This window comes from Cupressus sempervirens, chromosome 8, assembly GCF_028749045.1.
Source record: "Cupressus sempervirens isolate cs-2001-9-10 chromosome 8, ASM2874904v1, whole genome shotgun sequence".
NCBI classification, from domain to species: domain Eukaryota; kingdom Viridiplantae; phylum Streptophyta; class Pinopsida; order Cupressales; family Cupressaceae; genus Cupressus; species Cupressus sempervirens.
Window position 1 is genome coordinate 485185719 of NC_143125.1, and position 72089 is coordinate 485257807.

Sequence of the window (72089 nt, forward strand, 5' to 3'; positions counted from 1 at the left end):
ATGATGATATCTAGTTATATGATGTATTGGACATGTTGTTGATTACATTATGAGATGAATTCTATGCTATGGTTATTTACTTCATTTATGTTCTTTACGCTTCTGTGAATGTGAGTGATGTAAATGGATTAAATAAGTATTTTAATACATGTTTCTTCGGCTATGATATTATATGCAATTTCACTTGATTGTGTGTTTTAGTGTGCAGGAATTATATCCCTGGTAGTGGCATATGGAGTTAGTGATTCAACTATTCATATTTACCAATGTCATCCCTATATGGTCGACATATCCTTAATTTAATTATTTAAATAAAACCTTTCGGTGTTTAGTAAATTCGAACTCATCTGCATTTTGTAACTAGACCAGTAAGCGTGTCTGTGCTTTTAGAAGTTCGCTTTTGCCACGAAAGTGTTTAGTGATTTTCTGTGATTTTGGGTTTTAAATCTTTTTAGATTTAATTTCTGGTAGCTTTGCCTTAGGTGAATTTCCATTATGGATAATAACTTGTTTTCATTTGGGTCAATTCAGAGTTTAGCTACTCCAGCTAGCTATTTTCCAAAATTGACTATTCACTCAAAAAGTGAATAAGTATTGAAAAAGTGAATTCATTATTCACTTCTGACATTTTGTAAATTGAATTTGGAGAGCAAATTGGAAATCCTCTTCTGAAGGATTATTGTTTTGTTTGTTGTGAGAGCTGTGAGCATGGGATCTTCACAAGGTTGGTCTCGTTGGATTCAGCTCGAGGAGTTTTTGCTTTGCCATCAGTTTTAGTAGTTTCAAAAAAGTATTTATTTTACTCTACGGGTTTTAGTTTCAGCCCCTTTTGTTGTCAGGTAGGGCCTTCCCGTTTTAATGTTTTTTCTCTATTTCTGCTTTCATTTCTTGTAGCAATATGTTAGAAGGTTGTGAACTAGTGTTCCCCTCCATTTCTGTGTGCTAATTCTGCCTAGTTGGTCGGGTATGAACATTTTTCCCATTTTTGAAATGGGGGTTTGAGATTTTGAGCCGTTATGCTAGCTGTTTTGCCATACGATGTTCGATTTCATTTATTTTTGGATTTTTGGGGTTTTTGAACCCAAAGGTCAAATGGGTTTTAATTTTGAAATTTTTCCAAAATTTGGGGTTTTTACCTCATTTTGTGTGCCGCCCTATTTTCTTGACACATTGTGGTTCGTGGACCTAGATGATCCACTTGGATACTAGTCAAAACACTTTTGCATCTTTTTTTGCATTGGGATACATATAGCATCCGTCATCCTGAATTATGCTTTCAGTCGATTGACTTTTATTTGCATTTTCATCCTGTCCTTCTATATGATCTCTATGATGGTGGTGCGCCACACACATGTACATCTGTCGGGTGACCGACAGGGCCTGATCTTTCGTGGTACTTTCAGAAGTTGTGATCATTGGGGTCGAGTCAGGAGTTTGCATGCCTATGGGCACTCATTGTTGGATGAGCATGGGTAGGGTAGGGTAACATATGGAGGGGCTTCTATCTTACAACCTGGTGACTATTTCCCAGTTCGCAGAGGAAGTTTTATATATGTGATAATTAAATTAAAACATTGGGTGGTAATAAATACAAGATAATAAAATGTGTGGGTTGTGCACCTTCTGTTGTGAAGAGTAGCTGCTCTAGGTTGTGCACCTTCTTTTGAAAAGAGTAGCTACCTATACTAGCTTGGGCTTGTTGATGCCAAGTGACTCTCCATGATGTCAGTCCCTACGTAGTAGTCCATTGAGATATCTAACCAAGACCTGTAGTTTATGCATTGTCTTTATCTTGGATTCAGTCATCATACTACTTGGCGTGTGTGTTAGCCATGGTTTTTTTTTTGTGTGTGTGTGGTTGGATCATTATCTCCATCAGCACGACTAGTGTGGACCTACGGGTGCCATGTGGTTGGGAGGCGTAGCTACATTCACCACTGCTAGGGATCGATGTATAGAGATGGTCTATTATTCTAGTGTGATCATTGTTGGATGTGTCACTTGGTACTTCGATTTGCAGAGTATGCTTTCTAGTGATTTATGCTTTCATTGGGATGTTGTTTCCCTGTTTACATGATGTTGGTTTTACGCATTCCTTATTATGATTTTTAGCATATAGTAGATGATGTTATCTGATTACAGGGTTATCTTATGCTTCCACTAGCATGTTAGATTTCATTTACTTATATTGTAGCATGTTTAGTAGTGATGTCCCTATCATGACAGCACCAATGATCTGATCGGTGGCTTGGGATGTTACGCGTGGGGGATGGCTAGGGCCCATAATGGTCTTATGATGTCATTGATGGTTGGGAGGAACTGCGTACTTATTTGGTTATTCTATTCATTGCGATGTTATTTTAGTTGTTGTGATGTTTCCTTTCTGTACTATTTCCTTTACTGTTTTTTAGATGGTTAGCTTCCTTTTTTCTCTATTTTAGTTACTCAGTTCTGGTTCGAGTGTTCTAGCCTTGAAGTGTGGATCCAGTACTCCATGGTGTGGAGGTTCTTTGGTCTATTTTTCCCTTTTTTTTTTAGTTCTGGCAATATCTTTGTTTTCTATGGGCAACATTTGTTTAGCAATGTGTAACAGTTAAAAAAGTATCAAATGCTCATAAAAACTATATCGTACAATACTGTAAAGTATCATATGCCTTCTTGAGAAATGTCGTGCAACACTGGAAGAGTATCGCACACCCTTTTGACAAGTGTTGCGCAACACTTTCCAGTATCGCACGCCTCTTAGACAAACATCATATGACACTGTTAAAGTGTTGCATGCCTTAATGAAAAGTATCGCCTAGTCCCTGAAAGTGTCACACTCCTTCTTGAGAAATGTCGCGCGACACAATTCTATGCTGCATTAAAGTATCACATAGTTTTTGTAAAAACCTGCACGGGCCGGCAGTGGGCACTTTTCAAGTTGATTTGAACTTTTTGAGAGTTGATCTGGATACCCTTTTGGACGTTCTTTGACCCTATGTTGTTGCATTTTGATTTCAGATGGTTTCTCTTGAAATCCAATTTTTGAGTTTCTGTTTTAGTTTTTTGGAGTTTAAAATATATCATTTAAGTATAAGTTGATTTACTTAAGATATATTTTAATATATGTGATGATTCATTTGAGATGGGTTTCAGACCTCTACAGGCTAAGATATAGATTCTAGGAAATTTTAGGGCTTCAGAATTCAGACTTAGCCAATTTTCAGGAGTCTATTTTGATCTTTTAGCTTGGTCCATCTCTTATGTTTTCTTGTTTGTGTTTTGGTTAGTGGTGACGTTTGGAGATCCTTTGGGTGTCAGGATTGTCGTTAAGTCTTTCATTGCGATCTATATGATCTATGTATGTTGTTGTCATGTGCACTTACACTTGTTAAAAAAAAAATTATTCTGGCTTGTTTTCATCCTTGTTTCCAAGGATCTCCAGGCGGGGCATTACAAAATCCCTAAAAAGGTAGGAGATTTCATGCCTTTCAAATTTTTTAGTACACATTTTTAGTATATAGGTTTTGGAGTGGACAAGGTGATAGAGTTGGATGGAACTATTAATGCTCTTGGTAATGTATATATCATGGCCTTAGATATAGAGGATTTACACCATAATGTAGGGTACAATTTTGTTACCCATATAATCAATACTATGTACAATGAGATCAGTACTGCACAAAAGGGAAAAATGCAAAATCTCAAATTTCACTATTAATCATTGTTAATGCATATAATCTTGTACAAGAACATAAGGCACATCAATCCTGATTTTATTGAAGGAATAGAGGAGATGGGAAAACGATTTCTAGTACAACGATGGACTAGGGTATGGAAAAGATTCTATCCCTATGAATATTCTTTACCTTTCTACAATGATTTTGTGCATCAAATTTTAAACATGCTAGCTGATATAACTAAGAGGGTCCCTAGGGGTCTTAGAAAGTTAATTAAACCCTCTAGATGTTATGATGATGATGGGAAGTTTGGACATGATTGGGGAAGTGTTTTTCTTTTTGAAAAATTTTCCATCATAAGGGTTTATGGATGCCTTCAACTCCTACTAGGACGTATGACCCTAATGATCTTGTTAGGAATGCCCTAAAACAAATGAGACAATACAATTTTCCTAGTAGCAAGCTTTTTGGAGAAGAATATGTGATCATATATTTTTTGGAGACTAAGGAATGTAGAGATAGGACCTTGAAGAGGAAATGAAAAGGACATATCCTTCTTTCAAGGTTTTGTATCAAGAAGAGAGATATTTGGATAGATTCAAAAAATGTATCCAAAATTATGAAAGCATATGTATTAGGTTCCTTCTAAAGTTAGAAGCAAAATAGGGCCTAAATCTCCTAAATAGGACATAATGATTGAAATTGATGAAGAAGAGGAGCAACCATAAAGTTCTTCTTAGGCTCAAGGTGGTAGAAAAAGGTAGGTTGATTGATTTACAAGACAAAGCAAGGGAGAAGGATCTCCAGATTATGCCAAGAGGGAGAAAATATTTTAATGATATCAAGCACAATTTTTTGTCAAAGTAGGCCAATATAAATGAAAGAATCCCAAATTAACTCATTCTTGAAGCTAGAATGGTAGATGATAGAATTATACAAGCTCAAGAGTTTATGAAGGATGATGATTTCATTAGTTCTAAGGAGTTCAAATATTTTCTTTTTAAGATTAAGAAAAATGAACTATCTCTACAATTGCAACCAAGGGATTTAGAGGAGAAGGTTGCAAAGCTAGTACAAAAGTTACAAGAATATGATCAAAACAATAAAACCCTCACTGTAGATGAAGCTAGAGAGATAGTAAAGAGAAGTGGAATAATACTCTTCCATGGATGAGAAATAAGTTCATCTTTTATGTTGGATTGGATTAGAAGACAAAGTAAATTGTCTCATTTGAGGAGACGAATATCATTGGGGAATTGCAAGGGACTAGTTTTAATATTGATACTAAGAGAATGTCAATCTAGAGTATGGCCCTTGAGTCTAATAAGCCAACACTTATGGAGGTCAAAATGTCCCACCAAGAAAATATGATATTTTGAAATGTCACTAGCACATCTAGTGACCAAATACACAACGTGATGAAGAGAATGCCACTTATGAGGAAAACAAAGATGGACATGTTGGAAGACCAACTATTCTAGAATTATAGCATGTACATCAAGACAAGGAAGAAATATGAAGAAGAAATGAAGAAAATATATGCGCTTGGACAAATAATGGCTCCTCTAGAGAATGAGATTAAAACTTTGAAGAATGTAACAAGGCTAGTCATTGAGGTAAAAGATGAAGAGAACTAGATAGATATTGATGCATCAAATGTGGGTATGGATCAACAAATAGAAGAAGAATTGGAAGCAGACAAAGAAATAGAAGTAAGGATAATGGAAAGTATGCTATCACATAAAATAAATTTCCTAAAACAAGCTTCAAAAAATCTCCACAATAGTTACATTGCTCTACAAGGAGAAGAGTATCAATTCTTAGAAGCATTAGCTCTACTTTCTCATTATTTACCAAGTGGGGCTCATACATTTCATTCTTTAATAGGCTTGTCCCAATTTTGACATAGAAGAAAAAATTACCTAAGGAAATTATGATTTCCACAAGGAAGTTGATGAACGTGGTCCAGGAATTGAATGGTTTATTTTTGGGGAAAATGTACACTAGTAAATTTGGACCCAATTTTTGACCAATTTTGGTCAAAATTTTAACCCAGGTTCATCACTATTTTTCTCATTGAAATTTTGATGAATACATTCATCAAAATGTTTTTTTGACCAAAACAAAAACATTTTGATGAATGTATTTGTCAAAATTTCAACCAACCTCCAATTTGGTCAAAATTTTGATGAGAAAAATAGCGATGATCTTGGGTCAAAATTTTGACCAAAATTGGTCAAAAATGGGTTCACATTTTTTACTGGTAGTTGATAAACAATAAGATGAAGACAATTGCTAATGGGACACTTGACTTCATCCAAAAAATTGTTGATGATGATAATAACCTAAGGGAGTAGTAGGAATGGTTTGATTCCTTTGATAATTTCTTGAGACATGAGAGATTCATTGCTTATAGCAATGGTGAAATTGATATTCTTACAATTTTTTATATTTTGACATTATATACAAACTAGAAGCAGGTATTAGCAAAATAGTTGTAGATGTTTGAGCTGTAATAGATGCCAAGTTGAATAAATGTTTAAATGAGTTGAATATTTTTAGAGAAGCCACTTGGCTAGATGAAGAGTCTAACATTACCATTTGGGAATTTTTGGTAGGTATTAAAGCAATACCATTTTGAGATAGTGGCTAAGTGAGCTCGAAGAAATTAAAGTAACATGACAAGGAAGGACAAATATCTAAATGAGATACCTTATATTTGCAGTTCACCTTATTACAATATATAGTTCACCAATATAATTGAGAGGGGGGGAGGGGGCAGGATGAATCAATTATCCAACTTTTATTACAATTATCAACTTTAATCAAGCTTAACCTTGCGAACAATATAATCAAAAACTACAACAAGATACTCATGCACAATAACACTAGATATGTTAACTAGGGAAACCCTTGATCAAAGGGAAAACCCCGATGGGGATGGTACCAACAAGATGATGTACTAATATAAATATTCCATGTTAGAGGGTGGACCCTATTATGAGTCTATAACAACATTTAGTACATATCAATCCCTATTAGGAGACTGTGAATCCTTGTTAGGAGATTCCAACCCTGTTAAGAGTTGTACAAGGTAGATGGACCCTCTGTCCAAATAGATTTATGGGAAAGACCACTGAACCCACTATCCTAATGATCTGTATATTGTTCCTCATATAATAATATAATTGAATTATACTTCCTCTTTCTGTATCCTATCAATCAGACCCCTTCTCCTTCTTATCTTGGTATGAATCACAAAATCAACATCAAAAAATCCCTTGGATCACTTACTTGCATTCACCAAACAATCTACTCCTTTTCACACATCCTTGATAACTTCACATTAAATCACTAATCACACACACTCATAAAAAAGGAAATAGCCTTTCTTTTATATCGTATCTCCAAAATGATTTCCTGAGTCGGCCTTGAGGCTTTCCCAATTAATTATAATAAGATAATTTATTAATTTCCAATTACAATAGCACTATCCAGTCATAGTATATATAAAAATTCACACATGTGACTTCATGATCTATGTACTCATTTATGTCATGATCATACTATCCTTGATTACTGGGTGACCATACATCACTAGATTATATCTCTGCTAGATGATATAATAGGATCATTAGAAACTACTTTACATGCACTATGTCTTTGCACTGCTCTTTGTAAATCACTTATAGCTTATGTATATCTTTGACATATACTCTATACATTTAACCTCATTATAAGGACACAAGGTACAACATGTCCTCAAATGCGCTTCACTCATACATCAAAACTCTGATCGTACAAGTACAATCTTTATTAGCTATTCTGTCAGTCTTCATAGACTTACTGCTATGTCAATGACAAATATATTCATGAATGCAACATGTCAATACTCTCCAATAATTAAGATACTCCCCAAAAGGAATACCATTAGCAATCATGCTAACAATTTCCCCCTTTGGCATTGATGGTAACATAGATGAAACAAATCTAAGTTCAAAGAATACAAAACCATACTCTACTATTGTTGCTACTATTGTTCTCATATTTTCAAAGATCGTCTATTGGAAATAAAATGGGAATAGTAAACTCTAAGAGGAGGGGGGTATGAATAAGCACCTAAAACTTTAAAATCATTCACCAAACATCCATCTCACAATCTATGCATGGAAACTAAAATACCAAATTAACCATATAAATCCATAGTATGAAAGTAAATAAACATTTAGCACATGTATGAAACAAGATATTTGGTTACCCATAAACCCTCTAAGTAGAATGTAAAGTGGGTTGGGGATGATACTTAAAAATATCCACTACTAGAATAATAAAGTGTACCCAATGAAGGTTACAATGTTTGATGATCTACCCTGTGAAAGGTCTACCTTGTTAAAGGCTTACAATATTGTTAGATCTTACCATGTTAAAGGATTTCAACACCCTATTAGAAGTGTCCCTATTAAAAGGACTTTAACTTATAATGAAGTTATTACCCTGTTAAAGTATTTACAAAACTTGTTAAGACTACACTATCAAGAGATTTAACTGATTTACCTATTAGAATGTCTCAACAAAGATCTTGTGGTTAGCACTCTACTACTAGATAATAGATCACATCTTTCCTAATGTGTACTTGATCTTTTCTGATCAGATGTATCTCTTCTATCTTCAAATTGCTTTCCTCTATTCTCCTGTAACTGATTCTACAATATATCTCAATTCACAACTCCTTAGTCACTATGAATGCTCGGTTTGTACATGCAAACTTCTTTCTTTTCTCCTTCTACATACATAAAAAGTTTAATTTTGTCCTCCTTTAGAAGACCTAGGTGTATTTGGGTTAGGTATGAATTAATGATTGTGATTCACCCATATTGCCACTTAATCCTTCCCTTTTTCTGATTGGCTACATGTACTGCATAGGTATTCTTAATAAAGATTTGTCCTTATCATCTAAGATCATAAAATAATCCTTAAGTTGGCTCCAAATGGTTTACATAGTAGTTTGTGCCATTACAAACAACTATGTCAAAACTGTATTTCTTAGCACTTGAAGTCCTTGATACTCTATATCAACTACATATATAATAATGTAACTCAACCTCTAAATGACTCAACATCCATTGATCACTCAACATCTAAATGAATCGACACTTACGATCTAGTCGACACTTAGGTGACTCAACACTTACTAGTTACTTGGCGCATACTATCTAACAACTTATGCTCGACATGTATTACTTATTCAAAATGAACTAAGTAATGACTAAAGTATATTGTCACTCATATGTTAAAACCAATCTAAGATTAACAATATCCCCATTTGACATGAGTGGAAAAATACTTGGTCATGCGTGAATAACCTTAGCCTTTCAATCAAAACTCAGATAATATCCATTTACATGCAAAATTTCAAAAGTTCAAAAGTTTTCAAAACTTATGACTCACCAGTCATACCTCAAAATTCAATATCTCCCCCTGAGTTGATAATTCCATTCTAAACTAAAACTGAATACTCCTTCTAAGTAGATTCTACATATGCTGACTGTATCTCTAGTTGATCTCTACTTTCATGCATTCTCTCCCTTTCTTCATTCTCTCCCTTCATTTATTTCCCCCTTTTTGACACTTATGTCATGGGTTGTACATGATTAGTGTGCTTGTCCAAAAGAGTTTTATGGAGCTCAAGTATTATCTTCATAGCTATATCCCAATTATCACAAGCTGCCTCCAATGATTTGATTTAGATGGCTAACTTGGAAAAAGATGAACTAAGCCTTCAAGTGTAGAAAGATGTGGATCTTTCTATATTAATGTCTCTACAAAGGCTAGCTTCCTATGAAGTATATCCATGCAAATTTTCAACATGGATTGGATGTTGATCAGTGTGGCTATATTTCCATCTTTGCTCAACTCTATCATATAACTTCTTTGGTAGAGAGGTGGAAACCTCATTTGGATTCATCTTAAATGTTTCCATCATGGCATATACTGACTCTTCTACCTTATCCATTTATAGCTTTCCAAACTTATCAAATTCAATATATGAAAATCTACTTAAATCTACATTAGTCTTTATATTTCACATAGATTATCCAAATTAGAAGAAGGATCGTGACTTACCACTTTGAATTGGCTATTATCATCAAATTTTTTCCTCTCCTCATTTGATTCAACTAGAGAAATGTAATTTCTCCTTTGTCTCTTCTCATTCTCATCATCTTGTATATCTTTCCTAGCCTTCTTTTCTTTTGACTTTACCACTTCTTGAGCTTTCCTAGAAGTAGTTCTTGTGTCAGTTCTAGTAGCTAGAACTACAAGCTAAGCTTTTACAACCTTCTTTGGTTTTTCAATTACAAAATCTTTAGCTTTCCTCTTCTTCTTCTTTATGTCTATAGGTGCTTCACTAGCTTCTTCTCCCTTGGCACCTTCTTTAAGCTTGTCTTCCTCTTCACATTGATCTTATCCTTGACCTTAGTAGTGGAAGAACTAGATACCATAGTTAATACATAGGGTTTGCACAAATTCAAACAACGTAGCTTGACACATGATAAATACCTTCACAAATTTGATGAATTGTATCAAATAGTGATTAAATTCACTCTACAAATGTTTGGAATGATCTCTTCAATTCTCCTTTAGCTCTTCATGCTCTCTCCAAATTTGAATGATGTCAAATGAGTAAAAAATCAATCATATAGACCTTAAAACTTTGTAATTAATGCTCAATGATTACACAACTATAAGCTCAACTTGAATAGAAATTTTAACTCACTCAGCCTCAATGTAGTTTTCTTTAAGCTCAACAACCACCATGAGCTTGGTCAACACTATGACTTCTAATAGCTTATCATTAACTAGATTTCATATGAAAACTTAAGTGAAACATTTCATGTTCGACAGTAGCATAAAAACTGACAAAACTTAAATATTTTGTCTAGATTCTAAACAAAACTTTGCATCTTTCTTTATGCAAATATAATCTTTTTAGAACTAACCCTTAGAATTGATGTATAATTGAATTTTGAAATATTAGTCCCACACATACCTCTTGATTCCTCAATTAGAGGTGGTGTGATCACCTAACCCATTAGGTGAAGTGATCCCATCTGAGCTTGATTTTCTATAATATTTCTTTCTCTTCCATGTCTTGTTCATCTCATCTTTAACATTCTCAACATTGACATTTCCTTTGCCTTTCTTGAATTCACTTCTAGGTGCCTTTAACCTTGTTGGACAATTCTTGCTTATGTGACTAGTCTTCAAATAGCTAAAACATGTAGTTTGATTCAACCATATTTTGTAGTCACTTCTAAAATGTGTTCTAATACAATTTTCAACAACATGTCCATAATCTTTACAATAGTGACAACTATACCTAGTATTATAATCCCAATAAGAGTTTTCATTATGCTATACCTTTATCTGCTTGTTTGATGACCATTTGGGTTTGGATCTACTCATTCTCTATGACCATACTTTTGACAGTTATAGCAATAAACTTCAAATGTTTGTGTGCTTATGGTTTTTGTTCTTCATTCATGTGCCTGATGTCCTTTTTTTTTGCATTTGTGGCAGTGACCCATGAACATCTACTTAGGATTCTGAGTTAAAGTTTTTCTCCTACAAACATTGGCAATGCAACCTATTTTACCATAATTATGAAAACTAGGTTTTGAGTTCTTACCATTGGAATTCCTTTTTTCACCACTTTTAAATGATTCTCCTTCTTTAGTACTAGTATAACCTAATCTAGTGGCATCACTATTGGATCTAGGAGATCTCATCAATTTCTCAAAATACTTGATGGCTTCACTAGGGTTGTTGAAACATTTAGAAAATTCCTTTTCTCTTTTTAGATCATTTCTTAGTTGTTCATTTTTCAACTTTAGTTTTGTGATCTAAATATCTTTTCCATTCAATTCATGATTTGCAATCATTATTTCATTCAATTTTTCTAGTTTCATGTGAGCAATCCTATTCACCTCCGATGCATTTTCTTCAAGTCTATTGGTTAGTATCCTTTTGTCATCTTCAATGATGACTTTGTCTTCTTCAACTTTCTTCTTCTACTGAGTCACCTCACATAGCAATACTAATTGGACTTCTTGTTCTATGTTGAGAATTCTAACCTCTTTAGTTAGGGCTTCATTCTTTTCCATTAGATCTGCAACTGTTGCATCAAATTCACCTATGTTTCCATATGCAAACAATTCACTAGTGTTAATCTCTTGGTAATGTTTTCCATTCTCTTCAATAGCTATCTCTTTCCTTCTCTTCAATGATCATTTTAACTCATCTCTTGATTCATTCAGATGATGTAGGGAAAGATGTATTTCAATCTTATTGTTTTCAATATTCTTTCCCAAATTGTTGAATTTCATCTTAAGATCCTTCCTCAAAGTTGCAAAGCTTTTCTTTCCATAAAACTAGGCTCTAATATGTTGGAAATACAATGGGAAAAGTAAAATTTGAGAGGTGGGGGGGGGGGGGGGGGGAGGGTGGTGGTGTAAATCAACACTTAAAACTTCAACCTTAAAATCATTCTCCACACATCCATCTCACAATCCATGTATGTAAACTGAAATACCAAATTAAGCATATATATCCATAATATGAAAGTAAATTAACATTCAACACATATATGACATGAAGTATTTTCTTACCTAGAAACCCTCCAAGTCGAAGGTAAAACTAGTGTGGGGATGACACCCATAAATTTCCACCATTATAGTAATAAATTATATCCAATGAAGATTACAATATTTGATCATGAAACATGATCTACCCTATGAAAGGTATACCCTATCAAACAAACTATTTGCTAGAATTACAATTGCTTATAAGATCCAAGTACTGTCACTTAGTTGATTGATGAAGAGGATTTAATCAACAAGATGTAACAGAAGTACCTAAGGGAAAGGTTGAGTTATGATGTTGTATGAAGTACAAGGATTAGTTCAGACAATGGTAAAATGATGTCTTGATAGTATACTTGAAGATATAGATGTTGGCTATACTTAGAAACACTAGAAGAATAAGTTGTAACAAGCCTGTTTGCAAAGCTTAACTAAATTCATTAGTAAGTGCCAAGCAAGCTAGTTCATGCTGAGAAAATTTTCAGTTAGCCCCAAGAAAATGCAAAATCTAGTCTGTTGAGTGATACATAAGGATCTTAGAAAGTTTAGGTGGTGAGAAATGTAATAGGTGTCAAGCATCAAAAAACTTAGTAGATGCCAAGTGAATCCATAGTAGGTGTTGAGTATTAGTAAAATGTAGTTGGTGCCAACTAACATAATATGTATCGAACACCAGAATTTCAATAGTGCCAAGCTGCTACATTATTTGAAAAGTCAAAGATTCTCCAAATCTAAGCTGACAAGGTTGTTACCTTAAATTTTGTGAACCAGATGGAGGATAAGGATGATGATCTAGAGGCACAAAATTTTTGATAAACCATTTTTGGGTGAATTAAGGAGGATTCTTCATGATGTTTCTAAAAGGAACAAGAAATGTGTTAGATTCAATGAATCCTACCTAATTCATTTGAATTGAAATTAAAGGAGGGAAGAATCGAGTAGGAAAAGCAATTCCAAACTTCTATTTAAGAAGTCACAGGCCAAGAAGCTAGAGTTGTTGGTGTGCCAAATTGTGAAGTGGTTGAAGGGTGTCAAGAAGAAGGAATCAAGGAGAAGAAAGAATAGAGCACAGAGACTATGCTTCAATAAGTAGTCATATAGGAGATTGCATTGGTATATCGAGCATGGAGACTCAAGGAGACAAAGCTTGAAAGGAGGACAAGTTATCAGAGTTGTAGAGACTAAAAACAATGTAATGTTATGAGCTGAACAGAGATCTAAAGTCTACAAGTTAAGTTGTGAATTATATCAAGTCAAAGCCCTTGTTGTTACTCTCTAACAATTGTATCAGTTAGGGTAAAATCCTATGGACATAGGTTGGTTTAACAATCATTTGTAAATCCTTTAACAGGGTAGCATTCCAAGTGAATGTTTTAAAGTCCTCTAACTAGGCCCACTTCTAACAGGGTGGTTAAATCCTTTAACTAGGTCACATTTAATAGTGTGTTGTAGCCTTTAATAGGGCATGCCTTTCACAAGGCATCACTTCAGAAGAGTGAGAATTGAGTAGCATGTTACTAGTGTTTTTTCCCAAATTGGGTTTCAATATAAATTACTGTGTTATGTGTTGATTCTTCATGTGTTATTCTTGCATGTTGATTTTTAGTAACTTGCTAAGTAGGAAAGTTTAAGCTTGGATGAATGAATAGTTTGATGGGCTTACTTTACTTGATGAAAAAGTTTTATTAGGACATTTAAACCTTGAATAACTGATTCACTCCCCCTCCAAGTTATTATAAAGCATTCCCAACAATTGGTATCAAAACCATCTACTGATCTAGTTTAATGAAGTTGCACCTTGGATCAATATGTGATCATGCACAAACCTCAATTGACATAGAACAGGTTGACCCAACTATACCCACTACAAAAGATATGAAGAAAAAGGAGCACAACCAAGCAATGCTAGAGATTGGCTCTGCCCTCAACTATGTTGAATTTGATAATATCAAGGGGTTTAATTCTACATTCAACATGTGGAAAGCCTTGACTAATATTTATGGAGGAGATAAGAATGTTCAAAGAGAAAAGAGAGAAAGTCTCAGAGGAAAGTTTGATGATATGAAAATGGAGGAAGGTGAGAACGCTACTCAATATGCCTCTAGAATGAAAGTAGTAAGTGCAATAATAAGTTTGGGTGGTCATCTAGAAGACACTATTAATAGAAAATTCTTAAGAACCTTGCTCCCCATCTATGCTATTAGATTTTCAGCCATCTAGGAATTAAGATGTGTACTAGGAAATACACTAACCTTTGAAGGGATAGTAGGAAGAGTCACTACATTCGAGTTGTCCAACTTTGATAACTACAGACCTGAGAATCTTGAATCTGCTTTCAAGGCCAAGCTAACATTAAAATAAACTGAGGAGGTGAAACCAAAGAAGAAAAAGAAGAAAAAGTATGCATCTAGTGACAGCAACACAAACAAAGAAGATGTGGAACAATTGGAAGCATTACTAGCCAGAAGATTTCACAGAGACAAAGGTAAATTCAAAGGTAAGCTACCTATCATATGTTTTAATTGCAATGAAGTAGGACATATTACTACAAGATGCACTCAAAAGAAGAACTACAAAGAAGAAAACAAGTACAAAAACAAAAGAGAAGATGATAGCAGAGATTACAACGACAAAGGCAAAAAGTGCTACATTGCTAAAGGAGAAGATTCTGATGATAATGATGATGAGGTAGTTTATATAGCCATGAAGGATGAATTAGATGAAGATGAAGCAACAACACTAGTAACTTGTGTGAAAAAAATGACAAATGGATCATAGATAGTGGATGCTTGCATCATATGACAGGAGACAAAAGTAAGTTTATTACCTTTACTCAATATGATGGAAATAGTCTTAGATTTGAAAATGATGCTCCATGCTAAGTCAAAGGAAAATTTTCTATTAAAGTTAGAAAAAAAAATTCATGTGATAATGCATATTATGTTGAAGGATTGAACTACAATCTAATGAGTGTGTCACAACTAGGCAATACAGGTTACAAAGTTGAATTTGAGAATAAAACTGCTAAATCTATGACACTAATGGAAATCTGATAGGAAAAGGTGAACAAACTAGGATTAATTTGTTTTATGTAGATATGGAAGATGCAACTTGTCTTATTGTAAAACTTGATGATGTGTGGTTGTGGTATAAAAGTTTGTGTCATGTTAACTTTGATAATCTGATTAGTATCAGCAAAATGAAAAAAGTTAGGGGGTTGCGATAACTAAAGAAGCCTAAAAATACAATGTGCAAACAATGTCAACTAAGAAAGATGACTAAGTCAAGTTTCAAAAGCAAAACCTACACTTCCAAAGAAGTATTAGAGCTAGTTCATACAAACTTATGTGGCCCAATAGAAGTGCAAAACTACCAAGGAGATAGATACATAATGTTGTTTGTAGATGACTACTCCAAGATGATGACTGCCATGTTCTTAAAACAAAAATTTGATGCATTTCAAATTTTTAAGTGGTATTTGGCCAAGGTTGAGAAAGAAACAGGAAAGAGTTTGAAGTGCCTAAGATAAGACAGAGGAGGAGAGTTCACATCAAAAGAGTTTGAGACATTTTGCAATGATAAAAGAATTAAAAGACAAACACCAACACCAAGAACTCCACCTTAGAATGGCATTGCAGAGAGGAGGAATAGATTAGTGATAGACTGTGCCAGAACATTAATGGTGGAAAAGAATGTTGCACTGAAGTACTAGAGAGAAGTTGTTAGCACTACAGTCTACACTCTAAATCGAGTTCAAGTCAAGAAAGGTACAAATGTAACACCTTTTAAATTATGGTATGATTACTCACCCAATGTAAACCATTTTATAGTATTTTTTTGTAAATGCTATATTTTTAAGGATACTAGAAATGGAAAATTTGATTCAAAGAGTGATGAAGGCATATTCCTTTGATACTCCACTAGAAGAAAAGCATATAAGTATTTGAATACTAACACTAACAAGATTGTGGAGAGTGCAAATGTAAATTTTGATGAGCATGCAAAAGCTTAGGTTGATGAAATCAAGAAACTAGAAAAGCTACCAAGAAGAAGCTACCAATTAGGCTAGAATTCAACAGAAAAATTTAGTATCAGTCGGGTCACATCTAGTGAATGTCAAGCTAAATTCAGAAGCCAAGTTGCAAAATGAAAATAGTGCACATTCTGATGCTGAAGTCAATACAAATGAAAGAGATTGTGAAATACTAGAAAGAGATGTGCATAGCGACTCTAAAGCTGAAAGATCAAACATGGAAAGAAGGATAGAACCAAGACTATCCAAGTATGTGAGAAGACATCAACCTACAAAACAAATCATTGGTGACAAGGAAGCTAGACCAATGATAAGGAAAAAACTAAGAAATGAATCATTTTTTATGAGAAAGATTGAACCTAAAACAATGAAAGATGCACTACAAGATGATAACTGGCATAAAGTTGTGGAAGAAGAAATAGATCAAATAAGGAAGAATAAAACCTATACTTTAGCTCCAAGACCAACTAATAAGAATGTGATTGGTACCAAATGGGTGTTTAGGAACAAGCTTGATGAGAATGGTGAGATCACAAGAAATAAGGCTAGATTAGTCTGCAAAGGCTATGCACAAGAAGAAGGACTAGACTACGGGGAAACATTTGCCCCTGTTGCAAGAATGGAAGGAGTAAGAACATTACTTGCATATGATGCTTACAAAGGTTTCAAAGTCTATCAGATGGATGTAAAGTCTAATTTTTTGAATTTCATATTGGAAGAGGAAGTCTACATAGAAAAACTAGAGGAATTTGTTGATGACAACAACAAGGATATAGTTTGCAAACTGCACAAAGCACTCTATGGTTTGAAGCAAGCACCTAGAGCATGGTATGAGAGACTACACAAATATCTTGTGAAGATAGGATTTGAGAGAAAAAATGAAAACAACAACCTATATATCAAGGCAAGAAAAGGTAAAAGAATTTTGATATCTGAGATCTTTGTTGATGACATAATATTTAGAGGAAACGATACCCTATGCAAAGATTTTGCTATTCAGATGAAACATGAGTTTGAGATGTCAATGTTTGGAGAAATCAAATTCTTTGTTGGATTGTAAGTACATCAACTAAAGCATGGTATATTTGTGACCCACTCAAAATATATCAAGGAGATACTCAAAACATTTGGCTTAGAAGATTCAAAACTAGTCAATACACCAATGTTAATATGACATAAGTTGTAGTATGTTGTGCTTAGTAGACCAGACATTGTATTATCTATTTGAATAGTTTTCTACAAATCTAAGAGAAAATCATCTTATGGAAGTAACAAGAATAATGAGGTACTTAAAAGGAACTAATGAGTTTGGTTTATATTACTAGAGGAGTGAAAAGTTTGAATTGAAAGCTTACATTGATTCAGATTGGGGAGGTAATATTGATGACAAGAAGAGCACAAGTGGAGGAGCATTTTTCTTAGGAAAAACATTGGTTAATTGGATTGGAAAAAATAAAAGTTGTACCTCATAGTCTACAACAGAAGTTGAGTGTGTTGTTGCAGCTATTAATTGCACCAATATTGTATGGATCAAACATCTACTACAAGGTATAAAGAAAGAGGTAATTGAACCAGTGATACACTATTGTGATAACATAAGTTCCATCAACATATCAAAGAATCCTATTATGCATGCCAAAAATAAAGTATATTGCAATTAAGTATCACTATGTAAGAGAATTAGTGGAAGACAAACAAGTGAGAATGGAAAATGTCAGCTCAAAGGAATAGATTGCTGACATCTTCAAAAAAGTATTACCTAAAGATGCATTTGAGTATCTTAGAGATAAGTAAGGGATGATAACCCTATCCAAGGTTGTTTTAGTAACAAAAAAGATTTCCCTGCATCAAATGAGTTCATTGTTGAAATGTTGTGAATTGATGCAAAGAATACTTACTTTAGGATTTCTGCCTAAAGTAATCAAAGTGCAGAATTTCCAAAATAGTCACAAAGAAAGGTGACAAAGGGAGAAATTGGAGTACCTGAAAATGCTACACTTTCATGTTAAGATGTTGAAACAATATGCATTTGGCATTGTTGTCAAAGAGGGAGAAAGAGCATAAACTGATTAACAACATTCAATTGGATAAAGGGAGAAGTAGCAAGAAACTGATTAAATCTATAGGATAAAATGGACAAAGGGATAAAGAATGAGTTAGGAGTAGTACAAGATCAAAGTAAACCATAGAAAAGAGGGAGAAAAAGGATGTTCAAGAAGATATAATAGAAAGGAAAGAGAAATGAAACATTAGCTAAGAGGGTTAAGAAAAATTACAGTAATCAGGATCACAGATCAGAGAGGGAGATGTGGAAACTGGCGATAACACAATTTTTTTTTGGAATTTGATTTACTGTTTTAACCTAGTTAGCATTTTGATAACTTGGTTGATCAGTTTTGTTTTCCATCAATGCCAAAGAGGGAGATTGTTGGAAATTAATTAAAAAGATCATTATTGAAGAAGGATATTAATTGCAAAGAGGGATATTGTTGATAAAGAATTTTTTCAATCATTTTTTTCACACTAATGTCAAAGCTACTATTTGTTGGAATGACAATTGCTTATAAGATCCAAGTACTATCACTTAGTTGATTAATGAAGAGGATTTATTCAACAAGATGTAACAAACGTACCTAAGAGAAAGGTTGAGTTATGATGTTGTAATGAAGTACAAGGATCAATTAAGACAATGGTAAAATGATGTATTGATAGTATACTTGAAGATATAGATGTTGGCTACACTTATAAAAATTGGAAGAATAAGTTGTAACAATGCTACCTACAAAGCTTAACTAAGTTCATTAGTGAGTGTTGAGCAAGCTAGTTCATGCCAGGTAGATTTTTAGTTAGCACCAAGAAAATACAAAATCTAGTGTGTGCCGAGTGATACAGAAGGAGCCAAGAAAGTTTAGGTGCCAAGCAAAGTAATAGCTGTCAAGCATTAGAAAACTTAGTGGATGCTGAGTGAATCCATAGTAGGTGATGAGAATCAATAAAATGTAGTTGGTGCCAAGTAACACAGTATGTGCCGAGAACCAAAATTTCAATAGTGGTGAGCTACTACATTATTTGAAAAGTCAAAGATTCACCAAATCTGAATTGACAAGGTTGTTACCTTAAATTTTGTGAACCAAATGGAGGATAAGGATGATGAGCTAGAGGCACAAATTTTTTGATAAACCATTTTTGGGTGAATTCAGAAGGATTCTTCATGATGTTTCTAGAAGGAACACGATATGGGTTAGATTCAATGAATCCTACCTAATCGATTCAAACTAAAATGAAAGGAGGGAATAATCGAATGAGAAAAGTAATTCCAAACTTCTATTTAAGAATTCATAGGCCAAGAAGCTATAATTTTTGGTGTGCCCAATTTTGAAGTGGTTGAAGGGTGTCAAGGAGAAGAAAGAATAGAGCACAAAGACTCTACTTCGATAAGTGGTCATATAGGAGATTGCACTAGTATATCAAGCATGGAGACTCAAGTAGACAATGATTGAAAGGAGGACAAGCTATCAGAGCTACAAAGACTGAAAACTAGGAAATATTATGAGTTGAACAAAGATTTAAAATCTACAAGTTAAGTTGTGAGTTGTATCAGATCAAAGCCCTTGTTGTTATTCTCTAACAATTGTATCAGTTAGGGTAAAATCCTATACTCAAGTGGGTTTAACAACCATTTATAAATCCTTTAATAGGGTAGCATTCCAAGTGAATGTTTTAAAGTCCTCTAACTAGGCCCACTTCTAACAAGGTGGTTAAATCCTTTAACCAAGTCACATTTAGCAATGTGTTGTAGCCTTTAACAGGGCATGCCTTTCATAGGACATTACTTCAAAAGAGTGAGAATTGAGTAGCATGTTATTGGTGGTTTTTCCAAAATTGGGTTTCCATGTAAATCATTGTGTTATTTGTTGATTCTTCATGTGTTATTCTTGCATGTTGATTTTCAGTAACTTGCTAAGTAGGAAAGTTTAAGCTTGGATGAATGAACAGTTTAATGGGCTTACTTTACTTGATGAAAAAAGTTTTATTAGGAAATTTGGACCTTGAATAACTTATCCACCCCTCCTCTCAAGTATTCTAAAGCATTTCCAACATTGTCCTCCTTAAGAAAACCTAGGTGACTTAGGGTTATGTATGAATCAACAATTTTGATTCGCCCATATTTCATTTAATCCTTAAGTTGGTTCCAAAATAGTTTACATAGTAGTTTGTGCCATTACAAATAACTATGTCAAAACTATATTACTTGGCACTTGAAGTCCCTTATGCTCAACATCAACTGCAACTTCAAAGTTGTAACTCAGCCTCTGAAAGACTTGACATCCATTAATCACTCGAGATTTAAATGAATCAACACTTACTATCTGCTCAACACTTGAGTGACTCGACGCTTACTAGTTACTCGACACATACTATCTGACAACTTATGCTTGACATGCATTACTTGTTCATCATGAACTAATTAAATGACTTAAGTATATTGTCACTCATATGTCAAAACTAATCTGAGATTAACATCCTCTTCATCAATCAAATCTAAAAAATCCTCTCTAATACTACTTGTTTTATATCTTCATGCTATATATATCCCCCATAGAGATATTCATGAGTCTTTTAAAATATCCCTAATAAAGTAGAGATTTTTGTGGAATCTTCTCCCATATACACACTTAGGAAACTCTTCTCCTCCATACATTCTTAGGAGATTTTTTTCATGCATTCTTCTCCCCCATTGACATCAATGACAAATACCTCATTATGCCAATTTCTACTCATAGGCTTTAACCAACTCAAGTGTCCAAAGACACTATTCAATACCAAGAGTCCTTAATGACTCTACTCATTATAGATACTCCCCCACATAGGAAGCATCAACATTTAGTCTAGTCAAGCAATAGTGCTCTGTACCATTGAACTGATGCAATCTTTGCATCATCTACTCTAAAGTAGGCAGGGGTATAACCTGAAGCATACCTCTCAAGTACTCAAATGCATCTTTAGGAAAGGGCTTCATAAAGATATCTACAAATATGATCTTTAGTACTAACATACTCTAATCTAATCTCCTTTTCTACTACCTTCTCTCTCAAAATATGATACTTAATAGATATATGCTTAGTCTTAGAATGCAATACATGATTCTTAGACATACTCACCATACTTGTGTTATCACATTATATGATAATAGGTTCTAAAAATTCTATCCTAATGTCTTTCAACATCTACTTCATCCATATCACTTGATTACCATTATTTTCTACTGCTACATACTTTTCCTTAGCTATACTTTATGAGATATAGTCTTGTTTCTTGCTTAGTCAAGAAACCGATCTTTCTCTAGGAAAGAATGATTCACCACTAGTTCTTTTCTATCATCCATACAACCTTCCCAATTCACATCAGTATATGCACATAGAGTGAAATCACTCAATCTATCATACCATATTCCATAGTCAAATATCCCCTTCAAATATCTGAATATCCTTTTTACTTCTACATAGTGATACTCCTTAGGATCAGCTTGAAATCTAGCTATAATCCCAACTACATTTGTTATATCTAGTCTAGTGTGAGTCAGATATTGAAAAACTCCCATCATGGATTTGTACTTATTCTTTTCGACTATATATGTCTCATCTTTGGTAGATAATTTGTGACTAGTTATCATTGGTGTACCAATAAGCTTACAACTTTCCACACCAAATCTTTTCAAAAAGTCTTTAAAATGCTTAGCTTGTAAAATAAAAATGCCATCACTATTTTGCACAATTTGAAAACCTAGAAAAACTTTATTTCTCCTATCATACTCATTTCAAACTCATTCTTCATTTTTCAAAAAACTTATCACTTGCTTCATCATCCCCTCCAAATATTATTTCATCAACAAAAATTTCTATTATTAAAAAACCATTCTCTATTTCTTTCAAATATAAGTTACTATATGTCTTACCTTTAGAAAATCTAAGCTTTGCTAAATAACTATCCAACCTTGCATACAAGGTTCTAGATGCATGTTTCAAACCATATAGAGGTTTCTTCAGTTTGCATACCATGTCTTTTTCTTCTATTAGAGGGAAACCTTTAGGCTACTCAATGTATACCTCTTCTTCAAGTTTTCCATTTAGGAAGGCTGATTTTACATCCATCTAATACACTTTCAAGTTCTTGTTTGCTACATATGCCAAGAACATTCTTGCTACTGCCATTCTAGGTATAGAGGAATATGTTTATTCATAGTCTACTCCTTGCTATGAATATCCTTTGCACAAAAGTCTAGCCTTGCTTCTTACAAATTTTTCTTTCTTATTCATCTTTTTTTTGAATACCCATTTGGTTCCAATAACATTCTTATCTTTAGGACTTGGAACTATTTCCCATATTTCATTCTTTACAATCTAATCTAATTCTTCCTTCATTTCTTGAATTCGATGGTCATCTTTACAGGCTTCATCTGCACACTTAGGTTAAACTTGAGAGATCAAACATATCTCTTCATTAACTCTTTTTCTTGTCATCACTCCTTTGTCTTTGCTTCCAATTATCTACTCTAGAGGGTTAGTCTTTGTCATATCCCTCTTAGAGGTTGGAGTTTCTGACTCAACTCTAATCTCTTCTCTTGGTTTAGATCTTTCTTCTCTTTTTTCAATAATTTTCACACCATTTTGTAGATTGTCATTAGTCTAAAAAAAAATTCTACATTTTGTCTAAAAATTCCAGTATTATCTTCTTCTTCATCAGAATTGTAAACCATCATCTTTTCCTTAGCTCCAAAATTTTCATCAACTTTTACATTTGTGCATTCAACTATAGTATTAGTTCTATGGTTAAAACATCTGGAAGATTTACTTTTCCATGAATAATCAAGAAACATACCTTCATCACTTCTTGTATCAAACTTACCAATATCATCATCTCTCTTTATATAAAATTTTCTTCCAAATATTTTGAATCCTTAATTAATCATGAGAAAACCATAATTCATAGGGAGTCTTATCCATACCTTTTCTGATCTGTACTATGTTCATAGTGTACACTATTGTATTGAATGTTTCTCACCAAAATGTCTTTAATACATCATTTTTAAATATAATTTCTCTTGTTTCCTTTTCTATTGATTTTTTTATTCTTTCAATGATCCCATTCTACTCAAGTTTCTTTAGTGAAGCCAACCGTCTCTTGATTCCATTCTCTTCACAAAACATGTTAAACTCTCTAGAGGTAAACTCTCCTCCTTTATTAGATCTCAAACATTTTATCTTAACACCAGATTCCTTCTCAACTCTACTCTTAAATATCTTAAACTTCTCAAATGCTTCAAATTTCTCTTTAAGGAATTCTACCCACATCATTCTTGTAAAATCATAGAAAAAAATCATGAAATGCCTTTCTCCATAGAATCCTCTTGTCCTTGAGGGACCACTCAAATTAGTGTGAACAATCTCCAACTTCTCTATAGTAGTGAACTTCTTCCTAGGAAAAGATACCTTCTTTTTCTTAGCCAAGATACATTCTTTGCAAACAATATTAGTAGGCTTTAATATCTTAGGTAGATCTCTAAGTGCAAATGTGATACTAACCTTCACAATGTTAACAAAATTTTTATGAAAAAAAATACTATGCCATAGCCAACTGTTATCCACTTTAGCGACCAAACATGTTATTTCAATAGGATTCAACTGAAATACATTATCTCTAGACCTTGTTCCCATTCCTATAAACTTACCATCTTTGTCTTTTATAATGCAAGTCTTCTCTGTAAATTACAATAGGTAAACTTTATCTACCAACCATCCAACACTCAAAAAGTTATGCTTTAACCCATCAACATAGTAAAGATCATCAGTGTTAGTCTTTCCATCAAGAGTAATAGATCCTATCCATGTGATGTGATAGGCTGCATTGTTACCAACTCTGACAATACCTCCATCATGATTCTTGAATTTGAAAAACTTATTCATATCACTAGTCATGTGATCTGAACATCCACAACTTGGGAAACTAGAGGTTTTTCCTCTCCAATTTTTATGTCAAGACCATCTTCCTTAATGGCTATGAATCCTAGCTCATCATCACTTTCACTCTAGACTTTTTAATCAAATGCCTCATCTTCATTTGCATACAGATTTTTTTGGGTCTTCTAGGCTTAATATTTCCCTTATACTTTTCTTTCTTTTAGGACATTTAGATGAATAATGACCAAATTCATTACAAGTCAAACATTTAAAAATATTCTTACCATCTGGTTCTCTTCTTACAAGAAGGGATATTCTTTCTTTAATCTTCTTATGTTCATCATATTTGGTTCCACTGTTGTTAGTGAAATCTCCATGTGCACTCACACTTGTAGTTAGATTAGGTCAAACAATTAAAGCATTGAAAGATGTTTCAAATATCATCAATTATCTAGACTATCTCATACTTGCTTCTGTTGATTCCAATCTTCTAAGCAAGGTTTCTCTAGAAAAAAAATTAGTACAGGGTATCAAAAGTTCAATCATCTAGGATGCATGCTTTAATTGTGGTGTCAAGGTTTTCAAGATCTTCCACACTACCTCATCTTCTTCTTTGGATCCACCATATGATTTAACAACTGCAACAATCTCAGATATTCTACCAACATAGCTTCTTACAGATTCATCTTTCATCATTTTAGCATCTTGAAATGCGCATATCCAATTCTATAATCTTATTCTCTTTGTATGCATACCACCCTCAAAAGTAGATTCTAATGCTTTCAAAATCTCATAATATGTTAATAGAGACTTTACTCAACATTATTCATTCTTTGGAAGGGCTAATACTAAGGCTTCTCTGGCTCACATATTGCACATGAATAGATCTCTTTCTACTTCACTCCATTCTTCAAGCTTTTCTTCTTTTACAATTTCCTCATTTCTTTTCATCAAAATCCAATAACCTTGACCAATACACGAAAATTAGTCTTCATATTATCCTTGCAACTATCATTGTTAAACCCATCAAATTTAGGACTATCCTTTCTGAAAAGATTTTCCATGGATCTCCCAAAGATGTTAAGCTTTTTCTTCAAGGATATGATGTTTTGATACCAATTGTTAGAATATATAGTCTAACAATATAACTGAGAGGTTGTGGGGGTGAATCAATTATCTTATTATTATCACAATTATTAACCTTAACCAAAATTAACCTTGTGAAAAACATGATCAGAAACAACAACAAGATACTCATGCACAATAACACTAGATATGTCAATTACGAAAACCCTTGATCAGAGGAAAAACCTTGGTGGGGATGGTACCCACAAGATGATATACTAATATAAATATTCCTTGTTAGTGGGTGGACCTTGTTAAGAGTATATAACAACATTCAATACATATTAGTCCCTGTTAGGAGATTCCAACCCTGTTAGGAGTTGTAGAAAGCAAATGGACCCACTATCCAAACAACTTCAAGGGCAAGACCAATGAACCCACTATCCAAATGATCTCAATATTATTCCTTACAAAATAATAGAATTGAATTTTACTTATTTCCTTTGTCTTTTTCCTTTTAACTAGACCTTGTCTCCTTCTAATAATGATATAGATCATGAACTCAACATCCAAAAATCCCTTGGATCATATACTCGAATTCACCAAACAGGCTACTCCTTTTCACACTTCATTGATTACTTTGCATTCAATCATTTATCATACACACTCACAAACAAGGAAAACATATTTCCTTTTTACCTTATCTTCAAAATATTTCCTTGAGTGAGCCTTGAGGCTTTCCCAATTAATTATTATAAGATAATTAATTAATTCACAATTACAATAGCACTGTCAGCTCACAACATATACAAAACTTCACACATGCAACTTTTGGATGTTCACACTCTTTGACATCACCATTAGACTATCCTCAATCACTAGCTGACATTGCATCACCAGATTATATCTCAGCTAGATGATATAATAGGATCATTAGAAATTGCTTTCCATGCACTATATCTTTGTACTGCTCTTTGCAAATCACTTATAGCTTCTATTCATCTTTGAATTAGACTCTGTGCATTTAACCTTATTATCAAGACACAAGGTACAACATGTCCTCAAAAGTAGTTCACTTGTACATCAAAACTTTGTTTGTACAAGTATGATCTCTATCTGCAATTTTGTGAGTCTTTATAGACTTACTGCTATGTTTACATAACTAAAAAGCATAGTCATGAATGCAACATGTCAATACTCTCCAATGTTTAGGATAATTCCCCAAAGGAATACCATCATTAATCATGCTAACATACTTGTTGTGGGTATTCTCTTATTTCAAATAGCAAATTTGATCCCGAACATCTAGAATGACATTTATTCAATTTTGGCTATCTCCATCATTTTCTTATGTAACTATCTTGTCTTGTGTGGAACAATATTGTTACATCTAGTTTTTGAACATGTGTCCTCCCATTTGAAGTTTTTTGCAATCCTTGTTCTGTATAAGGATTTCCAAGATGTGGAGTGTAGGTCCAAAAATCATTTTGTTGAACAAAAAGTCTTGTTCATTTTTGTTTTGGTCCATATTTATTGTATGTGTTTTTTCTTTCAAAAGATAGAATGAAAAAAGTTAATAGTTGCTGGTCAAAATTAGTTTTCTCTAATAGGAGTTGACATATAATTGTATATTTTTGAAAGAAAGTAATATAAATATGCAAAAAGTTGGTTGTGCATTTTTAGATCTTGTCTCTACTTTTTTAGCCAATTAATTCTATGAGATTGGATGGCAAAGTTTACTAAATCTCAGTTGTACTTCATTTTGAATTATATTTTAGTTTACATTTCACTTATGATCTAAATGCATTGTGTAAATTCTTGATATAAATTGGAATAATGAGATCTAGAATTCAATATTGATATTCTTCTCACAAAGTGTTAAGATAAGATTTGAGAGTAAATGTCAAATTCCTGTGAGATAACAACCCAATAGATAAGGTACTGGTCATCTATTAAAATTGATCTAGTTTAGAATATCTTTATGGTGCAATCATTTTATAAATCAACCTTTTATGTTTTATTGTTGAAGGTTTAAGTGAGTCTGTACATTATTAATGGAGTTTTAGGGTTTTATATATTAGCTATTTATCATCTCTCTTACAGTCCTAGAATTAGAAGAATTAAGGAAAAATTTATCTATTATATTGGAATTCATAGTAAGTTTTTTAATTTGGAGAGAGGAGATGGATTCCTAGGTAAACCCACCTAAATTTTGTAGAGTTCAAAGTGGAGAAGACATTACAAAGTCATGTCAGTTGGTCCTTTTAAATTATTTTTCTTAGAGAATACCTATCCTATTTTTTAGCTAACTCCTAGGTATTGTGTTGCTTTTAAAAGGTTATTTAAATTCTATCACATTAGAAGCCAACAAAAATTTTGTTTTACGGTGCCAAACAAGTTTTCAATGTATGAAATTGTGCATTTGTTCTAGAATGGACAAAAAAAAAAAGGAATATGAGGAATTAAATTTCCAGATTGGATCTACCAAGTAGCCCTTATCCTAGGGAGTTCAATTCATCACATTCATCTTTACAATAATGGTTCAAGGTCTCCTAAAGTATCCTACAAGAAAGGAAAAATATACATTAAGAAGAACTCAAATAGTAACACCAAAAAAGCCATTTATTTGTTCATATTTTAGACAATCATAATACTAGTCACAATTTTACATTTAATTTCTTTCACTCAAATATCTTAGTCAAAGAAATTGGAGGAGAGGATAAATGACCTACTTAAAAGGGTAGGATGAGGATGTTAAGATGCTTCTCCCATTGAGAAAATTCATTTTTTCTCCTTCTAGTTTACTCCCAAACTAGAATTCTTTCGCATTGAGTTACAAATTTGAGATTATAGATTCCTTTAGGATACTTTTCCTGAAAATCTCCTAGGGACTTCCTTTTAAATTTTTTTTAACATAAATTTTATTGAAAGTCTTTTTCCTATGTTTTCTTTCTCAAGAAGGCTCCTATTTTATAGGGACCATGATGTTGTTTCAAATTGGTTACATCCATTGGAAATGACTTTCTCCTATGGTTTGATTAATTAATTCAAACTATATTCTATTATATTTTTTTTTTTCATTTTAATTTTTAACTGATCATTGGTTGTCTAGGTTGTCATGTAGTCATTACTCAAAGGATTCTTGTGCTACAATGGTTAAGGAACTCTTCTTCCATCCTTAAGGATAGGGGTTCATTTCCCATGATCTTTTATTGTTGCTCTCATTTCCTCTTTCTGATTCAATTGCAACTTATAACTTATTCCTTTTACCATGTTCCTTGAAGAGTACAATAGGTGAGATAGTAGATAGTGATTTTAGTAGTTAGGAGGTCATGTATTCAATTCTTCAAAATGGGTTATAGTATGTTCCTCTTTTATTCCTTTTTATTGTATTTATTTTATTCAATTATTTTTGGTCCATTTATTTTTCTTTATCTATTTATAACATTAATTAACAAGGATTCACCAAGAAGTGTATTTGGACTAATGCCACACCTATAATAATTGTAAATGTATATTTATTCAAGTATATATGTGTGCACCCATATATACTTAAATATATATAATTAACCTATACAAAGATTGTGAGAACAAGATCATCCAACAATAAAAAATAAAATATTAAGTACTAGGATACTATCTCAAGATAAAAATTAAATATAAAACTAATGGTATAAAAGTCAACAATTGCAATACCAAATTATAGGCAAGAATCCAAAATATCCCCAACTGGTAGACAAGTACCTTATCAGGAATTCTAGGCTTAGGGTTCCTATATGGATCATGGTTCCATCTCTCTTTTAAAAATAACTAGTCTGAGGAATTTAATGTTTGCTCATACCTGTGTAGCCAGGTGCAGTCAATGTCTGGTACCTGCATACACCTGCATTGCCAACCAACAAGATACAATGCATAGGGATACATACATACATACATACATACATATATATATATGTGTATATATATATATATATATATATATATATATATATATGTATATGTATATATATATGTATGTATATATACATATATATATGTATACATATATATATATGTATATATACATATATATATATATATATACATATATATATACATATATATATACATATACATATATATATATACATATATATATACATACATATATATATATACATATATATATATATACATATATATATATATACATACATATATATATACATATATATATATATATGTATGTATGTATGTATGTATATACATACATACATACATACATATATATATATATATATGTGTATATGTATATGTATATGTATGTATATATATATGTATATATGTATGTATATATATATATATATATATACACATACACACACATACACAACTAGGGACAAGAAAAAAAGGAGTGAGACTTCATGAAGATCTCTCTCGAAGTGACTATGATTGCCTCCCCTCATCCTAAAGAGACATCGAGTAGAGTAAAAAAATACATATATAAATTATTATGGGTTAGCTAGGTTAGCTTAAGATCAAATAATAATCAAAACATTATAAACAAGGTATTTAAATCATAAATAATGAATTTAGAATAGTAGATAAAGAATTATATAAATGAATTGCATGGAGCATGATCAAGTGTCTAATACAAAGAAATATATAACATCATAAGGAAGAAGGATGTGTATAGAAAAGTTTCTAAACATAAGAACCTAGTTGATTACTTAATTTTGAATAGATAGGTGATGAGAGCTATTTAAGTCCTAAATTACACCATTATTGTTACCTTCATCTAAGCTTTCATAATCACTTCCCTATTCCATTTCCATTCTATTATATCTCATTTTCCCATTTTAAGTTGAATATATTTCAATATGTATAAGTAATATTAACTTAAGTTTTTAAATAAAATATATGAATGATTAACAATTTATTGCATTTTGCTCACATAATTTTACTGTGGTTTTAGCACCCGCATTTTAAATTTCCAAATCAACCTCATAGAAGGAATATTTGATTGGTTTTCAATAATAATGATGGTTTTGTAGATTGTGACTCATGAAGAAGACAACATTTTGAGGATATGTTGAACTTAAACTTTGAACCCCAATGTTCAGAGGTTCAAGTTCAAACTTCAAACTTCAAGTTTGGAGGTCCACCTATCAAGTTGTGAAATACAAATTAAGAGGATTGACGGCTCAAAATTTCAAAACTCAATTTAGATTGAGTTTCAAGGTTCAAAGTTCAAGTTCAGGGTTCAAAGTTGAAATGCAGATCCAAGTTCAAGTCCATCTCAAAGCAAGATTATTAATGTAGTTTTTTTGAGTCCCATCAGTTTAGGGGTACAGTTTCTGAATTAGAAATATAATGTCTAGATTTGTGAACCAAGTCTTAGTGTGAAAGACCTTTTGATGACACAATGGACTGTGGACATTTGATATTCATAAGCCTTGTTATGTGAATCTTTGATCCAAATTAATCTCTCTACCAACATGTTTGGGTTTCCAATTTATACTAGTTGTGAGTATCAAAGGAGATGTATTCCAAAAAATAAGGGGATCATATTGCATGTAACAAATACTCTTCTAGCTATAGCTTTTTGCACAATATGGAAACCAAAACCTATGTGGCCAAACTATGATCTTACAATCGGGGATATAGTTTCTAATGATAGTCTCAAGTTAAAGGCATGTGTATAACTAATGATGGAATAGAAGAAATAGATCTCCCATCTTCTTTGAGGCTTGGTACAACAATTGGTGAAGTTACATAATTGTACAATGAAATTATTGACATGTGGATGGAGACTATTAACTCAATTATTTGAATATTTTATTGGTTAAATAAATATTGTGGTTAATTGCTTAGCTAAATAAGATGTATACAAAAAAACATGTAAATCATTTAATAAAATGTTGATATCCATGACTCATTATAGCATAGCATTTGGTATAAACCCAATATGGTGAAGAAGCCACTTAATAAAAAGGGGAGATAATGATTCACATCAAATTTCTATAAGATGGAAAATGATCTACATGTTAGTTAGATGGAAAGAATATAAAGAAATCATGTTTGTGTGTTGCAAAGGAAAAAGTGACTTAGGTGAACATTGAAGTGTTTGGCAAAATGCTGACCCAAAGCTCTAGATGAAGATCCCATAAAAGTAGTGGCATGGAATGCCATAAGAATCAAGAACATAACCACAAAGTATGGAAATATTATAAAAGCATAATGGTAACTATGGATGCACATCAATTGTTTGGAAAATTGTCAAAACAATATTAAAGTGTTCATTTCCTGATAACACATGGACATATGAAGATATTCATTCAAGAAGTGGTGTATGTAAAATGTTTGATCCCAAAGTTGATTCAAGGAGAGTATATCAAAATATTGAATCCACATGAATAAGCATTAGAAATCATAGAAAAAATATCGAATAGTCAAGACATCATGGATACCGAAAAGGAGATTATAAATGTGAGAGATTTTTCCTCTATTGTTGACAATTGTTATCCCATGACAGTGGGGAGAGAATGATGATGGTGATAAAGGGTTATCTCAATAGAGGTATGGGACTCTTGAAATAGTTCATAGCTCATCAATTCTACCATGGAGAATATCAGATGAGGTGCAGGAATAACTAGTAGGTGAATCAGTGCCAACATTGAGAGTCCCATATAGCTCATCGGGGGAAGATGATAATAAAGCCCATGAAAAGCATATATTCCCAGGCAGTTCACATCATTAATCGGGTTTCCTGAGGAAGCATCCCTATTCTTTTAAGAGGCATAGGAAATTTCATGATTTAGAATTTGAAGTGTCAAAGTCTACATATATGGGGTATCAATGTGAAAATTGACACTATTATAGTCACTAATTATTAATCTCCTATCATAAATGACTATTACATGGTTGAAAGAAAATTCACAACAAATATCAAAAAATAACACAACTACAACTTCACTAATCAAATACAAAAAGAAATTCACAACACAAAGAGCACAATATTTTCGGACAAATCATCCCTGGAAAAGCTCCTAAGGGAAAACTAGATGTATAGAAGGAAAATATATTAACTTTAGCAAATCAAGAGATACAAAAGCCCTTGCCTCTCACTGGTAGAATTTAGACAACCTCTCAATTTCTCTCACTGATATTCCCCACTACTATCCCCAATGCTATCACTGCACCCTTGCTAACACTACAAGACCATTTTCTATCACTGCAAATTCTTCTACAACTTGTGTTCCTCTAATCTATTCACCAAATGCCTCCCTTGACCTCCATTTTGTACTACCTCACCAAGAGGTTTCTAGTTTCTTCTTGATCAAGTTAACCTAACCAATATGTTTCTAATTTCTTCCTTATAACAACCTAACCAAGAAGTTTCTAGTTGCTTCTTGATTAAAAAAACCAAACCAATAGGTTAATAGTTGATTCTAGGAGTCAATTAATTAACAAATATTTGATAATTAATCACATATGGATGAATAACTATCCAAGCTACCTAAAACAAAAAATCAAGCCACTAATTGACCCTTCAGAAAGATGCTGAGGTTCATTGTGTAAGAACAAGATGGCTTCACTCTGAACATAATTTTCTCAAGTCCAAGGCTCCTGAAGTTCTTAACTTGCAAGCATTGAAAATGCATAGCTCAAAATGACAAAGAAGTATGTTGAAGATATCAACACCAATATAGGTGATTCAAAGAACCGATGTGTCAAATATCTGAATTCATCCTATTAAATGGTTAGGTATGCCATATACAGATGTATACTGGAAAAATTGAGAATGTGTTTGGAGGATTGAGTATAAAATTTCTTGAGAAGAGGTATGAATAAACATACAGAAGGACATGGTGCAAAAAAATAATATGGTTACCTCCAATGGATATGTCAATTCTTTTTTAACATTGTGGTTAGCATCTTTTGATACATGAAATTCTTAAGCAATCAAGTAACATACTTTGTTTCCTATTTGAGAAATTAGAGATTGTGAAGAGAGAACATGAAATCCATGTGACAAAGATAAACCATGAGATGCTTAGTGGTGATCAACAATAATAGTGATCATGGATAGAGATTAGTTGAGATAGTCTTCAATATTGGATTACCAATGGGCTTGGAGCACAATATAGTTTGAGAATTATTCTCAAAGTTTGGTATGGCTTCGGAATAATGTTCTGATGCATGATGGATAGTTAATATATCTTTGTTCATGTTGAGAATCATTAATAGGAGATTCGAACACATCTGACACCTTCAACATCCTAGGAGATACTGCCTATATATGTGTGTTTCTTTCAAGCTTGAGAATATCTAATTTTCATCATAACTTTAATCTTATGAGATAATAGACCCAATAAAATTAGAAAGGGGATAAAACTGAAAAGGGGGAAAATTCAATTATGAAAATTGATGAGATTACTGAGAGGCCAAGGAAATAAATAGAAGAGAGAAAGAGGAAATGAGATTTTTTATTTTTTTTGACCCCCAATCTTGAGGCTACAAAAGAAATGGGGAATACATTTTTCTATGTATTGAATGTAATAGGGGATGGAGGAGTTTTATTTATTTTTTTGTAATCCATTTGTAATTGTAGGGATATGTCAATCTTATGGTTTTTTACTATGCATTTATATTAAAGATAGATTAGGTTTATCAGACCTTGTGATGTGAAGATCTAATTCTAGGATTGAAAAGAATTATTTGGTAATTCCTTTCATGTTTTAGATGTTGTCTTGCATTTCCATCATTGGTTTATGGAATAGAACATTATTTTCTCTATTTCTCCTCTGTGATATTGAAAGGTTAAATAGGCAAGTCTTGTGGCATTTTGCCTACTTTCACTCATGTTTATGTTATCAAATTTTATAATCACATTTATTTAATATTTATTAATGAATGTCAAAAAGTTGTTCGTATCTTCAAGTTAAAGATAGACTTTATTATTTAATTCATTGAATATCTTTTATGAGGGAGATATACCTCTCAATTCAGAGGAATATTATCAATGCAATGATAATCTATCCAACTATTAGTATGTTTTGGTCTTCTTTCATGGCATTGATTCATTGTTTACATTTCATTTTGAAGGAAAAATCTGTTCACGAACACATAATATTCCATGGAGTTTAATGTATTATATGGAGAAAAAGCACACAAATAAATGAGTTATGGATAATTACAAGGAAGTATGATTTTATGCTTGTAACATACTTATTTGTAAGTTGTAGCTAAAAAATAAAAGGTAGTTTGTTTGTTATAAAATGGTGGAGTGAGGTTCAAACCCGTAAACCTCCTCCATACTATTTAATATCCCCACCAATTATCATAAATTCACGGATTCTAGTAACAAAACTATCCCATTGATAAACATGCAAATTTTGCGCATTATGAGAGAAGTGCCATGATAGTCATAAATTTGTGAAGGGAAGGGCTGATAGTTTGAACTGTCCACCTCACATTTCCCATGCCGCTTCAACACCATTATATTATATGTGATTTTAGGGAATGGTAATAACCAAATGATATTAATACATATGCATTTTTGATAATAGAGATCAAGACTACTTTTATATTTATTGTAAATGGCATTACTAAGGGGATAGGTGAGAAAGATATTTTGTACGCAGAAGTATTGTGAAGAAGATTTATGGGTGACATTACTATATCAAAAAACAATAAAGTGGCATTTTACATGATTACAACAACGTAGAAAATTCATTCCACCCACCGTGCAAGCTACGGAGTAAGGGCCCACTCTTTGGTAAAATACAGTGATGCTTGTGTAATACCCCAAAATTGGCTCATTGCCATGATACCAATTCTGGTCTATTTCTAATAATTTCAAATTCCTATTCTAATAGGCAATTCTCATTCTGCTATACGCTACTTGACTTAATTGTCAGATGCAGAAAACCTAAATCTGCATTCATCATGCTTATTATTTAATTCCTATAGTATTTACTCATATTAGTCACATTAAACCTATTGATTAATATTTAATTTGATTATTAAGTATTTATACTTTAATTAAATTAAATTATATCCTAAGGCTAATGTACTATGGAATTAAATTTATTTAATTTAGTAAATACGCCTATCTTAATTAATTAAATGGAGTACTTACTTCTAAATAATTAAACAAAGTTATTTAATTAAATGGGAAGCCATTGCTAATTAATTAAATGAAGTTATTTAATTAAACAAAAGTGTCTCTAATTAATTAAAGATAATTTAATTAAATAGAAAAAGTAATTATGAGAGCATATCTCATTTTATTAAATTAAATATCTCAATAAAATCTCTCTTCAGTTCAAAAAGGGAAATTTTCAGTTCACTATTATTGATCAAAAATGAGTTAAATCAGTTAACTCCTTTTTCTACTCAAATTAAAGTAGTTAACTCCTTATTTTACTCAAATTAAGTATGTTAACTCCCTTTAATTTAGGAATCTCCCTTTATGACTGAACCTCATCTTCAATCCTAACCGTTGATCTGAATCGATCTCAACTATTGATGGATTCCAGGAGAGTCTATTTAAGAGACCCTCATCTCTTCATTTAGGAGGATGAATTTTGGAGAATTTGCATCGAATTGTTGCTGGAATCCATACTCAAGTTTGCTTACATTTCTTGCATACATTTTCATTCTTAGTTTAATCTCATTTTAGTTTAATCATGCATATGCTTAATCTAGTTTGTTTTATTTGTTATTAGATTACATTGCATCTTTCATTTTAGATTAATCTGCATACTCATTCTTAGCTTAATTCCATTGTCAAATCCTTCGTTCTTAGAGGGTCTGGTTGCCTGTACCTTGATTCTGAGGATATTAGCAGGGAAAATCCCTTTAGATAGAAGGCAACAGGTTGCTTTGCAGGGCAAATTTTGGATGAACAATCCAATGTTCATTCTAAGATGAATCCGCATGCAATGACCATGTTGAAGTGTGTGTGTTAGCATAGGCCACATTTTCACATATACATTTTTGGCGCCCACTGTAGGGCTCAAAAATCAATTTTTCTGGCCTCTTTCTATATTTTTTAATCATTTTTTTGTTCTCTGTCCGTACTACTCCATACAGATTTGGGAATCTTCATGTGAAACTGTTCATTTTCGTACGAGGATCTAGAATCTTTGCACGAAGATTCTTTTCGCATTGCTTGAGAAAGTTCTTTGGCGCGTGATACTTCGCGCAAGACCTGTTTCTTCATGTGAGCCAATTTTAATTTCGTACGAGAAGAGTTTGATTTCGCACGAGCCGAGTTTGATTTTGCGCGAGCCAAATTTGATTTCGTGCGGGCCGTAAAACTTCTTCATGCGGACTGTCAAGAATTTCGCGCGAAACTCTATTGACAGAGGCAAATTTTTTGCATTAATTTACGTGTTTTCTGATTTTTCTGCTGACTGTTCACAGTTTCTAGTGTTTCTGTGTTTTCTGATTTTTTTGAATAGCATAGTAGCAGTTTGTGGAACAATGGGAAAAGTGTGCTAAAGTTGTCAAAAATAGGTAAAAATCTACTAAGCGCATTGCAAGGATCACTAGGTAATCTTCATCAGCTGATAACACTTCATTTGGATCTAAAACAAACATCTTTTGTGTTGAGCTTGTGCATTTCCTTCTATATTTTCATTTTACAACACATGCATAAATTGATACTAGGGTGTGATCTCTGTTAGTATTCATTTAGCAAGCTTAGTCTTTAGTGATAGATTTGATTAGTTATCTTGGGTTATTGGACTTGCTAATCCGCTAGCCCCTCATTCCACTCTATGGTTGCAAGCTCAACACCACGTTAAATAGGGGAGGAGTCTACAAGACATAAGCATTAAAGGCTCCACAAGGCAACCCTTTTGTGCTTTTTAGAACTCACTAATTTCTGAGTTGTGGACTCGTTTTGGCTTGTGTGAGGGGTTAAATGCTCCACATCTTTGGACTCACCTCACATTAGCTAAAGCATTAAGTGTACCACCTTGTGCTTTTTGATTACTTTTAGATAGATTTTCTTTCAGGAATTAACATCTGTACACACATAGTAATTAAGCCCCCATGAACACTATTCATGGATCTTGAGGGAGTGGGTTCCTAGTGAAACTCCTCTCTAAGATGGATTCCCTATGGGTGGGGAGGATACTTTGAGCATCTCGTAGATAGATGAATCTTCGACTTGTTGATTAAGGCATCCTTTCTCCGGAGAGGTTGATAGATCACAGGAAGATGATATCATAGATCTTTAAGAGATAATCTTAGTCTAGCGTGTTGGATTAATCTATTTGTTTTGATAGGGCTAAAGGTGAAAAGGTGTCAAAACCTTGAATCTGGAAGCTAAGTCCCCTTGTGGTATACTATTGTGAGTTGGTCACCTTTAGAGAGGGTTAACCGTAGCAAACAATCCCTCTACAGGGAAAACTGCATTGACAGAACCTCGAGTGGTAATAGCCATTTTCGCCACGGTAGTGACAACCGCTATATAAATGTCCTTGTGGAAGAAATCTCCACGGGTGTGGTTCATTGTGGGTTGTTAGATCTCCCTAGCAGCTCTTGAAGATTAAATTCTCAGACTGTGTCAAAACCTCAGTGCGCCGGGATTGGAGGTCACCCCTGTGAGTCATAAAAGTTACAGAGTCAAACCATTACTAAATACCTTAGAGAAGCCAACTTTTATTTTCTAGGAATGTGTGCAATGATTGCAAAAATCTTTGAAAATGCACACAAATAGCTCTCTTAAGGATTAGCACAAACTAAGTCACTTGATTGTTCATGCGCAAGGTTTCTTTTGCCCTTGCTCATTATTTTTAGACGTGCTTGAAATCACTTGCTTGTTGTTCTACGTGCCTGTTTATTTGCTTGGTTATTGGAACAATAATTTTTTTTGTCAAAATTAGCCGCTATTGTGAAATTGTTCTGTCCTTTCGCGCGAAATCATTTTGGTCTCGTGCGAAATCATTTGGCTCTTGTGCGAAATCATTTGGCTCTCGCACGAAGCCATTTTGCCTTCGCGCAAAATTATATTTTTTGTTGCGCATCTTCGCGCGATCTAGAAAACATTCTCGTGTGAAATTAAAAACTGTTACTAATCTTTGCGCGAGATAGAACCGTCTTCACGTAGCTCATAAAACTTCTTCGTGTGACCTATAAAGGTTTTTTGCGCAAAATTTTGTATCAACATTAACAATCTGGGTCTGTTCTAGCTACTTGCGGCCTGCACGCTGTCCTTTCTTACGTTTGTTTATCACTCTTTGTTTGCAAATAGTCTTGGAACAGTGACACTTCGCTTAATTGAAACTTGTGTCTTATACCTTGACTAGTCTCATCTCATACGTAATCTTAGTCCTCGTCTTAATGCTTGTCATACTTTGTGCCGCAGTGGTCATAATCTTTGGCTATTCTAGCCTTTAAATCAGACCATTTATGCTTTAGTGAACATCATTCTTGCTACTATCTTGTCCTTTTTGAGACTCAATTTTAGTATAGTCCTTGTCTAGGTTCTAGTTTCTTGTCCTTGCCTATGACTGTCATAACCAGAAGTGGCAACGTGTTTTATCCTGATAACATTAGATGTGGTCGTGCTAGGGGTCATAATTGTGGCAGAGGTAGCTTACCTTTCGCTATGCAATCTATATCTAGTTTCGCTAGCGAGGCATCTTCATGGTCTTCCTCACCTATAAGGTCATCTCAAGTTCAACAAACATTTTCCAATTTGCAACAAATTAGGAATCCTTTTTACCAAAAGGATACTGAGACAGGTAGGAGTCCTGCATTCTCAAACACAATGTATGATCCTTTCTCCATGGACCCTTTTGAAACACAACGTATGAAAATTGAACAAGTTCCTATAATGACTAATCGTGAACCTAAATGGGGTAGTCATAGTTGATATCAAGAACAACCTAGGGATGACAAGGAGAAAGAGAAAGAAAATGACACTGATGAAGAACAAGAAGAGGTGGAAATCCTTCCTGAACACATAGCAAGATTTCAAAGAGACAAAAACTTTTAGAAGGTCATGGGAATCCTAATCAATGAAGAGAAAGAAAAGTACTTTCTCAAACTCGCCCAAGAGGGAGCTAAACTGCCCACACATTTTGATGTGGAGACCATTATCACATGTGAAGAAGAAACTGAGACCACTAAGCTCCAAAAAAAACTAAAAATTATGCAAGACCAATTGGCTCAGATGATGCATGAAAAAGAGAAACCCAAAAAGACATACACATTGGACGCTCTTTGTTCATTTCCATTTGACAAAAGTATAAACATGCTGCCTTTCCCAAGAGGCGTAGAACTACCCAAATATGATAAGTACTTTGGTACTACTGATCCCCAAGATCACTTGAGAGAATTTGGTGCTTTTTCTATGGAGTTTATACACAATCAAACGTACCTCATGCATTTATTCCCTAGAAGCCTAGGTGGTCAAGCTTTGGAGTGGTTCTCACATTTACCTCCTGGTATCAAGACATTTGATGAAATTGCTAATTCATTTGTTCAGCAATATTCTCATAATATTCAACATCTTATAAATATCTGAGAGTTATGCAATCTTAAACAGAAGGTTGGTGAGCCTTTTCTCACTTTCCTCCAATGGTGGAGACAACTTTATACTAAGCACTCCCATAAAATCCCAAAAATGTAGAAGCTCCACATTTTCACTGATAACCTCTTACCTGATTTCGAGTATAGAGTCCAACTACAAGGTCCACGTACCTTTGAAGACATGATTATAGATGCTATCTGTATCAAAGAATTTATGGTCAAGAAAGGTGAGCTCACTCTTCAGAGAGACTCAAAACAAGGTTCCACTTCTAACAGGGATAAAACCAAACCTATCAACAAGAACTGAGAAATTGTACATGATGGTGTCGTTGATAATGTCACACCAAAACTTGCTAAAGCAGCATTTAATCTCACAGACTGCTTCAAAGCGGCCAAAAGTGCTGAGAAGCCTCCTCTTGACAATAAGGCATCTGGGAACAAACCAAGAAACTCATGGGCAACACGACCAAAGCGAGAGTATACACCTTTAGGAGAACCTTTGGATGTGGTTTACAAAACATTGCTACAACACAAGCTTATCTCACCAATGGATAACCTTTGTCCCTATGATCCACAACCATGTCCACCATGGTGGAATGAGACCTCATTCTGTGAGTATCACCAAAACAAGGGACATAAAACCAACAACTGTATAAACTTACGTCATAAAGTCCAGGACATGATTGATGCTGGTGAACTTGTGGTAGATGGACATAACAAAAACTCAGACCAAAAGGCATTCAAAGAACCTTTCCTAGCCTATGAAAAAGGAGAGACTTCGAAACCATAACCCTAAAATAAGGTCAACTATACGTATTCCAATGATGACAATGTCATTCACATGGTTGAACCTGTAGATTTTGAATACTGCAATGTTATTACCATAAAGGGGAAGCAAGATAATGATAAACCCAAGACACCATTTGTCTTGAGAGGCCCTACTTCCAATAACATGGATAATGCATCTTCACAGCATTGTGCTAACGCTATTACTCGCTCTCATGTGAAATTGGTACTCAAAGGCCCTACACCTCCTACTTCCAATCTAGAACAACACAAGGACAAATCCCTTGCTAGTCCATTCGGTAAAGGTACAAAACACACGACAAACTTGACTGCAACTAGTTATAGTGTTCTAGATCAATTAAAACGAACCAATGCTCACATTTACATATTTGAGCTGCTTAAAATCTCGCCTGCTCATAGGAAAATTTTGGACAAAGCCCTCATCGAGGCAAACATTCCTCAAGATCTTGATCTTGAGTGATTTCAATCCATGGTAGGTCACTTGACCTCACCTCATCTTATGACCTTCTTCGAGGAGGATGACAACTCACTGAATCACCCACACAATTAGCCTCTACACATTGAGGTTATGATCCACCAGACACGTGTTCGTCGGGTACTCATTGACAATGGTGCTGGCCTAAACATCATTTTTGCTACTCCACTTAGACAATTGGATTATTCTGAGGACTCTATTGATCCTCGACAAAAGATCACTATTAGAGCGTACGATGAAGTAGAACGAAAGTCACTAGATCTTGTGACTTTACCAATTCACTTCGGTCCTGTCGAAAGGGATGTCACCTGTTAGGTACTTGACATTCCCTTAGCCTACAACATTCTGTTGGGAGGGCCATGGATACATGAGATGCATGTTGTTCCATCCACATACCACCAATGCATTAAATTCCCATTTCATGGCTTTGAAGTTACTATTCCTGCTACTACTAGCTACACTTGCAATATGCTCAAAGCTGTTGATTCTTTCATCCCTGCTAACCATGAGTCTACTGATTATCACAACAATAAGCTGAAACAAATTGAGTAGTCATTTAAATTGAAAGAAACTGGTATGGGAGAGTACCACATGGAACCAGTGCTATCATTAACATCTATTCTAGAGTCCCCTTGACATTTTGGGAGACCCTCAGTAGCAAAGAAGCCATTCGTGTTGACACCTCGGACCAAGTTTAATGGCTCTTTTGTCAAAGCTACAGTTCCCTTAGAAGATGAAAGAAAAAATAGAGCCATTTCTACATGGCTTTACAAAGAAGAGTCTCCAGTAGACCTAACAGAACAAGCTCAAGAAATGACTCCTAAGAAGTATGGACCTGGTCTTAAGCTTATGAAGTATTTTGGCTACAAAGGAACTGACCCTATTGGGTGCAATAACAATGGTTTAATAGATCCTATCAAAGCAACAACTCAAAGCAACAGTGACACAATTGGCCTAGGATTCAAGAAGGTCCCTTTCCATTTGGGATCCAATAAATTCATACCCATACCTAAGAGTCGATCTGAAAATGAGTCACAATCTGAGTTAGGTACTCGAGAGGAAGAATCTGATGATGAGGATTCTTACCCTCATCCTATTCCTTATGATCTTGCTAAATTCTTTGCTGAGCTTGATGACTTTGTGCCATGTGTTAGCACTATGGATGATACTAGTGATTCTTCTGAGGACAATGCTGAGAAACTCAAATATCATTCAGAAAAAATAGAATCTAGTTAGTCATGCCATGTTGAGTATTTGTGTAAGAATCCAGAGGCTGAAGGAGAGTATGTTCCTATCACTGTTCGGGAGTTCTATAGTCTCTCACCATGTAGCACCGATTCTCATGAATATGAATTTGACAATCTTTCAGAAGCGACTACTGATAAAGACATTGACCAAGTGCATGTCTATTAAAATCAAATCAAAGTGAGTGAAACGTCTAGGGAAAGGTCACAGGGGTCTGACTCAATTAGTGTCCTAGAGCCGTTAATTACTAATGTTTGTACTCTGAGGCATTTGAATACACCTATGGGTGAGGTCACTGTAGGTCTCGAATTGCTGGTCCACACATTTAATGACTATACTATGAACACAATTGAACCAGCCACTACTCTCTCACTCGCACATCCCGAGCTTATAGACTAGAAACCCAATGCATCTAACGAAGTCCCCATGTTCGAGAATGACTATGCTCTTGCCTGTTACCTAAATGCTCTCGAACCTGTAACATCTTCCACCAATGAATAGAGCATCAACATGACTAAGGCCGACATCAAATATCTCAGTCACAAGATTAAAAAGAAAAAATGCAAGAGGTCTGATGTTGAAAACCACATTGTGGCAGTGTCAGATCCAAAAAAAGTAAAAACAAAAGATGTATCCAAGGGTGAAAACCTCTCTGAGGCGCCTGCGGATGAGATATTTGATGTCCTTCTAAGTCACTTTTAGGAGAGATCATTAGTGTTAATAGAGCTAACACAGCCAATTAATCTAGGCACAGAAGAACATCCTCATGTGATACATCTAGCACAGTCATTGTCGCCTAAAGAGAAAGAGCAATTCATTGCCTTTTTCAAGGGAAAGAAAATAATTTTTTCCTAGACATATTCTGACATGCCAGGATTGGATCCTGATCTTATTATGCATCACTTGTCCATAATACCAAGCATAAAACTAGTTAAACAGAGGCTTCGAAAAATGCATCCTCATTTTGCATTACTAGTCAAAGCCGAATTGGAGAAACTTCTGAAGGCTGGTTTCATTCGTGCAATTGATTATGCTGAATGGATATCCAATATTGTCCCTATGTCCAAGCACGATAAGTCTATCAAAGTTTGTACAAATTTCCATGTTCTCAACTTGGCATGTCCTAAAGATGACTTTCAACTCCCTAATATTGATATGATTGTGGACATGACGGTTGGCTATGAGATGTACTCACTTATGGATGGTTTTTTTGGATACAATCAGATAAAAATTGCACTAGAAGATCAAGAGAAAATAGCTTTCACATTTTCATGGGGAACCTTTTTTTGGAATGTGATGCCATTTGGTTTAAAGAATGTTGGAGCTACGTATCAGTGGGCTGTTACTACAATTTTCCATGACATGATGCATAGAACTATGGAGGACTATGTTGATGATACTTTGGTCAAAAGCGCTAAATGCATGCAATACTCATTTGCAAGATTTGGGACCAATCCTAGATCGTATGGAAAAGTTTAGTCTTTGGCTCAATCCTAAGAAGTGTGCATTTGGTGTCACATCAAGAAAACTGTTAGGATATATTGTTTCTACAAAAGGAATTGAAGTAGATCCAAAAAAAGTACAAGCAATAATGGACATGCCACCACCTCGAAACATCAGTCAGATGAGAGGACTACAGGGAAGGCTTCAATCTATTGGCAGGTTTATTTCACAATTGGCAGATAAATCACAACACTTCACAAAGACCTTATATAAGGGGGTGAAATTCAATTGGAGCCAGGATTGTGAGCAAAGCTTAACACAGATTAAACAATATCTTGTCAATCCACCAATCCTGATGCCTCCTATGCATGGGAAACCTTTGCTTTTATACATTTTAGCCATTGAAACATCTTTGGGAATCTTGTTGGCTCAGGAAGACAATGATAACAAAGAAAGAGCTATTTATTACTTGAGCCGAACATTGGTCTCTTATGAGAAAAACTATAGTATTATTGAGAAAGCTTTCTTGGCAGTTGTCTTTGCTTCCCAAAAGTTGAGACACTACATGCTTGCCCACACTACACGGCTTGTGGCTAAAATAGATCCATTAAAGTACTTGTTCAATAAGGCAGCTCTCACAGGAAGATTGGCTAAACGGGTCATGATACTAAGTGAGTTTGACATCCAATATGTTGAACACAAAGCTATAAAGGGACAGGCAATTGCAGACCAGCTAGCCGAGGCACCCATACAAAGTCTTCTACCAATAAACATTGATTTTCTAGATGATTCAATTCTAACACTCACTCACCATACATGGGTTATGTTCTTTGATGGATCCTTCACACAACAAGGATCAGGTGCTGGATTACTTTTCATCACACCACAGAGATACCATTGTAGAAAGCGTACAAGATTTTGTTTCCTTGTACAAATAACATTGCTGAATATGAAGCTTTGATCAATGGTATGAAAATTGTAGCTAAATGGAGAGTAGATCAGTTGGATATCTTCAGTGATTCTCAGCTTTTCATCAACCAAGTAAATGATGTGTATCAAACAAAGGATGAAAAATTGATTCCTTACAAATGCATGGTTGATGACTTGACAAAATATTTTGCACACATCACCTTCCAACAGGTTCCACATGTAGATAATAAAGTGGCTGATGCCATGGCCACTCTAGCCTCCCTTCTACAAATGCCAAAAAATGATCTATGACATGAGTTCTTGGTCGAAGTGTTACACTACCCAGCCTATGACACACCTGATTCCAAGATGATCTATTCTATTATTGGAAAAGAATCATCCCACTACTATCACATCTATTCCTACCTTCGTAATCAAACCATTCTAGAAGGTCTAACCCAGAATGAGAAACGTTACCTAATTCGTAATGCTTTACATTATGTCATTATTGCTGATGATCTGTATAGGAGAGGTCTTGACGGAACACTCCTTAGGTGTTTAGAACCCGACGAGTCCAAACATGCACTAATTGACATTCATGAAGGCATTTAGGAATCTCATTCCAATGGCCTAACACTAGCTCGCAAACTCCTTCATGCTGGTTACTACTGGCCTAAAATGGAGCAAGAAGCTATTAAATATGCTAGGTCCTCCAAACAGTGTCAGCTACATGGGAATCTCATTCACGCTCTAGCTAGAGAGTTGATTCTGTCTACTACAACATGGCCATTTCAACAATGGGCCTTTGACTTGGTAGGATAGATTCACCCAACCTCTTCTAATGGACATAAGTTCATTATCACCACTACAGATTATTTCACGAAATGGGTAGAGGTAGTCCCTCTCACAATTGTTGATGAAAAAACTGTAGCACTTTTTATCACAAACTACATCATCTGTAGATATGGTATACCATCCTCAATCATTACTGACAATGGAAGACAATTCAAAAATAAAGACCTTAAGGAATTGTGCAAGAAATTCAAGATTACACAACATTGGTCTTCCATTTATTACCCCCAGGGTAATGGCCAAGCTGAGGCATCCAATAAGGCGATCCTCAAAATTCTTCATCGCACAGTTAGTAAGTCAGGGAGAGACTGGCATCTCCAGATCAATCCAGCCCTATGGGCATATAGAACAAGCATTAGAACTCCAACGGGCATGACTCATTTTGTGTTGGTATATGGGGCGGATGCTGTGCTTCCAATAGAGGTCAAGATTCCTACCTTGAGAATCTCTATGAAAGGTCTTGTCACCGATGATGACTATAGGATAGCTCGGCTTCAAGAGCTTGTGTTGCTGGATGAACGATGAGAAGTGGCCTATGATCATCTATGAGCATATCAACAAAGAATGGCACGAAGCTACAATAGGAGAATTAGGCCATGTGACTTCTAGCTGGGTGATCTCATCCTAAGAGAGAATCCTAAGAATCAACAACAATGAATGCAAAAGGGAAAGTTTGAACCAAACTGGCTAGGTCCTTACATCATTACTGCAGTATATGGATCTGGTGACTATCAACTTTCCACAACCGAAGGAGAAGTGCTTAAAGAGCCTATGAACACTCTCCACCTAAAGCAGTTTTATAGTTGATTCAATCTCAGCAAGCTCTCTGTACATATCTAAATGTCCTGCAAAAAAAAAAAAAAAAAGAAAAAAAAAGAGAAAAATCCTGCCAAGAAGGTGAAAACCTGGTAAACAGGTGCCTCTTGTTAGTCACCTTCATGCTTTCTCTTTCCTGCTTTTGCTGCTCATGTATCAATGGATTGAGTCTTGTCATAGCTCGAGGACATTCCCCCCTTACTGTCACTCTTTTTTGAGATTCTCCTCATAGAATCTCCTACGTGATAGTCACCAGTCATTCTGACTACGTCTGCCTACTGTCACCAGTGTCACTCTTTTCGAGATTCTCCTCATAGAATCTCTTTCTCAATGGTCACCAGTTGTTTCAGTTGTGTCTGCCTACCATTGCTTGGGTCATGTCTCAAGATTCCTTTATGGAAGATCTCTTTTGCATCGATCATCAGTCATCCTGGCTATGTCTATCCACTATCGCTTAGTCCTTCTTAGGTTCTTCATTGTGAAGATTCCTCTTTGACCTCAGTCACCAGTCATTCTGACTGCGTCTGCCTACTATTGTCACCCTATTGAAGAGATTTCTTTCTTACATATTCTGGACATTGACACTTGACATCAATCTTGAAAACATTAAAATCATGATATACTTGTTTGGATATGCTAAGCATTTTCTTTGTTTTCTTTATCATATCTCCTCGAGCAACTGGATGATGTCATCTTCGACTAGAGAAGTAATGGTTGGGGGCATGATCTTTTTCTTTTCTTTCTATTTGCAATTTAGTTCTAATAAGTTGATCTATTCTTATAAGAGGGGTGTCCACTATGAGATGAACCTCCTTATAGCAATATCGTGAGAATGCTCGAAATAACAGAATACAAAGTGATAGCAGAACTCAGAATGAATCTACTGATCGCAGGCCACTTCGAGGGGGTAACCTCCTTTGAGCAAGCTCAATACAATAAATTCGTCCGTGCCTATCAAGGGCCTCAACCTATTCTTATATACTGGGTACGATCTAGAAAAGTAATACTACCTATGCATGTGGGATAATAAAATATACTCACGGGACGACTTACAAAGCATATGCATCCAACAACACTACTCTAACGAAATAAACAGAAGGAACACACAGGTTCCTAACATCCCCTCTCCCTTAGAAAAAAGCTTTGTCCTCAAAGCTTAAGGTGTGGAAATTGTTGTTGAATCTGAAGAAGGGGTTCCCAGGTAGCATCCTCTGGTTGCATGCCATGCCACTGAATCAAGACCTCAGAGATGGAGCGAGAGCGAAGCTGGCGAGTGCGCTGGTCAATGATTGCCACCGGCTCCAGGATAATGGATCCTTCCGTATCCATTTCAGGGAGAGTAGTTTGTGCTCTGACAGTGGTACCCAGAACTTTCTTTAGACAAGAAACATGAAAGACTGGATGAATGCGGGAAGAAGGAGGAAGTTCCAATTTATAAGCAACTGAACCAATCTTCTGCAGAACCTTATAAGGCCCATAAAATTTTGGGGCCAGCTTATGACGCCCTTTCAGCTTTAGGGAGGATTGTTTGTATGGCTGTAGACAAAGAAAAACCATATCCCCAACTTGAAATGAGCGCTCAGAACGGTGTTGATCTGCTTGTTGTTTCATCCGATTACGGGCCATGTGAAGATTATCCTGTAAGGTACGAAGAATCTGATCCCTGCTGCGGAGAACTATGTCAACTGCCTGGACTGGTGAGCTGTTGGGAGTGTAGGGAAGGAGCACTGGAGGTGCCTGACCATAGACTGCTTCATATGGAGTCATTTTAGAGGCAGTGTGGTAAGAGGTATTGTACCACCATTCAGCTAAAGGGAGCCACTTGGCCCACTGATGTTGCTGTTCGGAAGTGAAGCAACGAAGATAAGTTTCCAAGCATTTATTGACAATTTCAGTTTGACCATCAGTTTGTGGGTGATAGCCCGAACTCATCTTCAGTTTGGTGCCAGTTTTCTGAAACAGTTCAGTCCAAAAATGACTGGTAAAAGTTGCATCACGATCAGAGACAATGGAAGAAGGGAGTCCATGAAGACGAAATATCTGGTCCATGAAGATTTGTGCAACAGAGGAGGCAGTATAGGGGTGGCTGAGGGCACAAAAATGACTATATTTTGAGAGACGATCAACCACAACCAAGATCACTGTCTTGCCACCGGATTTAGGAAGCCCTTCAATGAAATCCATAGAAATATCAGTCCAAATCCGTGTAGGGATGGGCAATGGTTCGAGCAAGCCAGGAAGGAGGGTCGTTTCACCCTTGTGGCGTTGGCAAGTATCACATTCAGCCACCATCTGTTGAATCGTCTGTTTCATCCCTTTCCAAAAGAAGTTTCTCCTTGCTCGCTCATAAGTTTTGAGGAAGCCTGAGTGCCCTGCTGAAGGAGAAGCATGGAGTTCATAAAAAATAGCCTGATGTAGAGCTGGGTTCTGAGGAAGCACTAGCCGACCCTTGTATCGAAGAGAAGCACCATCCCAAGAGTAATGTGGTATAGCAGAAGGATTATTGGCTAGCTGGTGAATGATTTGAGATAAAGAAGAGTCACTGTCATAGCCCTGCTGAACAGACGCTAACCAATTGGGAATGGGCATAGAAATAGCGGAAAGGGAAGCTTGATTATCAAATGTGCGAGAAAGAGCATCTGCCACAATATTCTCCTTACCCTTCTTGTAGGTGATCTCATAATCATACCCCATGAGTTTGCTGACCCATTTCTGTTGTGTAGGAGAGGATACCCGTTGTTCCAGGAAGTATTTCAGACTTTGGTGATCGGTTCTGATGCAAAAATGACTCCCTAAGAGGTATGGCCGCCACTTCTGTACAGCATGCAAAATAGCCATCATTTCTTTTTCATAAGTAGAGAGGGCTAGATTCTTACCAGAGAGGGCTTTGCTAGTGAATGCAATAGGATGGTCATCTTGCAGGAGAACAGCACCCAATCCATTGCCGCAAGCATCACTCTCAATAGTGAAGGGTTTGGAAAAATCTGGCATAGCGAGAACAGGTGTACTGCACATAGCCTGTTTCAGTTGTTTAAATGCAGTCTCGGTAACAGGGGTCCAGGAGAAGGCATCCTTTTTTAACAGAGCTGTCAATGGTGCTGCAATTTTCTCGTAATCTTTGAAAAACTTGCGGTAGTAGCCAGTCAACCCCAAAAAACCCCGAAGGCTCTTGAGAGTTTTAGGATGCAGCCAAGTTTTTATGGCATCTATTTTTGTAGGATCCACCCGCACTCCATGGTGTGCAACAATATGCCCGAGATACTCCACTTCCTCCTGGCCAAACACACATTTAGATAGTTTTGCATAGAGTTGATGATCAGAGAGAAGTTGCAAGACAAGCTCCAGATGATGGAGATGCTCAGCCCAAGTTTTGCTATATATGAGGATATCATCAAAGAAGACCAGAATGAATTTCCGGAGGTATGGTCGAAATATGTTATTCATCACTGCCTGAAATGTTGAAGGAGCATTCGTGAGGCCAAAGGGCATGACTAAAAATTCATAGTGACCATCATGTGTGCGGAAGGCAGTTTTAGGTATATCCTCCTCATTAACCCGAATTTGATGATACCCAGAACGAAGATCTAACTTGGAGAAAAAATGAGCCCCATGAAGTTCATCAAGAAGTTCATCAACAACTGGAATGGGAAACTTGTCCTTTATAGTGAGATGATTAAGTGCTCGGAAATCAACGCAGAGTCGCCATGACCCATCTTTTTTGCGAACAAGCAGAACTGGAGAAGAAAAGGAACTGGTACTAGGGCGAATAATACCTTGCTTCAATAAGTCACGGACAAGTATCTCGATTTCGGTCTTCTGATGAAATGGGTAGCGGTAGGGCCTGATGTTGGGCGGAACACTGCCAGGAAGGAGCTGAATACGGTGGTCCTCTGGACGAGAAGGAGGTAATCCCACAGGTTCAGCAAATATACCAGAATACTTGTCCAAAATGTGTTGGAGATCGGCAGGAGTGCTAGAGACTGCTGATGGCTGCATCTGAATGGAATGGAGCTGAGCGATGACACCATGTGAATTCTTCTTAAGAAGTTTTTCCATACGGTGTGAACTGATGATGCTGAGAGACCCTGGTTGTAAGCCTTTCAAAGTGTGTTGGTGCCCCTCGGCTGAAAACTGCATCTAAAGTTCAGCAAAATCCCAGAGAATGGGGCCAAGAGTGCGTAACCATTGGGCACCCAAAACCACATCACAGCCACCTAAGGGTAAGGCAAACATGTCAGAGCGCATGTTATAATCTCCAATAGAGAGACGCACATTGCGACATTTCCCTTTACAAGGTAAAGTGCCCCCATTGGCAATCATGACTTCAAAGCTAGAGCAGGGATGGATAAAGCAATCAGCCTGTTTGGCTATTCGTGGATCAATGAAGTTATGAGTGCTACCAGAATCAATGAGTATAGTAAGAGGGATCTTCTTGAAGAAACCCTGGACCCGCATGGTTTGTGGAGTAGTGACTCCTGCCAAAGCATGGACAGATATCTCTGGTGGAGCTTCTGGTGAAGGAGGTTCAGGCTGGTGAGGCTCAACCGCATCATCCACTGTTTCCTGAGCATCTACATATTCTTCCAGTTCCGGTGGAGAATCCACATCCAAGAGATAGAGCTTTTGCTGAACACATCTATGGCCCCGAGACCATTTCTCATCACAATTATAACAAAGCCCTTTGTCTCGCCTGACTCGCATCTCTGTTTCAGACAAGTGCTTGATCGGAGTAGTTCTGGGAGCTGGTATGACTGGAGGGTTGTGAGAACCTGTATTTCTGAATGGAACAAAATTAGATCTGGAGCGTTGTAGAGCACTAATCTTGTCTTCCGCTAACTTAGCCAACCCAAGGGCTTCCATCATTGTAGTAGGTCGAAACATTTTGACTTCTGAGCGAAGTGCATCCTTCAGACCACTGACAAAACAACTATGGAAGAATTCATCAGACAAGCCCTCTGTGTAATTAGCTAATTTTTCAAACTCTGTCTGGTATTCTCTTACAGTGCCTGTTTGACGCAGTTTAGTGAGTGCTCCTGTGAAATCATCAAAGGAACTAGGGCCAAAGCGCTCCAAAATGAGGGTGCACAATTCTCTCCACGTTGGGCCTACATTAGCCTTGATGTACCAACGGAACCATTGAAGAGCTTCATGTTCCAAATGAAAAGATGCAAGGGGGACTTTGTGGTTATCCAAAGTATTATGCAAGCTGAAATACTGCTCTGCCGTATAGATCCATCCAGTTGGATCAGAACCATCGAAGCGTGGAAAATCAAGCTTTGGTCCACGGAAATTGCCAGAAGAGGACCCAGTATCTCCTGAATGGTTTCGGCTCATGGCTGACTGCTGAAAGTTAAGACCCAGAATTTTGTCATCCAGATCTTGAAGTTTGGTTTTGAGGGATGCAATTTCCTCTTCCATGATTTTTGCTCCTGTACGCGTAACAACCATAAAACAAGGTTTTTTTTTTTTTTTTTTTTTTTTTTTTTTTTTTTTTTGGAATGGGTAGAAGATGAGAAACAAAAACTTTTTTAGTTATGGCAAACTTGGATTTGGGTAAAACTCATATAGGAAATGGGTGTTCGACGGGTGGTGGGAGACTATCTGGGGACAAGGGAAAAAGAAAAATGAGGGTTTCAAGGGTAGGGAGGCGAAATGAGGCGAATAGTCCAAGAGGGATAAGGGAGCAAAATGAGGAATTGAATCTTGTGGCTCAGTTTGGTGGCGATTGGATGAGAGGTGAAAAAGATAGGGCAAACCCTAAAATTAGATAAATGAGGGATTTAGGGCTTTGATATGTAAAATTTGGGGTTGGGGCGCCAAGGAAGGAAGTATGCGAAATGATATTGCAGACGTTCTGCGGAAGTATGAGCAGAAACAGAAAGCAAACAAGGAAGCTACGACTAAAAAACAGAAAAAATTTTACTCTTTTTTTTTTTTTTTTTTTTTTTGAACAGTTGACTTAGAAAAATTCACTCACAGACAGAACAACTGAAAAGAGTTATTGCAATAACAAGAGATATTAGAAGTGAGAGGAACCTGAAGGCCACGACAGAAAAAAAAAATTTGATGTAATTTTCACCCAACGAGCCCAAGAGAGTGCTCTGATACCAGATGAGATGAACCTCCTTATAGCAATATCGTGAGAATGCTCGAAATAACAGAATACAAAGTGATAGCAGAACTTAGAATGAATCTACTGATCGCAGGCCACTTCGAGGGGGTAACCTCCTTTGAGCAAGCTCAATACAATAAATTCGTCCGTGCCTATCAAGGGCCTCAACCTATTCTTATATACTGGGCCTCAATCATCTCTGGTAGAGGTACCTGTGGTTGTGGAGGAACCTGCTATTGTGGGACCTCCTACTGAGGGGCCTGCTCCTCTGTCCTTTGCCTCCTCCAACAACTATGTCCTGCCCCACTACCCCCAACACCTAGGTCTGATCGCATCTGACGTGGAGGAATAGGTATCTACTGTACCTAGTGCTAGACTTGTGGTGGCATCTGTGGTTATACCTGTTACTGCTGGGGCACCTGTCTCTATCATTGTACCTGCCCTGCCATCCCTAGTGGATCTGTGAAGTGTGGGAATGGATGGCTCATCAAAAATGCCTGATATGCAAGCGTCATCCTGGCATCTACTACCTCTGGCGAGTAGTCCCATTGAACTGCAACTAGGCTACGGATATCTATCATGGATCATCCTGGATCCATCCGTGGAGGCCATCCCCACTCTATATCCTTCTGCACCCGAGCATAGGCACAGTACTCAGCTAAAATTTCCTGTGGTCGACCATATTGCTGCCACACTCGTGAGATGACGAATCTCTCTATGATTGATGTCATCCTGTCGACCAGCGGTCGAGAACTAAACATCTAAGGTAGCTCTCTCGGGGCATCATCCCAATCCTCTATTTCTCTCCAGGGTTGCCATATAACAGACACCAGGTCATCGAGATGAGTCTGCCAGTGCTCAGTCTTACCCAAGTGGGCCTAGGTAATATGCCCTTGATATCTGCAGATGTAGGGCTCCATGGGCTCCCAAGAATCCTCAAAAATTGGCCTGCATATAGGGAGATGCTCCCAGGCCCAAATCTGTAGCACATAAACACCTGCTGCCATGGTCTTCTCCTCATGGAAGATGACCTCATGCATCTCATGAAAAAGATGGACCAACATGCACTGACCCCATCCAAAGATCTTAGGTGCCTCAACCATCCTACCGAGCATGACACCCCATCCACACTCCAATCCATGCTATCCCCTGTCAGGACATAGGAAGTAGCTTAAGAAAATACCCAGCATGGATGCCAACCTGTGTGTGGGTCCATAAGTATGCATCAGCTCATCCCAGCTGATGGCTCAGCCTCTCAGTAGCTCTCTCCCAAATACAATGGAAAGTGCCTCTGTCCCTAATCAAGGCACTATATCATAGATGACTCGGGCACCGTGAAATGGGATCCTCAGTATCCTCCATATATCCTTTGGGGTAATCATCATCTCACCCATCGGCAAATGGAATGTGTTCATCTCTGAATCGAAACGCTCTACCAATGTAGTGAGAAGGCCATGATTCACCATCATGGCTAGAATCCAGCATAGTGAAGACAAACCCAATCGGGCAATGTGTGCCTGATCTGCATCATCCAAACTCTGCAATAACTCTCCATATGACAAATAATCAGATCTGAATGAAACATCTTCAAAGACCTCTTGCACACACAACAAAAAAATGACAATCAAACGATCAATATCAAGTCAAATCGAAGCATCAAAATGAAATAAAATGCAATTTCTAAATGCAAAAATCACAAAATTGGCACAGAATTTTGTACGAGATTCGTGAAATCTCGCGCGAATACATATAGTTTCATGTGAAATAGTTCTTTCTTCGCGCGAAGAATCTAGCCGTTGCTCAAAAAAATATCTCCTTACGCGAAGATATATCTTCTTGCGCGAGAAAAGAGGTTCTCGCGTGAAACACGAATTGCCTCGCACGAAGAATCTCCACCTTCGTGTGAAACCAAAATCGCCCCGCATGAAGATATTTCGGCCACGCGCGAAGAAACAACGCATCCTGTTTCTTCACACGAAGAAATAATATCTTCACGTGAGAAGAGATTGATCTCACGCGAAGAAAGAATTGAAAATCCTAAAACATGCTAAAAATGTACATAAATGACCTCGAAATGCGTGACAAAAAAAGTACGAAGATAGGAAATTGATGACTCACCAATGGTCCGTATTCTGCTGGCTGGCTGTGTCGTCTGGAGTGCTCAAAATGATGATATCTCATGTTCACTGCCATGTCTCTATCAGAGCTCAAAATCACTACAAGACAAAAGCAAAAATGAATTGAAAATGACCCTTTGAGCCCTTATATAGGTGTTGACCAAATTTTTCAAATTGCTCGGATTTGCACAAAAATTGCACCCCTGGCTAATTGGACCATTCTGGATCCATTTTCGAGATCAAATTCAAAATTTGACACACTTAAGAGCCTTAAAAATGTGTTTTAAAATTTTGGGGACCGACATGATTGAACGCTTGTGCAGCCTAAATCTTTTTGATACTTGGAATCCTTTCAATTTTACATTCTCTATATTTTCAAAATTAATTTTGAAAATAGTCAACTTAAGTCACCTATGGCTAAATTTGGTCAACTTTTGGTCAAACTTGGTTTTTGCAACTTCGCAATCATTTCAAATCAACCCTAAATTTTCTTTAGATCATTCTGATCTCTTCTAGCTTCTGTTGAATCTCAAATTTCTTCTATATCTCATGATGTACTATTTCTAGTGTGTCATCTTTTGATTTTGCTCCCAAGGGGGTAGGATGATTACATCATTAAATACTTATTTCTCGGGGCATCTAGTTCCCATCTTATGTCCTAGTCACTTGGGGCATCTCATCACTTGGGGCTTTTTGTTCCCTTCTATCTGGCATCTCTGCCATCTATCTTATCTTTTCATCAATTGATCAACCTTATAACAACTCTTCTCAGAGTTTGATAGATAGGTATTGGGATAGTCTAAACCCCTTCTCCTGAGGATCAAGCCTTATTCTGAGGATGATTCTACGACTCATGATTGAACCTTGTTATCTTTCTTTTATCAATTTTGGGTATCTAGGTGTTATATCTAGATCCTTGAAGGCTAAGCTCCGTTATGGAGATAGTCTTCTAAATGCTTTCAATCTCGGGTATCTAGGTGTTCTATCTGGATCCTTGAAGATTACACTCTATTCTAGAGATAATCTTCTAAATGCTATTATTCTTGGGTATCTAGGTGTTCTATCTGGATCCTTGAAGATTGCGCTCTATTCTAGAGATAATCTTCTAAATGCTATCAATTTTAGGTATCTAGACATTTTGTCTAGATCCTTAAAGATTACGCTTCATTCTGGAGGTAGTCTTTTAAATGCTATCACTATTAGGTATCTAAGTGTTCTACTTGGATCCCTTAGGATTAAGCTCTGTTCTAGAGATGGTCCTTAAAAAGCTTATCAATTGATCTCCGTATCATCACCTTCAGAACCAATCTCATCTTTCCATCATGCTTTCTGATTTCTTTGAATTGAACATACTGCTCGCACATTCATTCAAAGAGGGGCAAAATGTAATACCCCAAAATTGGCTCATTGCCATGATACCAATTCTGGTCTATTTTTGATAATTTCAAAGTCCTATTCTAATAGGCAATTCTCATTCTGCTATTCGCTACTTGACTTAATTGTCAGATGCAGAAAATCTAAATCTGCATTCATCATGCTTATTATTTAATTCCTATAGTATTTACTCATATTAGTCACATTAAACCTATTGATTAATATTTGATTTAATTATTAAGTATTTATACTATAATTAAATTAAATTATATGCTAAGGCTAATGTACTATGGAATTAAATTTATTTAATTTAATAAATACACCTATCTTAATTAATTAAATGTAATTATTTAATTAAATGGGAAAGGTATTTCTAATTAATTAAAAGAAATTATTTAATTAAATGGAGTACTTCTAAATAATTAAACAAAGTTATTTAATTAAATGGGAAGCCATTCTTAATTAATTAAATGAAGTTATTTAATTAAACAAAAGTGTCTCTAATTAATTAAAGATTATTTAATTAAATAGAAAAAGTAATTATGAGAGCATATCTCATTTTATTAAATTAAATATCTCAATAAAATCTCTCTTCAGTTCAAAAAGGGAAATTTCCAGTTCACTATTGATAAAAAATGAGTTAAATCAGTTAACTCCTTTTTCTACTCAAATTAAAATAGTTAACTCCTTATTTTACTCAAATTAAGTCTGTTAACTCCCTTTATGACTGAACCTCATCTTCAATCCTAACCGTTGATCTGAATCGATCTCAACCGTTGATGGATTCCAAGAGAGTCTATTTAAGAGACCCTCATCTCTTCATTTAGGAGGATGAATTTTGGAGAATTTGCATCGAATTGCTGCTGGAATCCATACTCAAGTTTTCTTACATTTCTTGCATACATTCTCATTCTTAGTTTAATCTCATTTTAGTTTAATCATGCATATGCTTAATCTAGTTTGTTTTATTTGTTATTAGATTACATTGCATCTTTCATTTTAGATTAATCTGCATACTCATTATTAGCTTAATTGCATTGTCAAATCCTTCGTTCTTAGAGGGTCTGGTTGCCTGTACCTTGATTCTAAGGATATTAACAGGCAAAATCCCTTTAGATAGAAGGCAACAGATCGCTTTGTAGGGAAAATTTCGGATGAACAATCCAATGTTCATTCTGAGATGAATTCGCATGAAATGACCATGTTGAAGTGTGTGTGTTAGCATAGGCTGCATTTTCACATATACAACATGTCTATTAGCATGATTTCTTTATTTGTATAATTTTCTACTACTTTCTTTCATCAAATTAGATATTTATAGTTATATTACTTAGTGAGTTTTAGATTAATTTATTTAGAGACTTGAGAGTAGAATATAAAGTTTCCATAAATATTTATGTTATTGTTATTTCTTTCATAAATCATTATTTTTATTATTTTTATAGATTGATGTTTATTTCTGTTTTTTATTCTCTTATCACCAGGAAGTTACAATTCATATCACTAGGATTTATTTGGTTTTCCATAAGTTCAATTTCTCCTATTATAGCTGCATTAATATTCCTTCATCTTACAACCAACATCCATATCACCCAATCACCTTTCACAAGATTATGACCCCAGATTGACACATATAGACCAAGCTAAATTTCATCATAAACTCTTAACTCTTGCTTTGTATTGTCCTAGTGTTGGCCTATCAATAGCTACTATTCTTATGTGATAAGAATATTGAATGTTATCTTTCACCTTGGCATGATTTTATCTAGTTGTGAAATCAAGGAGTATGAGAAGTAACCTTATCTCCTAACCTAGTCCAAGTGTCCTGATGCTATCTTTAAAACCCTACTAATGAGGGGTATTAAATGATAGGACTAGAGTTGCTACATTATCTGCACTACCTACCAAGAGAGGAAGAGCCAAGGTCACTCAAACTAAAAAAAAGAGAACTCGAACTTATCAAAAGAAGAAGAATGTTGAAGAGTACATGAGTAGGCCAATGAATAATATTTTTTTATAAAAAATGATGATAGTGAGAAAAATGAATTAGGTGAAGATCCATTTGGACTTGTGAAGAACTTTGTCCCAGAAACAATTGATGAACATGCTAAAGTAATAAGAAAATTTAGCATTTTTGGTTTAATCCATCTGTTAAAATTTCATTAGATAATTGATGGAGATATAATGAAGATTGAGGAATCTATTATTAACAATATGTACACTAATAGGTATGTACTTATTGAAATTGAAAATAGAATTCTAGATAAATTATATAATAATATATTTGGTAGATGGATATATGCACTTGATACTGAGATACAATTGAGGGAAAGGTCAATTTTGATATTACCAAACCTAATTGTACTTGAAATTGATGAAGCCATGGAATAATATAAGATGAACTTTATGAATAAAACTTGATGATTGAGAATAATGAAAGGAAGGATTCAAGAAATTGAGGAAGAGAGTGATAAGTTATGGAAAACTATTTATCACTTAGATGAAGAACAAGGAAAAGATGATACTGAGAAATAATAACATATTCAATTGGATAGTGAAGACATCATGGACACAATGAATTAATTGATTGACAATATACCTTAGATTGTGAAGGGTATAAAAGAGAGGATAGAAATTGTAGATATCATTGAGAATGATCCTAATGTAAATATAAATAAGAATTAAGATGTTAAGTATAGTGCTTAGAAACCACTTAAAGAAACACCCATTACTAAGTGAACCATTGGACAATTGATAAAGAATGCTACTATAATAAAAAAATTCCATGCATATATGTACCCAACTAGTACAACTAAGAATTTAAATAGTTTTATTGATTCTCTAATAGCCAAATTATAGAAAAAAATTAATTATGGCTCATATCAAGAACATTGTGTTGATCCTTACCAAGCAAGGTTTGGTTATTGATTCCAAATGGAATTGTTCCTATAAGATTGTGTCTACCTAATCTGAGCTATTGTAGGAGATTACCATTTTGTATATTGAATGGGATGATTCCTATTAGATTATTTTCATGTAAATACAAAGCAATCAAGTGCTGAAGATCAATTTTTTTGGAGGATATGTTGCCTGATATCTAATTTCCACTCACATCTAAATAATTTAAATTAGATAAATTTGAGAGCTCATCCAGAATGCTTCCCTAAAACATATTATTTGACAGGGACAAATCTATCAATTCTAGAAGTTTAGGCAACACATGGTTCAATGAACCAAACAATTTTTTTTTCTCCATCCAAAGCAACTTGAGTTGAGTGGAACTTCCTAGCTGCCCTAGAATTTTCCCATTTAGGAATTTGTTACTCATTACTAGGTGTGTCAAATTTTGGGCATTTGAAATTATGGAAGGTATGCTTCCTATCAAGTTTTTATTTTCCATGCTTAATGATTTCAAATTTGACAAGAAATTATGAGGCATCTCTCTAGAGAGATGATTATAGGAAAGGTTCAAATTCTCCAGATTGGTTAGTGATAATAATTGGGAAGGAATGAATCTTGTCAATTCATTTTTGTTCAGATCAAGGACATACAAATTCCTCGAAGAAGCCAATTGTAAAGGAATAGATTGTGAAAGGCAATTGTAAGAGATACATAGAATTGTCAAATTGACAAAGTTACCAACATAGTGAGGGATTGAGATATCTATGTAGTTGTTAATGAGATTAAGAAGTTGAAGGGATGGAAGATTACAAACATACTTCCAAATGAAAAATATGTCACATCCAAAATGCAACCTTCAACTCATCCTTGTTTCCATATCTAAGCTTATTGACCATGCACAACTACAAATAGAAAACCCCCATTCAGATATCTAGTGATAAGAGTTCCCTTCTAGTACAAGTTATAATCTAGGCCTAATTGGGTCTCATTGGATTAAAAGTTAAAATTATAATTTGTCAGCTCAATTGTTTCCTTCTTCACTTAAATGTAGCCAAATCAACCAATGGCCAATTAAAAAGCCAAAATATAAGGCAAGAGTAGTTTGATAGGATCTGGTTAGGAGATTAGAGTTACCATAAAATGATCATATTCCTTATTATACAAATTTCCCTTATTTTGACTGTATTGAATCTTAGGTTCTAACTAGGGATTTTTATACCAATCCAACTTCTTCTCAATTTCTTTCATAATCTCATCCTTGTAAGATATTCGAGCCTCTCCATGTTATCTAATTTTCACCTTGTAGGCTCAATTAGGATGAATGCTATAGGAGGTTGCATTTAATGATCAATATAAGTGTAATTACATGAAGTAAAAATGGATAGTAAATAAAAATATATGTTTTAGGGAACCTACAACTTGAAGAATGAAGAAATCTGAAGTTATCAGTTGCTACATGAAGTGTACAATTTCACTGGTTGCTAATTTTGACTATTGCAGCACTTTGCACAAATGGTACAGACATATATGAATATTTGATTATGAAAAATCATGTTCAATTGAAAGACATCTAATTTTTCTTTCATTTAAATCAAGTTTGAGGCATTTTCATGAAGAAATGAAAGAGTTATTCTCTTTTTAGTGATAGTACCTTGCTCAAAAAGGTTTTTTGAGCTTGCAGTCAAGAATGAAAATTTTGGTATGACCACATATGGATTCATATGACCATATAAATTGGTGAGGAGTTAGATAGTGATGTTAAAAAAATTTCTCCCTTTGATAAATTATTTTATGGATGTTTAGGGGGTCATCTAATCCATTTTCTAAAATATGTCTTGTTAACAAGAATGTTGAAGCATGTTTTAAATGGTTGGATAATTAAATTGTAAAAGCCCAAATCCCAAGAGGTTTTAATGCTTTGATTATTATTGTAAGACATTAAATTAAATGATTTCCTATAAATTATTTTATTTAAATGTTATTTTCAAATGTAAATTGGGGAAGTTGGCAAGATAAAATATGCAAGTGTAGAAAGTGGGCATTTTATTTTATTTTTGCATTTAATGTAAACATTTACATGGATGATATTCTTATAAATCATTCCATTTAAATGTATTTTTTCAAGTTAATTACACCTACTAGTTGATTTGAGGGAGATTTCAAATTTCAAATTTCAGCATGATCCATGGACATGACAAATTGCACCTACCAGCTAATTTGAGGGAAATCATGGATATGCTTCCATTTTGAGGAGATGATGCATTTGTGGGTATCAAACCTATTTATCCCCCATTCTTGATCATTATTTTAGTTGGCTCTTAGATTCTACCTCCTTGTGAGATCTTTCATTCTAAATCCTTGGAGAGATAGTATTTTGTAGCTCAGGTTTAATTTTATAATGTAGTTTTAAGCATTTTGGCTCATTCTAAATAAATATGTAGCACTGATCCTCTTTGGTTTTATATCTAATTTTTAATTTGTCTTCTAACTATTTTTAGCTTTAAGTTATTGTGGTTTTTTACAAATCCTTGACTTAAAAGGTAAGTGTTTATGAGGAATGTGAGAGATAGTTTCAGAAAATAAGTGTAGTTTTCATGTAATCTTGGTTTAAAATTTGTGAACAAGTTTCCTTATTTTAAATCCAACACCTTTTTACATTTCATACACTTGATGTTAGCAGGGTCTCTCTATGATCAAGCTATTACATTCATTTCAGTTGTGAGTTTTCACTTCAAAGCTGATGTGAGGCCTCACCCCGATCCGTCATAGCATATCTGGTATATTTTTTCATTTTGATACATTATGACTCAATATATTTAGACATTGTTTGATGGAATGGATATTATTATGTTATTTTATGTCATCTGATGCTTTATTTTAAAATGCTTAATCATGTTATTTGAATTTTTTTTATGAGCATGCATATTGATGGTGTAGTACAATAAATGAATTTAGGATTAGGAATATTAATGATACTTTAATTATGTAATTTTTAATGGTTAAATATATGAGTAGAAATGAGATAAAGATTATTTAAATGGAAGATTGATGTTTTTATTTATGTGGTTATCCAGATGAGCTTTAAATATATACATGTGACTTTTCTCAAGCTACTTTGTGAAATGAGTGGCAAGATTATTAGCTAAGAAATCTAACAGAGAATCTATAATTGACCCTATGTACAATCTATGAAACCTAGGGTTGAGTCTAATGAAAAATACAAACCCTATTTTTTTTTAGTTTATTTGTATTGTAATTAGAATGTGTGTATCATTCCATAATTGTAAAGTGTTTCATGTTTTGTAATAGTGATCTTATAGTGTCACTTGACACTCATAATTAGTATATGTGTATCAACATGATAATCAAGGTTAGTCAAGTAGCCTGATAATCTAAGATGGATTAAGTTAGTGACATAGGACTAATTTGTTGGTAACCTAGATTAATTACCCTAATTAGGGTTTAGTGGTAAGTTTGCATTCTTAAGGTTTTTAGAAAGTCCAAATATTTCAAGCCTATTAATAGGTCCTCAAATGATCCTAGAGGCCAAAATTAATGAAAACCATGTTCCTAGGGGGAATGTGTATTAATTTGGGCATTTTCTCACCCCTCTAGACCCTTTTGTTGACTTTTATGATCACCTAAATATCTCATTTTTCCTCCTTTAGTGTGAAAATAAAAAAATTTCATGTGTTTTTCAAGTTTACACTCCACTAAAAATGGTTGCCATAATATTAGGATCATGTTGGAAGACCCTAGAAGGCCTTAGTCAAGTCTAGAGTTATTGCAATTTTTAGGTGGATGAGTTAGGAGCCTATTTAGTTGCAAATTTGAGGGTTGAAGAGTGTCCACCCAATATATACATTTAGAGAGAGTAAAGCAAGGATTGAAGGAGGAAGGAAGAGCTCTTCTCAAAATTTTAGTTTACCATAACCATTTGTAAGGGAAGGAATCCTTCAAGTTCTTGTTCTTCGTGCTATGTTTTTCATTTGCTTAAGTAGGCCTTCTACATGTGTGAGTATTCTTATATATGATGAAACATATAAGGGATGAGATTTTTATGGGTTTCTTAATTCTTTCTTTTTCATGTTTTACATTTTTTTTTATGAGGGAAACTGTAAGGGTTGTGTTGGCATTACTCACTCTTGGATAGGGTAGAAGTGGCCATTTATGGGAGGAGGGCCTTAGTTAGACTCTGAATTAGTGCAAATTATGTCCTCATTATGAGGAGAGGGAGAGAATAAGGTGATATGGGCCCTGAATCATCAATACAAACCATTTTGTGTTTTAAGAATTGAGAAGTGAAAGAATGGAAGTTTCTGTGATTATTAGCTTCAGAAAGGGTATCCATTTTGGTGTTGCGATTGACTTCTCCTACCTGGAAAAACTCTACCTTCTCCCTAGTCTGGTTTGATAATGACCCTGTTGTGAAAACTTGGGATGAGAGTATTTGGTCGTATGTATCCTTATGTTGAATCTTATTGTCTCTCAGTTAGTTTCAATTCTCCATGTTTACCTTCATGTAATTTGCAAATTTTGTAGTTGCTACTTTGATATGTAGCCAACCTAGATTTAGGGTTTTGATGTTTTGATTCAGATATCTTGGAGACTTCTCCTTGGGGTAGTTATCCTATTGTAAACTTTATTGTGAACCTTATTTTTGAAATGACAATGATATTGAGTTTTCTGCCCTAGTTCTTTCCCAATAGAGTTCTTGAATAAAATGAATAAGTGGCTATCCCAGGTATGTTGAAAGGAAAAGAGCAATTTCATTTCATATGATATTATTTATGATTCAAATGTGTATGCATATGTTTAACAATGATTATATGAAATGATGTTATATAAAGTTATGAAATTTGATTCCAAATTGTGTTAAGGAAATTTGATTTATATGGTTGGTATTTCATTTTGTATTTTAGTAATTACTGAAGAGAGAAATATTCCTATTCTAATGCATACATAGAACATCAAACACTATGTTATAATTCATCCTAGAAAATAAAATATATCCCCTTTTTCCATGTAAATAAATTAGAAAATTTTACACTTGTGAGTAAAAAAGGACACTTAAGAAAATTTATCATTTCTAGAGCAAAAATGCTCTCTGCCTTTTGTATGAGAGAAGTGTTTAACCCTCTTTGGATTAGAGGATATTCCTTAAAAGATTCGATTCTAAAAAACCTTGCCATAATTCAAATAAAAGGTTTTGCAATTATAAAATGCATTAAAATAGATTATAAAATAAATCATTTTAAGAAAATAATTATATAACTCCTATTTCTACCTTATCTCTACCCTCTAACCACTAAAATTTTAAATTATAACCATCCTTTGACTATGCATGCCTAATGATTATGTCACCTATCCTTGAACCCCTTCACATGTCATGTTTCAACTTTAGGAACCTAAAACCATTATATTTCAACTTATCTAAACTTTAATTTTCATAGGATGCCTCCTATCACACAAAACAATTGATGAGGCTTAGGTCATAGAGTAGTAGGTGCTATGGAGGAATAGGAGGATGGACCAACACCTCCACCACCTATACCACCAACACCATTAAACCCTAATCAAAATATTTTGGATGTCCTCCAAACCTTGATTGGAGTAGTCCAATAGAGGCTACCACCCATAGTACAACCAGAGTAGAAGATTCTTTAAGGGGAAGCACAAGATCCTAGAGGAGGTGGGGTAGGTGGTAGAGAGAAGAGTAGGAGTCCCCCATGGAGGTAGGTTAAGGGACAGGGTGATAATGAGGGTGAGTCAATACATTAGATAGGACCATCACTTGATAGACCTCCTAGACATGTAGGAGATGAGATTAGGGAGTTGATATGATTCCAACCACCATTGTTTATTGGTTCTACTGATGGAGCAGTAGTAGAGGCCTAGTTATAGAGTCTACAATAGTGTTTTGGATTATGTCCTTATGGAAGTAATCTAAATTCATGACTAGCAGTCGATCAATTGAGGGAGAATGCCTCCATTTGGTGGCAATAGGAGGAATCTATAGGTGGAGTAAGGATGGATACCTTCACATGGGAGACATTTTTGGTTAGATTTTGAGAGAGGTACCTTTTGAGGACTTCAAATACAAGTAGATAGAGGAGTTTCATTCTTTACATCAGAGGGGCCTCGTAGTAGCTCAGTGTGAGAGTTGGTTTCTCAAGTTCCCTCCTTATGTTGAATACATTAAGGATGTGAAACCACAAGTCTATCACTTCATCATGGGCCTAAATTTCTCACTCTAGGGTGCAGTTTTTTTGGCTTTCCCTACCACTTTTAGATAGGTAGTTGAGATAGCACTAGTTGTTGAGGATGCTTGGCATAGATAAGAGTCTCAGGATTGGTCTTAGAACTTAAACTCTACCTACTAGTCAAGATAGCAAAAACCCCCTTAGAAAGGGAATCAAAACTATCTAGCAAGGTCCTCTAAGGTCCAATAGCCCTAAAAACAAAAACCACAATAGCAGTAGTAGAAGCCATCACTAGGTTATTAGGGCTTTAAACCCAAGCAGTGATAGTCACAGGGTCCTAAATAGGATAAGAAGACATAGGCCCCATAGTCATAGTTAGCGAAGACTCAATAGTCTTTTAGGGGTGGATATAGTGGATCTAGTAGGTCTAGGGGTCTACAACTGTCTAGATCATAGGGTGTATAGGATTATACTTGAGGACCATGCTACACTTGTGGTGGCATGAGTCATCTAGGTTGAGAGTGTCCACAGGGACAATCATCCAATGGTCAGAGAGGGGCTATCTCAGAGTATTTGCAGTGGTTGATGACTACCAAGCAAAGCATTAGGCCATAGTTATCAAGGCCACAAGTATAATACAAGGTAGTATGGTTGCTATTTTATTCAATTTTAGAGCTACTAACTCTTTTATATGTCCATATGTAGTGGAGCATTACGGGCTAGTGGTAGTTAGATAAGATGTTAGTTGGGAAGTAGAGTTAGCTCGAGGAGCCATAGTGTTAGTTAGTTCCATCCAAAGTGATAGTTTGTACCATGGTGCATAATTGCCAGATTCAGATCAAAGACATGACCACAATGTCTAACCTATGCATTACACCTCTAGGTTTATATGATGTTGTCCTAGGCATGGATTGGGTTTATTCCCACAATGCCAAGAAGGATTGTTAACAAAAGAGGGTAGAATGTGTGGATGAATATGGGATCTTTAGGGTGATATTCAGAGTGAAGAGGCCAATATCTCTTTGTATGATTTCTACTATATAGCTTAGATAGTGCTTGCAAAAGGGATATCAGTTCTTTTCTATCACCATTAGTGATAGAAGGAAAGATTTAGAGGGAGATTCATCCCTTGATGATTTTCCTTTTCTTAAAGAGTTTTCATATGTTTTTCCTTTAGAGATTCCTAGTATGCCTCCACGGAGAGCAATGGATTTTCACATAGATCTTGTGCTAAGAGCTGAGCTAGTATCAAGAGCACCTAATAGGATGACTACTCATGAGCTTGGTGAGATAAAGACTTAGTTTGAGTAACTCTTAGAGAAAGGGCATTTTTGACCTAGTGTGTCACCTTGGGGTGCACCAATGTTCTTTGTAAGAAGAAGGATGAATCACTTAGGTTGTGCATTGATTGTCAGTAGTTTAACAAAGTAACCATTAAGAATCAATACCCACTTCCCAGGATTGATGATCTCTTTGATAAGTTATAGGGTGCACAAGTATTTTTGAAGATGGATCTAATGTCAATATATCATCAGTTTAGGATTGTGGATAGTGATATCCACAAGACTACATTTTGTATGAGATATGGTCACTACGAGTTCACCGTGGTACCATTTGGCCTCATGAATGCTCCAATTATATTCATAAACCGCATGAATGGAGTATTTCATACCTTTTTGGATAAGCTTATGGTCATATTCTTTTATGATATTATGATATATTCTTTTGATGAGAAGGAGCAGGAAGAGCACCTAAGGCAAGTACTGTAGAAGTTAAGAGAGAACCAATTGTATGGCAGCTTGTCAAAGTGTGCATTCTATAGATCTCAGATATATTATTTGGGTGATGTTCTATTAGGCAATGGAGTCTCACTAGATCCATCAAATATTAGGGCCATCATGGATTGGCCAACACCCACCAATGTAACTAAATTAAGGAGTTTTATTGGACTAGTAAGATATTATTGATACTTTATTGTAGGATTCTCTAGATTGGCACACCTGATCACATCTCTTCAAAGAAAGGGGAAGAAGTATGAGTGAATAGAGAAGCGAGAGATATATTTCCAAGATCTCAAGAGAGCCCTCACAAGTGCACCAATCCTTTCAATGTGATATCCTTTTGTGGATTTTGTGGTGTGCACAGATGCATCTTTGGATGGTATATGGCCAGTCCTTATGCAAAATGGATGAGTTATTTCATATGAGTCTAGGAAGTTGAAGAATCATAAACTCAATTACCCTACTCATGACCTAGAGCTTGTATATGTTGTTCATGCTTTAGTGAGGTGGTGACACTTCCTTCTAGGTCATAGATTCCATCTTCATTCTGACCACCAAAGCTTGCAATACATATTTACATAGTTGAAACTTAATGGTAGGAAAAGAAGGTTGATGGAGTTCCTTTGAGAGTATGATTTTGATTTTTATTACATCAAGGGAAAGGATAATATCATTGTAAATGCCTTAAGTATAAAGTGGCATGATCTTTTATCAAAGACTACTTGCATCAATTTGAGAGAGTGGATCCTACATCATTTGCTAGCAGATGAGCTTTATGCAGAAGTTAATCAATTGGTGCATTCTCAAAGACCCTTAGAAGGGAAGTACTCAGCATATTCATTAGAGTTTGATGGACTTTTTCATCATAGGGGATGTATTTTTGTACCTTCTATTTGGGGTTTGCATAAGCTCATTGTAGTTGATGCTCAAAGAGCACCTTATGCAGTGCACCCTAGTGTTAAGAAGCTACATGCAGATCTGAGGTAGTTATATCACTGGCCAAGCATGAGAGTGTAGATTGCTAGCATTTTTGCAAGATGCCTCAAGTGTTCGAGGGTGAAGGAAGAGCACCATCATCCCTCTGGGCTTCTTTAGCCTCATGACATTCGAGAGTGGAAGTGGGATGCTATATCTATGGACTATATTATTGGTCTTCCCATATCTTCTCTCCACCATGATGCCATTTTGGTGATGATTAACACATTGACCAAGGTTGCCCCCTTCTCACCCATGATTACTACATACATAGCATGAGACATATCTCAAGTATTTTTGTAGGAATTTTTTCAAACTTTATGGCATTCCCTATAAGATTGTCTTAGATAGAGACTCACTATTCACTTCATCCTTTTGGAGAGAGTAGAAGACAACATTGGGCACTAGGCTCAATTTTAATACAATATACCATCCTCAGACCAACAGCCAAACCAAGTGAGTGAGTCAAGTTTTGGAGGACATGTTGCATATATATGTGATGGACCACCAGGTCAAATGGGAGGAATACTTGTATCTTGGTGAGTTTTCCTATAACCATGGTCACCATTCCTCTATATGTATGCCACCTTATGAGGCCTTGTATAGAAGACCTTTCCAAAAACCCTTGAGTTGGGAGAGGAATGAGGGTATATATTGGTCATTAGTTAGTCAAAGAGATGGAGCAACAGGTGACCTTGATTAGACAACACCTTAGAGAGGCATATGATAGGTAGAAACAGCATTTTGATGCAAAGAGTATAGATCAAGAGTATAAGATTAGAGATAGAGTCTTCCTATGAGTGTGACTGCACAAGAGTTTGATTTGATTCGGAAAGGTCTCTAAGTTGGCACCTTGGTTCATTGGACTATTTGAGATCCTAGAGAGGATAGGACCAATTTCATACCATCTAGCCTTGCCACCTAGCGTATCACACATCCACGATATGTTCCATGTTTCTATGCTTAGAGGATATATTTATGATGAGTCACATTGTAGATTGGCATGCCTTGCAGGTGGAGCCAAATAGGTAGTTAGCACTAGAGCTTATTTGTAATATTGCCTGATAGACCCTAGCTCTTTAAGGCCAAGAACTAGACCAAGTAAGGGTCCATTGGGATTGTTACAATCAGGTCACAACTTCATGGGAGGATGCAACACATATGAGATCTCAATATTTGTACCTTTTTGATAAAGTCCAAGAGGAAGTTCATGCCTAGTTCCATCGTAACACATCTAATATATTTTTATTTAAATACATTATGACTTGATATGTTGAGACATTGTGTAATGGACTAGATATTATTATGTTATTTTATGTTGTGTGATGCTTTATTTTAAAATTCTTAGTAATTTTATTTGATTTTTTTTATGAGCATGCATATTGATGGTGTAGTACAATAAATGTATTCAAGATTAGGAATATGATTAATACTTTAATTATATATATTTTAATGGTTCAATTTATGAGCATAAATGAGATAACAATTATTTAAATGAAAGATTGATGTTTTGATTTATGTGATTATCTAGATGAGTTTTAAATATATACATTTGGTTTTTCTTGAGCTACTGATGTGTGAAATGAGTGTGCAAGATTATTAGCCAAGAAATCTAATAGAGAACCAGTAATTGACCCTATGTACAATCTATGAAATCTAGGGTTGAGTCTAATGAAAGATGAAAACCCTATTGTCTTGTATTTTATTTCTATCGTAATTGGAATGTGTGTATCATTTTGTAATCATAAAGTGTTTCTTGTTTTGTAACAATGATCTTATGGTGTCACTTGACACTTGTAATTCATATATGTGTATCAGCATGATAATTAGGGTTGGTCGAGTAACCTGATAATCTGAGATGGATTAAGTTAGTAACCTAAGACTAATTAGTTGGTAACCTAGATTAATTACACTAATTAGGGTTTAGTGGTAAGTTTGCATTCCTAAGGGTTTTTATGAAATTCAAATATTTTAAGCCTATTAATAGGTCCTAAAATGATCCTAGAGGCCAAAATTAATAAAAACCAATTGCCTAGGGGGTATGTGTATGGGTTGAGGGCATTTTCCACCCCTCTCGACCCTTTTGTTGACTTTTATGATCACCTAAATATCTCATTTTTCCTTTAGTGTGAAATGTAATTTCTTCATGAGTTTTCCAAGTTTACACTCCACCAAAAAGGGTTGTCATAATGGTAGGATCATGTTGGAAGACCCTAGAAGGCCTTAGTCAAGTTTGGAGTTATTACAATTTTTAGGTGGGTGAGTTAGGAACCTATTTAGTTGCAAATTTGAGGGTTAAAGAGTGTTCACCCTATCTATATATTTAGAGAGAGTAAAGCCAAGATTGAAGGAGGAATAAGGAATAGCTCTTCTCAAAATTTTAGTTTATCATAACCATTTGTGAAGGAAGGAATCCTTCAAGTTCTTGTTCTTATCATTGTGTTTTTCATTTTCTTAAACATGTAAGGGATGGGATTGTTATGTGTTTCTTAATTATTTCTTTTTATGTTTTACATTTTTTTTTTATGAGGGAACCTTTAAGGGTTGTGTTGGCATTACTCACCCTCAAATAGGGAAAAAGTGGTCGTGTATGAGAGGTGAGTCTCAATTGGACTCTGGTATAGTGAAGAGTCTTTGCTCATGATGAGGAGAGGAAGATATTAGGGTGATATGGTCCCCTACTCATTAATGCAAACCATTTTTTGTTTTGAGAATTAAAAAGTGAAAGAATGAAGGTTCTTGTGATTATTAGCCTTTCAAGGGGCATATATTTTGGTTTTGTGATTGACTTCTCATACCTTGGAATTATAATCCACCTTCTCCCTAGTTTGGTTTGATAATAAACCTATTGTGCAAACTTGGGATGGGAGTATTTGGTTATATGATTCCTTGTGTTGAATATGATTGTCTCCTAGTTAGTTTTAGTTCTCCGTGGTTACCTTGATGTAATTTGTAGATTTTGTAGTTGCTACCTTGATTTGGAGCCAACCTAGATTTAGGGTTTTTGTGTTTTGATTCAAATATCTTGGACACTTCTCAGGATAGTGATCCTTTTGTAAATTTCTTTGTGAACCTTATTTTTTAAATGACAATGATATTGGGTTTTCTTCCTTGGTTCTTTCCTGATGGAGTCCTTGAATCAGATGTTTGAATAAAATGAATAAGAAGTGGCTAGCCCATGTATGTTGAAAAAAAGAGTAATTTCCTTTCATATGATATTATTTATGATTCAAACGTGTATGTATATTTTTAAGGGTGATTAGATAAAATGATGTTATATAAAGTTATGAAATTTGATTCCAAACTATGTTAAGAAAATTTGATTTATATGGTTGGAATTTCATTATGTATTTTAGTAATTATTGAAAAGAGAAATAATCCTACTCTAATATATAAATAGAACATCAAACACTATGTTATAATTCATCCTAGAAAAAAAAAATCCCCTTTTTCCATGTAAATAAATTAGAAAATTTAACACTTGTGAGAAAAAAAGGACACTTAAGAAAATTTATCATTTCTAGAGAAAAAATATTCTTTGCCTTTTGTATGAGAGAAGTGTTTAATCCTCTTAGGAACAAAGGATGTTCCTTAAAAGATTCCATTTATAAAAACCTTGACATAATTTAAATAAAAGGTTTTGTAATTATAAAATACATAAAAATAGACTATAAAGTACATCATTTAAAAAATAATAATTATATAACTCGTATTTGTACCTTATCTCTACCCTCCAACCACTAAACTTTTAAATCATAACCATCCCTTGACTATTCATACCTAATGATGATAACACATATCCTTGAACCCCTTCAAAATCTAGACAATGTCAGTGGGCAATGCATTGTTGAAGGAAAGAGATTAGTCAATGGAGGGGGGTGACATAATAAATAGAGATTGGATTTAAAGTTTGGTAGAGGGGCGAGGCATGAGTCAACCACCCTTTGACCACTCCCCATCCCACCCCAACTGCATACGACCTCACATTTTTCCTTGGGTAATTTGGATGGTGGTTTTGGACATTGTGCCCACGTGGAGAGAAGGAAGGTAGGGCAAGGGGGTAAGGGGGGGTTAGGTTAGGTAGGGCTATGGGGTAGTATGCCATGTGGGGAGTAGGAAATGGGCTAGGGAAATGTAAAGAGAGTTAGGTTGTAGGATGTGGTTAGTTGGTAGGGTTAGTAAGTTAGAAG